At 38.4% G+C, this 65,526-nt stretch overlaps 1 protein-coding gene across 6 annotated transcripts; it reads left to right on the top strand.

Annotated features, from left to right (window-relative positions):
- The first annotated feature begins 8,865 nt into the window (after window positions 1–8,865).
- On the top strand, window positions 8,866–16,184 carry LOC149276772 (GATA-binding factor 2). 6 transcript variants are annotated; one of them, XM_089503292.1, is made up of 5 exons: window positions 8,866–9,094; window positions 10,210–10,767; window positions 12,677–12,822; window positions 14,958–15,083; window positions 15,885–16,184. In XM_089503292.1, the coding sequence occupies exons 1-5, from the start codon at window positions 8,866–8,868 to the stop codon at window positions 16,182–16,184; spliced, it is 1,359 nt and encodes a 452-aa protein (XP_089359418.1). The 6 variants fall into 6 exon arrangements, with proteins under 6 accessions (XP_089359418.1, XP_089359423.1, XP_089359417.1 ...); XM_089503297.1 differs by having other exon boundaries at window positions 12,677–12,826; window positions 14,977–15,083; XM_089503291.1 differs by having other exon boundaries at window positions 12,644–12,822.
- Window positions 16,185–65,526: the final 49,342 nt, after the last annotated feature.

The following is a 65,526-nucleotide window of genomic DNA, read 5'->3' as shown; positions in this document are numbered from 1 at the left end:
TAGAATAATAAACTACGCTTTAATAATAGTAATTAATAATGCTAATATAAATGAGGATAAAACAACAGTAAGAATTTCAAGTACCAAGATGGCAATCTCTTAAAATGAAATTTTATTTATACTTTATTTTATTTAAAATGTAATAATTTAACGGGATATGTGCAATAATTACTACAATGCGTTTTTTCCACACAAGCTGTATTTCTCCAGTTATAATATTAAATATATATATAATATATATAATATATTAAATATGTATAATATATAATATATTAAATATATATAATATATAATAGAAATATATTATATTTTATATATAGCATGGCATAAAAAAATACATTGTGCTATTCTGAGCCCAAAAGGATTTTCCGTATATCTGACATATTCCAGATTGTTAGAATTAGGGGCTTTTACAGAGCAGCTAATGGAGAGTCAGAAATGAGATGTCCAGCACCTGCTTAGAAGAGACGTCTTAGGGACCGGTCCCGTGTTGAAGATTTACCCAGCTTTGCATGTTAAATACCTCTTTTTGTGCACGCCTTACATCTCCAGGAAACCCTCCTCTGTTATATTCTTATGGTGAGTTAAAAAATTCATACACGTGCCGAAAAACTGAATATAATTAAAGTAAAAAAACAAAAAAAAAACGAAAAAGGGGAGATTTAGGTAAAATGCAGACAGGCTTAATACATGCAATCCTTGGGAAAATTATGTTGCAAGTGTTAAAAAAAATATAATAATATTTTATGTCATTTTACAACAACAAATAAATAACATTAATCTTGAAAATTGTATTACGTATTTTTATTATAAAAAACAAATAATAAAGAAAATTTTTTTTTCATTAAGTATTTTTATTGTAAAAAAAAACATTGTTTGGCATATATGGTTCATTTTTGAATAAGCATTTAAGGTTGTAATTCATCTTTAAAATGTAATGTTATGCATTTGGTCTAAGCATTTATTGTAAGTGGCTCTAAGGGGTATATGTAAACACTTAGACTGACAGGGTAGTATTCTTGAGATGGATTGAGTGTGTAGGGTTGTCCAGCCTATACATGAAATGCAGTAGCTAGGACAGGAGATTTTGATGTTGTTACCAGGTTTGGAGAGGGGAGACCTCTCAAGTTCTGTGTAGTGTTGGATGAATGTGATTGACAAATTGCAAACAAATTGCAGGTTAACAAAACCCTATTTGCAAGATGTCAGGAGCTTGTATAAAGAACAGATCTTCTGTAGGAAACAGGACTGAGGGTTTGCAGTGTGGCTGGAAGATTTAATTCACCTGACACATACCCTGCTTTTTTGTTTTATGAGCCTTATACCAAACCCTGTGGCAGAGAAGTAGCTGTGTAATCTTATCCCACTATTAAGGGCCATTAAGATGCACTTCCAATACACAATATATATCCCAGGGCTTCAAAGAAATAGAGGGGTTGTTACTGTTAAATATGAGAATGTGATTCTGCATTAAAGTTTAGGTGACATAAATACTGGGCCATATTAATAAATGGTAATTCTAGGATGCACTTCTAAATACGGAGCAGTTGCTATGCAAACTAATACAGTGCTCCTGGCTATTGCTCCAGAGGTGATCTTTATGAGTACCACCATCTAGGTGTTTAAAGTTACATGGACATGATAGCTTATTAACTTTATAATGTATGGATAAGTTCCAGTGTTTAAGATAAATGTGTTCCTTTATATTCAATGTTCAGAACATCCATGACATCATTTAAGACGTAGTACACCTCATTTTGTACACAGTATTCCAGTTGTTTATCTATCTATCTATCTATCTATCTATCTATCTATCTATCTATCCATCTATTTATCTACATCTATCTGCTTCTAGCTTGTATGGGATGCCCCTCATTGCCCTGCCTGTTTGTACCTGTGTCGGTTGGTAGCAGGGGGGAACTGGAACATACATAGTCTATCTATCTATCTATCTATCTATCTATCTATCTATCTATCTATCTATCTATCTATCTGTCTGTCTATCTATCTATCTATCTATCCATCTATCTATCTATCTATCATATATAATTTATCTATCTGCTTATGATATCCTGGAACACAAATAGGGTGCCCCCTATCGCCCTGCCTGCTGTTACCCTGTGTCTGTGGGTATCAGGAGGGAGTGTGCCCAGCTCTCTCTGACGCCACATCTACGTACATGTATTTCTATACCTGTGCAGCCCAGCAGCTGGGAGTCTGGCTTCCTGCAGCCTCAAGCTGATCAGAGCTCTAACCTTTGCAGGGATCAGGGAGCTGACTCCCCAATATACCCCTCCAGCCTCCATTCTTCTATGTCTCCTGGGGTGGATCTGCAAGCCAGTGAGTATTTCCATCATCGGGCTGTACTCATGGAAGTCTAACTTGTCATTTCCACTTGGCCTTGGCTGGCAGAGAATTCTGTGTTTATGTAGCAGTTACAATGTTGTCTCATCCTTACACTTCTAGGATTTCTTGATGTATTTGGCTTTCTCTATCCCTGTGATTAGGGATCTAAACCAATTAGGGGCAAATAGGAAAGGCGACAAGAATACACCGACAAACAGGAAAGCCTTATGTTACCCATGGGGCATCCTCAGCAGCGGTGCCGGGGCTGAAACGAGGACCGTCCGCACCGATTAGCGCAGCGCACTCACCGCATTTAACGCGTCTGAATTATACTGCAACTGCGTCAAAATCACATTAAAACCCAGAGCTTCAAAGCAACCGGAAAACCTTAAATCCGGGCAGGGAAACATCTGAATAACACACATTTAGCAACTAGAAATATGAAATTAAAACACTGCTTGACAGACTAGAACACATTTTTAGCAAATAATACAATGTTACAACATACAACAATTCCAATTATTTCTTCTACACTTCTTCGGGATATAAAGGGCTAATGCCGGGGTCTTATTCGGTTTCTGAACGCGGATTCCATATGAAGCGTTTTCTTGCTGTGTATTTACGTGTGTAGGTTAAACGGTTTGGAGGACATGTTACCGCAGGTGCCTTCGGATGCGTCACACTGACTGTGGATAAATCATGTACTGTTTCGTGAGGTCATCAATCAGGTTAAATAATCAGAAACGGTTAATTCACCCCAAAATTTCATTCTGCACGCATTCGATATTATTTAATATGCATGTATATATATATATGCCCACAGTCATATTTGCACGTATTCAATTATTTAAAGGGTCTACATTTAATGTGAACCAATATATAAAGCGTAGATCCACATTATCCATATAATATGGCCACCACATTAGACATCTGTGTATTCACACTTTAGTGCATGTAATAAGCATATAGTACTGCCTGTAGATATACAGTGATAGCATCTAGATCACATCCATAATATGCACACTCCCATTTAATTATATACATTGATTATACCCTGTACACTCTAACATAATATACTAATGTAATATGCACTATTATTCACTAATATTCAACTACATGCCCTGTTTTTTACACATATGATTATCCATACAATATACACACACTCCTAGATGTCCTGTCTATTTGAAAAATATTAATCTATATGACATACATACACTTCGATTCACCCCGTTCTGTGTATTTGCACATATATGTTTAAGTAATATCTGGATTTGCACACATATTAACCCTATGATACACACACTGATGGATTGCCTGCTTTAACCCTTAAAACAATACGATCGGCCGTTGCTGAGAGCCACTGCGGGCGCTGTGTCTGCTGCCTGGGCTCCACTCCCCGGGGAAGCCCGGCTAATGGGACGGAATAGCTGCTTAACCAGCCGTGTGAGCAGCTCCAGAGAACCGGCTCAGCCACAGCCCGCGTGCGAGATATTTCACGTCTAGTTGAGTGAATTAATTAAATAAAAACCACAAACTAACGGGGGACCTGCTGCCTTCCCTTCACAAAACTACCCTGCTGCACCGATTAACCATTTAAGGACAAAGTGGCCATTCAATTCTCTCATATTTTTAATTAAAAAAAAAAAATAGTGTATATAATATATATATATATATATATATATATATATATATATATATATATATATATATATATATATGTGAAATAAACACTTGGCTGTTAAAGGCCTTGAAGAGCTAACAATAAAAATATAAATGAATTGCTATAAAAAATTATTTCCCAAATTAACTATTTACTGGCCACTGCTGGCTTCATCAATCATGATAGATGTCCAGGAGAACAAACTCAGATAAAATTTAACCCACATGCCAATTGATTTAATTTTTTGTAGAATTCTAAAATTAACTAAAATAATAATTATACTGTTATGAAGCTGAAATTGATTCAATTTACACAGATCAATCTAGAACATCTATATGATATTCTGAGCAAATAATAAACATATTATATATATATACGGTATATATATATATATATATATATATATATAACAATAATAATAATTGAAATAAAAACAAAAAGGCCCAAATGTGATATAAAAATACAATTGTTTATTGTTCAAAACCACATACACCATCTTCAGGCCTAATAATTTGGAGAATTTGTTTCAAATTTCTTTAGAATAATCCTTAGGCGTCTTTTGAAATCAAACCGGATTTGCACCGATAACTCGCTTAAACGTGTTAATTAAATGACCTCCATACTAAACAAAACCTGGCACCTTTGTATTCACTAGAGGTGGCATAACCGGCTGTCCTGTCACATTATGTCACCGACATATTCAACCCCGAATTTCCCAACAGGGATATGAAAAAGAGGGGGGCTCTAACTCTCATCACCCTCAGCATGCCAGCGATCAAAGAATGTTTTTTCCTGAGATTCTATTGTGTGTCAAGAAGGTGCGCGAAGTAAATTTTCCCCACCCAAAGGGTTAATTAAAACGTTCGACCCGTAACAAACCGTGAGATCCTGGGATCAAGATCGGTTTATATCATTAGTGTATTCTGAGAAATAATAATTATTTGTGAATTATATATATATATAGAGAGAGAGAGAGAGAGAGAGAGGGGCGGGGGTGAGATAATGAATTTCTAGGTATTGTAGCGATCTGAAATCTTTTCACAGCTCCCTGTGGATACAGTGTATACATCGCCTAATATTCAGAAAACCAACATTGGGTATGAAATATGTTTTTTTATGTTGTTTCTTCTATAACAATTGGAATCTGGGTTTGTATGTGTGTTGGAAAGCAGGGGTTTTGGTGAGTGGGTTTTGGTTGTGGAAGGATAATGTATCCAGAATCTAGATTCTAGAATTCTACATGGAACTCCTTGAGAGGACTTATTAAGTCCTGAACTGGTTGCTGGGACCTCTCCATTCTCTGCCTTGCTCCCTGTCACCATACAACCTGGGACTGTCACACTGCTCCCAGTACACCCCCACCCCACCCAGCAAGCTCTAAACCGGTCAGTTAATTCCAAGGATATAGTTACTCACCCCATATTGCTTACTAATGCTGTCCTCTCCGAGCAGAAGACATGATGTCCTGCCCATTAAATTACACATGTAGGTTTTGTCCAAGGAAGGGGAAGATCTTTGTCCTCTATTTCCTCATCCTTCTTGCCACAGAATGGATGCAACTTTTCCCACGGATCCTCATCAGATACCCCCAAATCAAAGCCCCTTTTCCATCTGACATGACCCCCAAAGTCTTGAATGATCTGCCAGTTGAAGGATCCACATTGTGAGAGTTTCAATGCAAGGAGGTGGCCCCTGTCATCTGCCCCCCCCCCCCCCATACACACATCCAGGCTTTTGGACCTCAGGGTGACCCAGTTTGCAGAAAAGAATCCAGTTTTGGGAAAACTGAAAAAAAGAAATAGTGAGTCGGGAGTTTTTTGAGTTCTTTCTTCACCCTGGGACAAGCAGAGCAGTGTCCGGAGATCCGGATTTACCTCCCTCTCCTCAAACACAGAACCTCTGTCTGCACATACATTTCCTACTGCCTGACTCTTTGGGGGGTTAACCTCTCCCGTACTGGAACAAAGTGCTGATCCTTTACCTCTCGTTTGCAACAGAGTTATGACTTATCTGTCCTTATTTTAAGACAAATATAAAAGGCAAAGTAGAGAGGGCATCTTGTGATTTAACCATGTCCTCTCCAGATATGTTTCAGATAGCTACAGTGCCTCTACTGTTTTAGGAAAAGGGCTAGATATACGAGATCCAAAAGTAAAGTATGTTTTTTCTCTTGGCTTGATGGAAGGACGAAAGGATCGCTTCCAAATTCTTCACCAAAGGGGATTGCTAGCTCTTCAGCCCACGATGTTCTACATCAGTCCCAGTCTCTCCTACAATGTGGGTTCAGGGAAGATATAAGATTGCATTTTGCCATTACAAAAGATCTGTAATATATATATTATATATACAATAATTATGGTTATGTTAATGGTCACTTGCTCTTAAAAAGCTGGTTATATTTAAACGGACTATATATTTTGAGACACAACAAGTATATTACTTAATGCGCTTTTCTGTTTGGCTAATAACTGAGATGACAGTAATTAGATTTTTAAAAAAAACAAAACAAAAAAAACCATGCAATTCTATTCTTCCCCAGTTGCTTTAATTATGAATACAAGCTCTGAGGGTCCTCCATAAAAAGGGGTCCTATGTTTCCATGCCATAGAATGCTTCCACCCCCTATTTTAGACAGAGGGTGTCGAAGGTTTATTAAAAAAATAGAAGAAAAGGTTTTCTTGTGAATTTGGCAGGGCTGGGTGACGTCAGAGTCCAGGCGTCTTGATGGCTGCATTGACAAAATAAGAGACGGAGCATCAAAAGCCGGCTTTCTATTACCTAATTACTAACTTTCAGGCCTTTAAGTCTCCCCTCCCCCTAAAGAAAGAGACAACTAATGTAAAAACAAAACAAACACTCAAGAAACAACAAAACACACCTTGAACAAAGACACAGCCCCATCCACAGCAGTGGCCAGTGCCCCACTTTTGCCACCTACCCACCCATTTTGATCAGTCTGCCCATGCAATAAGTAAACTGTATTTACTGTACAAACATTGTCCACAATAAACTATTTACATTAACACACTTAATGAAAGCTAATGAGCCTCATTGGCCTTTTGGGGCGAATGGGTTAATTAGCATCTATTTTCTTAATTATCATTGTGGGTGTGTTTGCAGTAGGGTGGGATTCTAAATGATAAGCCTATACCTGCATGTTTGTTATATGGTCATAAATATATATGTTTGGGTTTTTTTTACTCTTGAGGGATTTCATGAAAAATATTTCTGTTAATTTATTTCTGCATATTTTTCCTCTTTTTATAATAGCAAATTCAGTTTGTGGCCTAACCAGGAACCCCAAATAACACAAATACATATACATTAATATATTTTTATATTGTTTACTACAATATAATATTTGTATAATTTCATCTTTGTTGTCTATTAAATATCTATTAAAATATAAGAAAAAAATTCTGCGCAATCCCTTTACAAGACACACATTGGAAATGTGACAAAACCTTTGAGTATGTTTCAGTAGAAATCAGTAAAAAATCTAAATATCTTAAATATAAAATGAATTCATTTTATTCGTATTCTGGAGGACAGCTCGACGTGTTGCTCCGAAAATAATAAAATAAATCATATTTACTGGTATCTAACAAACATATAGACCCATATGTATATTAATTTATTTACAAATATTTAACTATACATATATTAAAGGCGTGTGGAAGATTTTTACTATATATTGAAGAAGAATCAAGAAATTAAGAAGGGGCCATATTCTTCCAAAAACAAATCTAAAGCAAGATTCTGAATTGTTTTATTATTCTTTTTTATTTTGCTTTTTTATTCTTTTTTATGTTATTTTCATATCTTGAACTAAAGTACTATTCATAAAAAATTAAATATAAGTGGATATATGGATGGTTGATAAATAGATTTATAGTTGGATGATTGATCGCTAGATAATCCTGTGAACAGAATGTATTCTGCAGCTTGTATGTAAATGTAAAACAAAACAATCCCTCCCATTAAATGGACAGACTAATGAAGCCCCCCTTTAGATATTTGGAGTGAATTAGGGAATGTGCATTTTTTAGAGGAGTGACCAATAGCAGAGCAGGGCTCGCTGGAGGCGGCCTGTGATTGGCTGTCCTGGGGTTATTTGTCTCACTAGTTCATGTCTAGTGAAGTGAGTCCAGCTGGCGCCAGGGCTGACATAGGATGCTGTTGGATGTTTCAGTGGAGGCCAGAAACGTAGAGGCTGACATCTGAGTAACAGCCTCTAATCCCCTGCTCTCCCTCTTACTCCTCCAAGTCCCACTCATTGGATCCTGCAACACTTCTTGATCTCTGGGGGTTTATTTGGGAACACACTTCTGGATCGCTCCTGTAAGTAACCCTTCTGTATTGTAACTGTTCTGTTCTGTTGCTTGTTACAAAGTATCGTTGCTACATTGTATCTCTTTTGGGTGAGGGGTTCCAGATCCAGTGCAACATTCTAGAGGGACTTGTGTTCTCGATCTCAACAGATCTGATCAAAGGATGCATGCAAATATCTGAACCCTTACTGCAGGGGACAGAGGGAGGGGCAGGGGTGCTTATATTCTGGTGATCACTCAGCTGCTTTTATTATGTTGCATGAAAACACAGAGAGGATCTGTACTGATCTTAAGTATTTGCTGAACTACTGAACATTTAGGGTAAGGAAGGTTCTGGAGATAAAAAAAAAATAGGTTGAGGGTTTGGAAACGCATTGAAACCAAAATACAAATTTGGGGATTTTAACACGCTTTTGTTTACAGGTGTTGCTGCATGACTCAGACTTTCTGGATTTAAAGGGAATTAACTTTCCAAAGCCTGATCAAGAAGGCACTTTGTGATATTTTCGGAGAATTGAAGGTCTCATGATGGAGGTGGCCACAGACCAGCCTCGCTGGATGGCACATCATGCAGTTCTTAATGGGCAGCACCCAGACACCCACCACCCAGGACTGACACATAACTACATGGAGCCTACACAGCTCCTTCCTCCTGATGAAGTGGATGTATTCTTCAATCATCTGGACTCACAGGGCAACCCTTACTACACCAATTCTGCACATGCCAGGGCCAGAGTATCTTACAGCCAGGCTCATGGTAAGTTTATTATTTTATACCCTAGGTGGGTTTTGGGGGGGTAAATGGACTGATATGTATTTAAAAAGTGCCCAAAGTGCATTATCTGTAGCGATCCAGTGGCAACTCATATCTTTGCATCAGTTAACCCTTAATGCACCAGGAGTGGGGGCATTATTTAAGACACTTCTTGTTGCCTTCAAAGGAATGTTTCATAATGTCTATTACAACATCTCAGCTGATGTGTAATTAAAAGCAAAGTCCAAAACAGAAACTATGCAACAATTATATAAAAAAGTGAAAATACAAATTCAAGCCCCTCCACCCCAAAATAAGGAAGTGCAAAGGGGAACCCTACAATATGAAAAGGGAGGGGTGATAAATAATAGGAAATTATTCTTACTTTCTGGAGAGGAGATTAACTTCTCCAAGTAATTTTTGGGGTTGTATCCTGCCTTTCTTATTTCTGGATCAAACTTTTCCTTTCTGGATATTTGTTGAGAAAAAAGTAGTTTCTCCAGAATATATCAGGCAGCGTCATGTGACTCCGGTTTTCTGCCTGATTCTCCCCAGTTTAGGGTTTCGCCTTCCCCAATCCCTCCGTAATTCGTTTCTTTACCCCCCTCCTCTTCCCTCTTACTCCTAAAGGATTACACGTAGAGAGTTTTCACGCTTAGTTACATTTTATTGCCTTTACTGGGGTAATTAGGATTTGGGGTAATTTTGTGCACATCATCTCTAAAATACACACTTAAAAAAAATTACAATTTTTTGACTTGCGGGTATAGGTGTGATATTTATCAAATGTATGTCTCAATATTTTAAAGGTAATCTTTGATGTCCGTTTAAATGACCCTGAGATGGCTTCCTTTATTATCAAGAATTTTGGCTTTAAAGTCCTTATTCCCGATCGTATACGATATCTCTAGTTTTGTCCCGAGTATTAAGTCTTTAATTACGCAGTCATTTCTCCTATAACATATGTGTATATGCCATGAATATATTATTATGTGTAATCGCCTGTTATATAGGTGCCCAGATCTCTAGGCTGCATTGTATAGATAAATATATATGTGATTTTTGTCTAAGTGTATATGCCCAGTACCCCCAGCTCATGCCCGGTCTCCCCCCTACAGCTCGCTTGACCAGCAGCCAGATGTGCCGGCCTCATCTCCTCCACAGCCCCGGCTTGCCCTGGCTGGAGAGCGGAAAGTCTGCCCTGTCCGCCGCCCATCACCATAACCCCTGGACTGTGAGCCCCTTCGCAAAGACCCCGCTCCACCCAGCGGCCGGCGGCTCCCTGTACCCGGGCGGAGGCTCCTCGGGCGGCCCGACTTCGTCTCACTCCAGCCCGCACCTGTTCGGCTTCCCACCTACCCCTCCTAAGGACGTGTCCCCGGACCCCGGCAGCGCAGCCTCCCCACCTTCCTCCACCCGGGCGGAGGACAAGGACAGCATCAAGTACCAGGTGTCCCTGTCCGAGGGCATGAAGATGGAGGGGGGCAGCCCCCTCAGGAGCAGCCTGGCACCCATGGGTGCTCAGCCGTCCACTCACCACCCCATCCCGACCTACCCCTCCTATGTGCCCGCAGCACATGACTACAGCAGTGGTCTCTTCCACCCTGGCAGCCTCCTGGGAGGCCCAGCCTCAAGCTTCACCCCCAAACAGAGGAGCAAGAGCAGATCGTGCTCAGGTAAGAAACCATGACTACCTTTCTAGAACTTTAAGGGGTACAATGATCAATTGCTACACGTCACAATCTTTATAAATGCATCAAAACTCCACAAAACGACTTAATATAATTAAAGATGATCAGCCATATAGGTAAAACAGTACCCTCACACTCAATACCTACAAAATACTATTAGAGGCAGCCACCAACATGTCCATAATGCACCCAGAGGTGCAGGTGACCCCAATATAATTCTATACCCTTTGGGTCTCTCTATACCTGTGTCAGTGGTCCCACTTAATGAAATGTATATTAAAGCCCAGATGTAAATTATTATTCCAGTATAAAAACCCTTATTTTAGATCAAGAAAGAGAATTTTAAATTTTTCTGCCTCTTAATGCTATAGCTGTCTCCATACACTGCATTGTGAAACTGATCCATATAGATAAAAAATGGCTCTAACTACTATAGTCTACCAATAGACTAAAAGCCCATACAAAATAAGGCATTTTACAGATTAACATATTTTATGAAATAATTTTAAAGTAAAATATATAATATCTGTTTTTCATCTAAAATTAATTTTAGTTCTGTTATTGTACAAAAAATATTTCAAACCCACAAATGACTAAAAAACGTCGTGCTTAATATTATTAGAGATTGGGGGAAATAAAATATTGAACTACACATGTAACCATAAAAATTGCAAATATATATATATATATATATATATATATATATATATGTATATTATTTTAACACCTAATCTCTAAAATATTATATATATATATATATATATATATATATATATATATTTTAGAGAAACCATGGAGATTAATGCACAATTTATTTTGTATTTTATCAATTTAATTCTGTTCAACGAAAGTGGTTTAGAAGGAGTGATGAGGTTTAAATCGAATTCACAACACTATGCATTAAGAATTGTCGGTTATAAGTATCAAATAATCACTCACTTTGTTATTTTGTTTCGATTAGCGTTAATTTTGTAGCTACATTCAATTATTTTAATGTACAAATGTTTTGTTATTTTTAAGGGTAATATCTTAAAAGCTTAGCTTAATGTGATTCAGGAAAAAAAAAATGCCACTGTTACTGAAAAAAATCAAGGATTGGTAAAAAAAAAAGTCCTGCTAAAACAGGGAATAAAGGGGCAGAATTAAGTTTCAAATGTCCCAATGTTACTTAAATTGATTACATTCAGCCAAAGTCAAATTTAATAACAGTGCCTTATTGCTAAGCAAGGACACCAACATAAAGACATCACACAATTGTGAAATACAAATCATGGTGACATGTTAACTCTCCACTGGGACTTTAACCTTGTAAACTAGTATCTCAAGATAATGTTTAACCTCCTACATTGAAAGGGTTAATGGTGTATAATCTAATGCACATTTATTTCTATGCTAAATTTTTGCTAAAAAATACATTCGATTTTTTAATGTAAACCCATTCAAATTAATATTCCAGTGTCCTTTCAAATATCAGGAATATAAAAAATAAATGTTTTGATCATCATTTGCATGTTTTATTATAAAAGAAATGGCATCTACACATCCCATTTAACACTCTGTGTGCCAGGGGTCAGTTTGGAATGTCAGCAATGAAATTAAAATATTTTTAGAACTGTCCCCAAAAGTTTATTATAGGCTTTTAAAATAAAAATCCTTATAAAGTACATTTAAAATTCATTTTAGAACGAATTAATAAATGTGAGCTTGAAAACAATGTCTGGATAAATTCTAGATCATTAAACTGTATATTTGGATTAATTTGTGTGGTCGGGGGTCATGTGGGATTGTCGTGAAAATGCCATATGTGATGATTGTTATGTCTAAAGGAAGGTGCAAAAATATTGTGAATTTGTTTTTAAAGAAAGAAATCCGGTTTCTTCGTATTTCCATTTAGAAGGGAGAGAATGTGTGAACTGTGGTGCCACTGCCACACCACTTTGGAGGAGAGATGGGACTGGACACTACCTGTGCAATGCCTGTGGACTCTATCACAAAATGAATGGTCAAAACCGACCACTCATTAAACCCAAAAGGAGACTGGTGAGTGTCTGCTACTGCTGGTTGGCTAAAATGGGATGGGGGTCTGGTGCCAATGGTGGACTAAACTGTGGTGGGGGCATCATCCACTGTCACCCAGAAATTATTGGATCTTTGATCCTGACAATAGTTCTAATCTTGCATTTTCAGAAAATGAGTTATTTTACTAACCCAAAAAATTGGGTTAATCAAGAATTACAGATTAGATTTTTTTTTGTTTTATTGTTTTTTTTTAATGCCCTTCTGAATAAATGTTATAAGGTTAGAAATAATAATAATAATAATAATAATACAGAAAGTCTTGTAGTGCCTTTTTAAATAATATTAATATTTTTAATGGCATTCTTTTTCTCGAGTAAAAAAAAAGGAATCCAGTGGTCCCACTGTACAGCTCAGTGTGATAAGAGGGGGATATTAAGAGGAGAGGATTACATTTCAACTCCCATCACACTAGTCAAGGAGACACACAATCTGACCTCCTTATCCCTTTCTATGACTCGCTGATCAATGTTAGGGGTAACATTTACGGGGTTTGTAGATAAACAACGCCCTTCTTTTCCACGTCTAAACTAGTGCCACACAAGGGGCAGATAAACCCCCCAGGGGTAATTCCTTTGCAAACTGCCAAACGTTCTGTTTACTGCCCTGGAGGAGAGTAGCTGAGACATGGACTACTTTTTACCCAAAATGCTAACAAACCACGAAAGGCTCAATAGAAGTATTTATAAAATATATCACAGAAATAAACTGGTTATTTCTTTACTGATAGAGCAACCTTTAAATAGTTAACCATCGCATATTATTGCATTGTTTGTGTGTATAGGCAGGTGTGTAAGCATGCTTAAAATATATCAGTATTTAAAAACACAACAGCCATGCAATAATAAAATAACACTGAAAATACTGTTTTTTGAAAACACTATTTTTTTAGTGGGGAAAAAAAATATTTTTCTTAAAAACCACAATAAACGGTCACCCTCCAATTTGTGATTACCTTTTATCTGCCCCATACATCAAGGGAACACCCTGCTCCAAATGTGCCTTTTTGAAAGGGTATGGAGTCATTGCCTTGTGTAGTCTGCTGGCTGAGCTGCATTTTTTCCTCCCCTACAACTCAGACAATCCCAATTTTTTTTTTTTAGCAATTAATTTTCCATGGAGTCACCTACACTTTTGTATGTGGGGCCTTTTTCTTTGTTGTAAATGGTCCCATCTGAGATCATGCTTCTAGTTTCCTATCCGGATATGTGTTCTGTGCTGATAAGGAAACTTTGTGTCTCTGTTTCCCGTACATTAAAAACTTTTCGAGAGTTTACCCTAGGCGAGGCAGGCAGTGGTGTGGGCTGTTTTGAAATATCCAATACTCTGCTAATAATGCCTGAGAGGTTAAGAAAAATAAATAGATTTTTATAACAGGGCTGTGTTTTCTTGGAAAGTCTGGGTAGAGGGAGGTAAAAAAAAAAAAAAGATTGATTTAACCCTTTATTTACAACAAACAGATGGGGAAGTTTACTAAAAAAAAGTTAGGTTTAGTCATCTGTGGGGGATTTCTGTGAGTCACCTCTCATAGGTGACACTCCTTAAGACTGTTTAGTAAGTAAGCCTGGAAGATCTTAAATCCCCAGATGTCTGATTGTTTAAAAACACTGTTTAGTGCTTTAGTATGTTTTAGGCTCATAATAAATTAAAATGGTGCATAATGTTACCTACCATTGATTAAAACAGTGATCTTCAGAATATCATGTAATATCATGCATACATGCAAAGGTCACCAAGAAACCCTGGAACATGCATATATATATATATATATATATATATATATATATATATATATATAGTATAATTAAGGTCTGCCATCCATAAGCCATGCAAAACAAAGCTACTGTAAATAATGTGTCTAAATGTTATTATTCTTATCATATGAGATTGCACTCTCTGAATACTTAGATGGTTACTATTTTTACTGGTATTAAAGGGTTAAAAAGGACTCACAGTTGTAAGGTGGCTTAGCCCAATGCATTATTCCATATTGGCATTAAAAGGTTTTTAAAGTATTTTTTTTTTTTTTTGTGCTATAATGTGCGATGATTATTTTTTTTATTAATTCACTAATATTTTTCTTTTTTTTTAATTTAAAGTCTGCAGCTCGCAGAGCAGGAACCTGCTGTGCCAACTGTCAAACTACGACGACCACATTATGGAGGCGCAACGCAAATGGGGACCCGGTGTGCAACGCATGCGGACTATACTACAAGCTGCACAATGTAAGTTGAGTGAGCGATGAGTGTAGTGCATGCATCAGGGAGTGTATATTCGCCAAAAAGTACAAAACAACTTCATTCTGGGCAGTCTCACGGTGCCGCATGAGCTTGTGTAATGTAGCAAAATGCGCACCCATGTGCCATGCATGCCAAGGCCGGACAACTACAACCATCCTGCTGATGATGGGAATTGTAGTTCAATGACAGCTGCAGAGCAACAGTTGCCCATCCTTGTGGTATGGTTTAGCTTGGCTTGCATTAACCCCCCATGCATTCATTTGTTATGTACGGTTGTCCCATTGGGACTTCTGTTGCCATTCATTCCCTAGCATAGTGATGCTACATTGAATGACTTTACAACGCAACAGCTTGGCTTCTGACGCCCTGTGAAAGGACAATCATTGAGGTTAAACTCATTTTGTCTAAAAGACAAGGAATTTAAACTGTTGCAATTTTAACTGTTGCACTGCCAGAGGTGGCGTGCTTTGCAAAGCAACGATGGATGATAAAAATGATGTATAGAAAGCCCCCAGATAATATGGTTTTGATTTATCAAAGACCGTTGTGAAGTCTTTGGTCATATATAAAGAAAGGGTTGATTCATCTGGTACGTCTTTGGAGAAAGCAAATCGTCTATGACTATGTGTTTTATCGTTTATTATTGAATAATACGTTTGATGTGTCTTAAGTTTGCAACAAATACTTCTGACATAGCAGATTTGGTCTGGGAGGCATTTGCTCAAATATTCTTCGTATACCTGGTTTAAATTAGCACGGGACTGATCTTTGTGTATTTTGTTACAGGTGAACAGGCCCCTGACCATGAAAAAGGAAGGAATTCAGACAAGAAATCGGAAAATGTCCAACAAATCCAAAAAAAACAAAAAAGGCTCTGAGTGTTTTGAGGAACTTTCCAAGTGTATGCAGGAGAAGTCTTCTCCCTTCAGTGCGGCTGCCCTAGCAAGTCACATGGGTCCTATGGGGCATTTGGGTCACTTCAGCCATTCGGGTCATATCTTGCAGACACCGACCCCGATTCATCCTTCCTCCAGTCTCTCTTTTGGGCATCCGCATCCATCCAGCATGGTGACAGCAATGGGATAAACAAACAAACAAACAAACAAAAAGACTAAACTAAACAGACAGTGCAAGTGCAAAGTGGCTGTCCCTGGGTCCTTCCAACATTTCACGGACCACTGATTTGCACCTTGATGGTTGCATCAGATAGACCTTAGCGTCGGACTTAAGCAGGACTACTTGGTGGGACCAGATAAGCACTTTGCTCCCCCCGGACTCGGTATGGAATGGTTCATTGGCCACTTGATGACCAAACTGTGGTGAAGGTTCCAAAAAAGTTGGATGCAACTTTTGAATATTACTGTGAATATTGTAAATATATTAATAGTCTCTTGTGGGTGGAAAAGGACCCGGTGGTAGATCATGCTGGATTTGTACTGCAGACTTGTTTCAAAAAAGACAACTTTATATAAAAATTTACATTTAAGGTTTAAATTTAAAAAAGTAAAACAACAAAAAAAAAACTATTTATTTTTTCGCTCCAGATTTTTTTTTTAATCCGCCTCCAATCTTGTCACGGTTTCCTCTATTCTGCGCTTTTTGGCTCTTCCAAGTTTCCGTCTCCTCGGACAAGACCACCGTAATATTTCTGACCTACCTTTAACCCCTTTGTAGCCGGAGGGCTTAGGGTAAAGAGGTTTTGGAATAACCAACCATGAAAGCAAACAAACATTGAAAATTATTTAATGTGGTTCGCTTTAAGTGATTGCACCTGGGCTAGAGTTTTTGGACTTTCTCGTGTTCCTTGGCCATGTTCCCTGACATTGTTTTGCCTACGCCAGATTTCCTTGAACTCAGATTTGCTGTCCCACAAAAAGAAAGGGGGAAAAAAAATCATCTTTTTAAAGAAAAAAAAACTATAGCCAAATTAAAAGTTCTTCATGAGTGAAGGAGCAGTTTATATGCACAAATGTCTTCAATCCTTGGCAGAGCGTGCAATACCGTAATCTTTATGTGCTCTTTCCTCCCTGAAAGCTGGGGGAAGAAGTTTCCTTTGCACTTAGTCTCATGATTGCTTCTTGAATATTTTCTGAGCAGAAAGCTGATACAGGATACAACAGGAAGTGTAACAGAAAACAATTCCCCCAGTTAAAAACAGCACAATTTTAAGCATTTTAAAGCTGTATCAAACTATTTACTTTTTTTGCATCAATATGGGAGAAACTTGCATTTTAACAATAGTTTTATGTAGAGGTCTCCAAATTTATATCGCAAACGGGGATTGTATTGTTCTAATGTGCGCATGTTCTCTTAGATCTTAGTCTTTTACGTTACTATGGAAATATCTGGAAATATAGGTCGCAGGGATGGAAGATAAGGATTTAATTAGGCTACAAGGTTGTCAACAAAAATTATGTCCCATTTCCCTGGTGTAAGGCTTTGAGTAGGAAATAACTGAAAACTCCTTTTCCTTATAAATTTACTTTTCTCAAATTATAAGAAAATACATTTTGCATTCTTGTAACACATGCCAAAACATAATGTTCTTTCCATGGAGAAGTGTAATATATCGATTGTTTGGATTCAAAACATCTTTAATAGGCCATGCTCAGCGTAACATAATGATGTATATAATTATATTTAATGAAGAATACTAAAAAGTCCCTGGTTAAGATCCTACTGTTGATTAACCCAGATATTTTGGGGAGAACCTAACAAAAATAGAACAAAAAAATGTAAATTTCTGCTCTGATGTATAAATTATACAAGTAAACAAAAAAATATAGAGAAAATTTTCAGAAGAGACGTGGAACTTGGGGGAAAGTCGAATCAGCAAACTGGTTGTGCCGGGTGGAAAAAAATACGTGGTCCTTTAAAATCAGTTTAAATCACTTTGACACCAGAGGAGCTTACAATCCATTGTTCTGGTCCCCTGGTTAAATTGCGGTTAAACTTTAATGGTACAAGTTGTAAATTGTTTTGTACCTTTTTTTTTTATAGGGGGTGGGTTATGGGAAATTGTTACTGATACAAGAGAAATGAAAGTGCAATATTTTGCCAGCCTGTGGAGTGAACCTCTGCAGTCCAGACATAAATTATTTTGTATCAGCTTAAAAATTCTACAGTATTTTTTTTTTTTTGATTTGTTTATTTTAATTAGTGACCTTAAGTTATTGTCAATTCTGTACACCATGTTTATATATTGTCTGTAAAAAGTGTATGCTATACTCCTATTCCATGAAAGTGAATACTGCTAAAAATAAAATCACTTTTTTTTGTGAAAATGCAGCTTTTTGTATGTGTGTGTATGTTGCATAAGCCACTTAAGCCAAGAGATATGTTTCATTGTAGGTAACTGCTTTGGTATAGAAGGCGATCTTAAGGGGCAGAAGGCTTTAAAACTAAATAAAAGGGTATTTTCTATTATGTACAGCCAACTGTCCTGGATTTACAGAGGCAGTCTCTGTTTATATCTGCTTACCCTTATATTGGCCTTTACCAGGTATCATTCTGCTATATATCATAAACCACTGGTCAAGTGCACTCTGTTCCTGGTTTTAGCGGCTTACATATAGACGTAGAAGCAAGAAAAATAACCACATTTATGTACAATTTCAGTAGAACTTGGCAGATAATAAGAACTATTCATTCATCCATCCATTCATTCATTCATTCATTCACTATATCTCATCCACCCTTTATGCATATCTAATGCACAAAGGGCTAAATATCGGATTATATTTTGTTCAAATTCTCTGTGAATATGATTCCTATTATATATCCTCTAGTGGAAACCTGTCTGGCTCCAGATTACAACGTGGTGTGGTTGACAACCCCATACTTTACAACACCGATATTTGAGTGCACATAAATGTCATCAGGACATTATTAAACAGAGCGCTTCACGGTTGTATTAGTTCCGTCTTTCCCTGCCCCCAGTACGTCTATGCATTTCTTATCTGTTTGTTCCTAAGAAGGACATACCCATTAGAGTTGTTGTTGGTAATTTAGATTTTTGAACCTTGAAGAGAATTTGAAACGCTACCAAATAAGGAGCCCGACTTAAGCGTATACCACGGAGCAGCCATTTTTACTTCCTGTTCCCAGGATCTGCGTGATCATTTCTCCCAATTAACTAATTGCACCCCTTTGGTGGAAGCTAAGAAGAGTTCAGGGCTGGGGGGGGGTCGAATTATGTAGGTTTCTGCCACAAATTGCTATTGAACTCAACATCACTTAGGTAAATCTATCCATTACATATAAGTCAAATAACTCTAAAAACAACTACAGCGATTGAAAGGCAAAAACAACATGTTATTGGTGGTTTTAATAAATGAATTTAATGATGCTAAAAGCAGAGAAGGTCACAATTTCACTTTTGACTTCCATGGGTACACTTAGGTCTAATTATCGAACAGCCAATGGTAATTAGAACAATCAGCTTTTACTGGGAACCAGTTTAGCTGGATGACGCTAACTCATATTCCCAGGTAGGCTTCGCAGCAGCTCCGTCGAAAACAAATCCTAGTGAATGACTGGTAATTAGCGGTTACTCTTCTTATATTCTGAATCACTAATGGAATACAGCTCACACCTCATACACCATAAATTAGTAGAATTACTAGTGGAGTCCTGAGTGGTTTTTTTTTGGGGGGGGGTCAATTTTTTAAAGGTTTTTCTTTAAAAAGCCATGTTTTGTTCCATTCATTCGCAAGTTCAGGTTAGTGCTGTTGGATCATATGATGAACATAATATGATGTTTAAAGAGACATTTGACTTGAGACCAATGGAAGAGAAGGGAGCTATCATATGGATTAAATTGGAGATGATGGCTGGAGTGTCCCTTTTACCTTACATACCACTCATACGATAATTCATGTTAAAAAGCCCACCTGGTAGGATTCCATACTCACGCGACATAGGTGTTCACGGAAGATTTTTCATAGACGGGTCAAATGCTCCCTCCTAACCTAAGGCTGCCGTGGCTTCTGATTTGTCTAGGAATTTATAGCAAATACTTAAGGTGATCATTCTTGATTTTTCCCCCCAAAATAATCACCTCGCTTGGGCTAATTTGGGAGTTTTGTGAAAAAACAGAAGAAACGTGTCTCACATTACAATAGTTAGTTCCTAGGAATGTCTACGTAGGATACATTTCCTTAAGATATACTACGTATGGATGCATTACAAACAAATATTACATATATGTTATTAAATATCAGAATCTCATCCAAAATGGTGAGACTCGCAAGTTCTTTAAGTTCTCTGCGTTAAAAAAAAAAAAGTCTGAAAATATAAAAGAGATTTCAAATGCAAGACTTTTTACCATGAACCGAGTAAGCTGCAGTTATGCTAATTACGGGTCTCCTAATTAATCATCGTACAATTATACTGTCCAACATTCCTTTGGCTTCCCGGCCACTTGGAGGATATACAATGAAGTAAAAGAAAAAGATCTCATGATTGTCCCCTGTAATTGTGACAAATGAGAGGGTTGCTTTAATTGGAGCACTCTCTTAGTTGTTTGCACCCAGTCTATGAACAATTCGAGACTCTCAAATCTTTCCTTCTGTCTGCACTGTGAGAATTAAATGTGGAACTGATCAAACTTCTCCCAGTTACTACACCTGACCCCTACCTTGCAACATCTACTCGTGATATCTCATTGAACTATAGAGGAAACGTGCGTTAAAGTGACACCCTATTAAGATTATATATAAAAAATAACATAAAAAGAACAAAAAAATATAGAAATATTCTTCATTATCTAATAGAAGTCGTCGAGTGTAATACTAAGGTTTATTAAAAACCAAAAATCCACTCTAGCTGAAATACTAATTTCTTTAGATGAAGGAATCTTATCATGATAGAGCCTTTTTTTTTCCTCCCCCAGCAGACTGGGGGAAACAATTTTCTTCTGCACTCCACTTCCTGTTGTGTCTTAGTGCAGACACCTGCTAAGAAAGTGTACAGGAAATGAAATGTGTAAAGGAAATGGCTTCCCCATCTGTTGAAAATTACTAAATGCAATATCAAAGATCTAAAGCTCTCCAAAGGCATGGGAACATTTTATTTGTGTGAAAGTCAAAGATTATTTTTGTCTGCACGTTGAGGGAGAAAAATATTTTACTGGCGGTTATTTGGTACTATGGTTGGGGTATTTCTTAGAATAAAAAAACATAGAAGAAAAGATAGTTGAGTGACGCAACTATGCAGTGGGTGCCGATGTTATAATTTTGTATCAGTGTATAGGCTGAAAAACCTTCTGATGCATTGCTGCCATACCTGAGGGTCAAAACTGGAGAGTTCTCAGGTATGATCACCAGGCAAAGATCACCCTACTGGGAGAACTTGCTCCCTGGTGTTCATACCTGGGAAGTTTCTGGCTCCCTTGCAGGATGCGGGTTGGAAGCCCCACCAACATCTGGGGACCTCTAGGTGAACCGGAGAAGCGGTGCTTTACTCTTAAGTCCTAGGCCAGAAACCTCAATAAATACATGACTGATGCCATGTTGTACCGACCCAAAGAAGTCCCAAAGTAGCTGGGGGCAGAAGAAAGTCCTATGCTGAGAGAGGCAGAAAGGTTGCATAAGTGTAAAGCAACCAAGCCCATTGACACTGTGCACACAATGGCTGCTGCAGCCCCCGTAACTGCTGCAGCCCCAGTTAGTACCCAGAATTAAAAATTTTTTGTAGCCCATGTGGCAATATACAGCCATCCCAAACATATTACAACGCCACAGGGAACAAAACTTGTCATAAAGGTGATTTTTTTTTTATGTTAACAAAGAAAACCACAGGACGATCAATAGTCATTAAGAGACAACATTCAAAGATGATGTTGTCTTGGGTCCAACTTTTTATTCTATGGAATGGGAAGTTTAGTAAAAAGCAGAACAAAAATTTAGAACAATAAATTGACACAGATCAAAACCACAAGAAATTTTGCTTCATATCTGGTTACATTTTTAGCCAATATGGCTAAAGCTGCGACATCATTAAACCACCGGCATTACCACCACACTGAGAAGTTTATTAGATAGTATCTTACTTAACAAAGAAATATTAACGTATCCTCTAAGATCGTCCAGTATTTTTAATTTAGCTACATAAACATCAGCATTTACTGCATGGGACGCTTTATTGTGTAATTATCATGATTAGAATCAAACATAAAAACAAAAAAATCTATAAATAATGTTTGTTAATATTTTTTGAAAGTAACAGTGTTTTTTTAATTATTCTGTTTTTTTTTTTTTATAGTTTTGGAAGTTCTGCATCAAACAGTTTTGTCAATAGGCCTGTTTACATTTTTATTTTTTCGGCTAATGAAAGTCCCCTTTGTTTGGGACAGTCCCAAAAACACAGCCTTGAAAAAGAGACTAGAAGCACAATATCCTATTATTCTGTTAGCGCTTCACAAGACTTCTCTTTGTGGTTTAAATGAATAAAAAAAGAGGAAGTCAATGAAATCAATTATTCTGTAGAATTTCACCTAAAGAAGCTTCATCCACTTGAAATGAATATGAAATATATGACATCATATTTTGATATTAAAAGGTCACAGATGACAAGAAAAAAAAAGTGGTATATGGCCTAGCGAGACACTTTGTCCCAAAAATACAATTATTTACATTAAGTAATAACCAGTGAATATGCTGTATGGATAACAATGGAGGGCTAATATAATAGGGGGCGGGGGGCAGAGTGCCTTGCAATGGATGTGTCACCATGGCGTTAACCGTTTAAGCACCAGTTTTAATGTTTTAACACAACACATTTCATACAGATCAGTAAGCAAATCTATACCAAGAAAAATTATTAAAATTAACCCCAAAAAATTGGCCAACCCCAAATGTATGTATTTTTTGGTGGCGGGGAGAAACTTAACCATTAATGATGATTGTAATATATATATATATATATATATATATATATATATATATATATATATATATATATATATACCATTATTTTGATGATAGGTGTATTGAACAATTTATATCCTAGATCCTTCCAAATCATGATTGTTGTACTTAAGTCCCCTTTTCACTGTAGTTTTTTTTATAACGCTTTGTTTTAGTGACTGCTTTTACTTGTCTCCATTGAACTGTACCTTACAGATCCTTGTGGTTGAAATGGGCTTTCTGCCCAGAACTAAACAGTATAATTAGGTTAAGAAGAGACAAATGTATCTCCCTGTCTAAGCTCTTTAAAGAAGAACAACCACGTCTCTTTCTTTTTGGACACACAAACAGTTCAGCAGAGTAATAATGTGGCAAAAAAAAAAAAATGAAAAAAAAAATGTGAAAGCCCAAGATGCAAATGAGAGGATCTGGCTAAAACGCTGCCCTGTTATTGCGGATCAGTTTTACCCACTAAGAGAGGCATTCTCCTTTCATGTTAATGTAACCCTAGAAGTTTAGTGGCCTCAAACCTTGACAAGGAAAAGTCTTGTTCAACGAAATTAAGTGATTCTTCTGGCTGCACTGTGTGTTCGGGCTGCACTGTGCGTTCACCTGCAGCTCACCTGCACTGGGGCTTTTAGCATCTGTTACCAAAATAATGGGGACAAAAGAATGACTTATTTACGTGTATCCCACCCACCAAATTATCCTTCGTACCTGCAGGGCTGGTGAAGGGGTCTTGTTGCTTGTTGCATCTAGGGAATAAAGTTTTAGGTGGAGATCAAGAAGGACGGGCTTTAAATTTGAGAAAATGTATTGTATTTTTATATCATGGCCATAGGTGGTAAAGATGGTAAAGGCATTAAGGGGCCCTCACAATGAATGGAAATAGATGGTCCTTTTTTTATCCAAACACAAGGCTATTGTCAACCTGTAGACGCCAGGAACAATAGAAACACTTTAATCTTGTTGATACATTGTTGTCAATATTGTCATGATAAAAAGCTACGAGCTATACCATGGACAGTCAGCAGGCATCAGTCACCTGCTGTGGAACTACAACTCCAAGCCCAAACTGGCCATTGAGCAACCCAGTCAATTGTATGGTGGGTTGGTGCCTGGTGGCCCCTTCCACTTACATCTACTGCATCAGATCCTTTCTTCTAGCGTAAAAGTAGAATAGCGTAGCAGACACCTGCTTGTATGCCTACAGGTGGCTATACCTACGACATTTTATCAGCCGTTGGCCTTAAAGTGCAAGGACCTACTTTAATCTCCGTTCTCACCCTTATGGGAGTATATCCTTATAGAATTGTGGGAGTTTTTGGTCCACGTGTGATTTCTGCTCACTCAATACAGTAATGTTTCTTTTAACAGCTGTTTTCATTGTTAGCCAGACATCCCCTAACTCAAATAATATTTGTACTTAAATTAAAATGTAATTTCTTCAATGGCGTTGTTGGTTGTCTAAGTTTGCATGTCCGAAATTAGTCTCAATTATCATAAAAAAAGTGGTAAAAAAAAAAAATAATCAAATGATATTGAGGCCCAGTGGAAGAAATGAAAGCTTACATAAACATAGAAAACACGGCTCGAGGAATCGTGGAAAAAAACATTTTAAAACAGGATCACGAGAACAGATAAAACTGCCCAAGCCACCTGTAAATAATTAAACCAACATGAAAGGGCTTTTTCGGGTTGAATAACATAACAGAGATGTTACGTATATAATATATACTGTATATATATATATATATATATATATATATATATATATATATATATATATATATATATATAAAAAAAAAAAGAAAACTTATCGAGAGGAGGTATAATTTAACTCAAAGTGGAACTGTGCCCCGGACAGCTTTGAGTTCAACTCATGAGTAACCCTTTCAACATTCTGACCTTATACCTTAGGCTGTAGTAGATTAGATCATTAAACGCATTTCTTGATCATTTCTGAAAAACAACCAAAGAACTTAATGAACTCTGTATATAATGATTAAGGGTTTACATGGAGACCAATTCAAGACAAACCTATAGACTTTAAGCTCCAAGATCCAAGTCCAGTCTCCATTTACTTTAATGGAAGTTGATCTCATCAAAAATGCTGTGGTAGGCTGTATGATACCATATTATCTGCAGTTATGTTTGATTATTATGATATTTGAAGGTCAACATTTAATCCTTTTACTTAGGGATCCATGTATATGCAATAAAACTGGACATGGCAGCATTGGCCCAAGAAAAAATGGCGTGTTTTGTTTAAGATGATACCTTATTGGCCAAATTAGAAATAGATGTGGAACCTTTCACGACATCAGAGGTTCCTCCTTTAGATTAGATTAGGAGATCCAAAGATGAGACCATTATTTGTTATTTTATTCTTCCTACACAAATGTTTAATTATTTTGAAACAAGTCAGGAGCATTTAAGAAGTTTTTTTATTCTGTTCTTATGGAAAAAAAGACATTCAACCTATCAATACACATTGTTTGTATCAAGTGACTTTCTTCTAATGCCATAAAAAAGTGTTCTATTTGGCAGAGGAAGCAGAATAGCCAACCCACAACATATCTTTTCTTAACCTATTTTCCCCTAAATATTTAACGAAGTTATAACGTAATTAACAGCAATATAAAACTTAGACAATACCATCCGACGCAGAATAAATGCTGGTGTTAATTACTGGTTATGTGTTTTTCTTATAACAACTATTTTGCAAAACAATTTTTGTATAATATTATTTATTGATTGATTTTAAATCATTTTGGCAGTTTCCCATCAAACATGATGCAGACTGTATGGGAATCTCATTATCAGGGGACACCAGTCTGTGTGGTTAGGGCTAGCTGGGTGGGTTTCTTTTGAACTTATACAGCCGGTGGTCCACTCCCGGGGCGAGGCTTTCGTCCGTACTGTAACCGTGTCTGGCTCCCGGAGACAAACTGTCAACCTGGGGCCAACACGGAGTCTCTGGAGTTCGGAAGTTTCATTGTCACTAAGTTCAGTTATTACCAATACAGGACCCCTCAGGCTTTCTTCTTCCCAAGCCAGGGTCAATCTTGAACAACAAGTTTTCTTTTTACTCTGTACAATAAGAAAAACACACAAGCCAAAGGAGTAGCGTGTTTTAATACAATAAAACAATGATGACCAGAATAGGATTATTTTGTTAATGTTCCAAGGCTTTAATAAGGACATTCTCACATTTCCATTTTTTTTTATTATTATTTTATTATTTTCCTAGCGCTATTTTTTTGGACAAAAAAAAATAAAATCCGGATTTATTTGATTGGGAATATCATCCAACCAAAAATTCACGACTATAGATATCATTCTGTTAAAAAAAACAAATTTTTTGCCCTAAATGGAAATGACCATAGAAATTAAAGTGCATATTCCAAAATCTGAACATAAAACAAAATAGACACCTTCAAGAAGCATTTTAATAAAGTTATATGGCAATAGCCTATAAATGTCTGCTTTTGTGTCACGTGACTGGGCAATCAGTAGTACTAGGGATGATTCTTCAAGCGCCGCGTTTTATTGTAAAAGTGTTAAATTCAGCAGATTAGGTAGAACACCTTTGGTAACTTTGTAGCTAATAATTGTTTCTATACCGACAGCTATCCTGCTGATTGTCCCTTTTGCTCTGTTTGCCTCGTGTGAAACAACACTCTATTCCATTTCTGCGCCAGCCCATATCCTGTGATGTCATCGGTATGTCGTTGAACAAACAGATTAATACTGCTCTCCTCTAAACCTCACCAGATTTAGAATGTTCATTATTCCTGCCTTGGAATATTTCAACTATAGAGTCATTCTTAATGATTCATATCCTTAAAGGGACCTAACAGTCTTTACAATTCAAAAAGAAAGCACAGAAAACAAACAACAAAATCATAACTGTAGCAGAATAGTTTGATGAACAGGTCCCACATGTGTGATGTCATCATGTGACACGCTATGCAAATGAACTATTATCCATTGCACTTTGGGGTATCTGTATATGTATTTTTATCATAAATATGGGACAGTGAAATAATATCAAGACCCATCTTGCTCTCTACATTTGCTTGCAATTCCGGTTGCTCAATAGGCTGCCATCCAGGGCCGGCCCAAGGCAAAATGCCGCCTGGGGCGAATTTTAAAATTCCGCCCACCCCTTATCTACCCTTCCTCTCCCTCCGTCCCTGCCGCCCCCCCCATTATCTAACCTTCCTCTCCCTCCGTCCCCCCCCTTGTGCAGTCCTGCGGCGAGTCTCCCTGTTCGGTCTCGGTGCCGGCTTGTAATGCTGAGTGCTAGAAATCTTCCGGCACTCAGCATTACAAGCCGGCACCGAGACCGAACAGGGAGACTCGCCGCAGAGGAGAGAGAGAGAGGGGCGCCAAGCGGGTACAGTTTGGTAAGCGAAAACCACTCGGCGCCCCTTTCTCTCTCTTTCGCTTTTTTTTTTAAAAAAAAGGGCTTGGGGCGGCAAAGTGCCGCCCCTTCAAAAGTGCCGCCTGGAGCGGTTGCCCCACTTGGCTCCATTGTCGGGCCGGCCCTGCTGCCATCAGACATCTTGGGACCCAGTGCAAACTTTACTCGCAATGGGGTCATCAGGCCCTAATGTTTGCAATGGGGCCACTAGTCCAGAAAAAGGGCCAACTGAGCCACAAATCCTGCCCAGAGCCCAGACAGGGCTGCAAGGGCCCAATCCAGGGTAGCGGACCTAGAGGACCAATGGGGGGGGCTGGTGCCCATGCCAGAACAGGGAGTCTGGGCCCCCCTGCTTGACCTGGACCCCATTCATGGGTACTGGTTGTATCCCCCCCGATAGTGGCCCTGTGGTTAGGCTATAATTCCTTGCTCGATCAGCTATTCTTTCCTAGTTTTCTATAACTATACTTTGGTAATCCTAATATACAAATTATCTAAGGGCCAAAGTTATTCAACCCTCCAAGATAAAAAGGGGTAATCCTCACCTGTTGTGCCTAATGGAGACAATAAATCATACTTATCTGAGTCTGAATTTTAATTAATAGCCACATAAAAACTACTTTTTTGGAAGACTGAGTGTTCCCAAAAAGGGCCTATCGAGTGGCTCAGAGATTAGAGTGTTAAATTACAGTTTCCCAGAGCAACAGCTCATGGAGACTTGCTGAGTTACAGCAAATGCTGGACACCGGTGTGTTGATACAAGCTGGTAATTATTCAGATCCACAGGGGGATGATAGATTTAAGAATACAATAGTATTTACACTTCCAAGGAGACGTAGGTCTCGGCTTCAGCAAGTCTGCTCATGAAGGACCAAACAAAAATAAATAACCTTTGTAAGGAAAAAAAAAAGACTCTTCTTGGGCTTGAAGATGCTGTCAGTCGACCTTCTTCTAGGAATAAATAAACAAAACCAAAATTTGTTCTAATGACAGATAAATTTAAGTCTAGAGAGAGACACATGGTGGGATGATAGACAGAAAGATCGACCGGCAGATAGATACCAATGATTTACTGTGTTTTCATTCGCTTTTTTGGAATTGATACAAATCTGGATGAATTTGAAATCCTAGAAATTCCATGGTTCCATGGATCGTCCCATCATCTGTATTCCATAAACCCATCCCATTCATCTACAGCAAACCCAAACTGGTTTACCTAACAGCTTCCCAGGCTCACATAGTTAATTATTTAACTCCCTGCATCCCAAAGGAACCAAATTGTCCATTACACGGTATTATGGGGGCATTATACAGTATTATCAGGAATATCGAACAGCTCCCCGACCATGATTTTATCAGCAGTGAAGGGTGATTTCAGTGACTTCCCATGTCTTTCACTTTCAGGATGATTCCAGAGGGACCGGCTAAGTGATTATATTAATGTGAACCCCGACTAATCACAAGCAAATGACATTTTATTTAATCGATGCACAATGAGGTCAGGGTACAGAGTCCCCCGGATGCTAAGGGAATTCGTGACTCCGGACCATATGCCGCTGCCGCATTGCATAACTATGAACCAGTTGGGAGCAGACTCGGTTGGATGCTATGTGATAATCAGGACTCCACGCCATATGGGACCCGGTGTAATTACAGTGCTGTCAAACGCCCATTCCCACAATCATCAACAGGTAGCTTCTGCCGTATCCCAAATCAGAAAAGGTGTCATTTTTGCTACTCTATTCTATTTACACATGGTTGCATCAGTTTTTGTATCAGTGTTCTAAATTGGAACATTGTGCGTTCTCCGTTCCAACCTGTCAGACAAACACGAGAGCAAAGACTGGGGGTAAAGATGAGTTCTTCGGAACTCTGTTTATTTGAAGCACATTTTAAAAGGTCATTCATTTTTTTTCTGTAAGGCTAATGTTTATGTATGTTTTCCGAAACCCGCAAAAACTTTCGGTAACAAACACGACAAAAACGACAAAAGCATTCATCAGAACTTCTCAAATAATGTTTGAGATGATAACGCAAATGTTTGTATCGCTCTCCGGTCAGTAGCGTGTCTATGGAATCCAACAACAGATTGGTTCTTATGGAATTATATGAATATTTAAGGTTTAATCTGATGGGGAAAGGGGGAACCCGGTACCTTTTTTTATGCATCCGACAGGGTAGCAATGGTTTTTACGACAGCCTTGCATTATGCGTGTTCTTTATTAAAGATAAATCTGGTCTCCTTATTTAATGGGTGGCTGCCTCCCTCCGGAAACCAGGTTAATAGTGAATTTGCCCCCCCCTAAATACACCAGTTGCTATGGCGACTGCACCATTTGCATGATGACTACTTTGGGGTGCATTGGCGCACCCCCCAAAAAAATAGTTCTCTTTCATTGACCGTCTATTGCACACCGCGACGTATTTAAAAGCAGATCGTTGGTAATGCGAGCGATTTCGGCTTTACGGTCCTAAGCGCAGCTCGGAGGGGGGGGGTTATAAAGAGATACGCAGATCGCTGTTATAGGCAGACTGAAATGTTCGACCCAGCCATGAACTCCCGCATTCATATTGTTCCTCCGCATTGTTAGTTTAAATCAGAGAGAAGTGGGACTATTCTTAGAGGCAGAATTAGAAAGGGCATTTTATTTTGCTTTCTTGGCAGTTATGCAAAAATCTTAGGAATGCCGTCGGTTTGAACTGTAAAACCCTTAACACAAGTCGCTAATGGATTTTATAATGCAGTTTTACTGTATGTAAACCTACCATTTTCTTACGCGCCCATACAACCAAATTTTATTCCACAGGCGGACAAAAGGGCCCTGTTAGGATGAAGTCTATAAAGGTGCATTAACACTGTGTGCTAAAGGGAAAAAAATAGGCTTCGAACTCTCTGTGATAAGAACTACCTATATAACAACGTCTTAAAGTGACCCTATCTTGTAAATAGATATATTCTTTCATTAAGTAGAGCTCGAGGTCCACATATACCCTGTATTGAAATGTGTTAAAACCATTCAGCGGTTTAAAGGATATTAAAATACTGCATTTCCGGCTTGTATTGACTGATCCCTCTAGATTGTAAGCTCCTTTGGGCAGGGTCCTCCTCACCTGTTATTTCTGTAAGTCAGATTGTTATGTTATGTATTACTTATCTCCCTTTTACCCGTTGTACAGTGCTGACTAATAAGGTGGTGCTATATATATATATATATATATATATATATATATATACAACAATAAGTAATAATAAGAAAAAGAGCTTCTTTGAGTTGTCCAGGGTGAAGTCCTCGTTGCCTTCAAAGGAGATTCCACTTAGAAGCTGGGTTTAGGAATAAATTGAGTTAAGGAATGATTGCCCTGGGTTGATGAACTTACCCAGGTTTCACAAAGGGTACGGAACCAGGTAAGTTCTCCTAAAATAGCCCAGAAAATGGATTCAAAAGTGTCCCAAGATGACATTTCTTGGGAATTATCAGCTTTCCATTCAACTTGACCTTCAGTGATCTTATATTTCTCTGAATATCTTGACGGCTTTGAGAATTTACAAGATAGCTGGGGATAAAGAGTCTTCATAATATATGTTAATAAAAGTCAGGATTAGCAACATTCCAAATTGGAACACTGAGCAATCAATGGGAAACAAGCCAGGCATATTACAGACTACACACAGCCTCTTCAATGTATCTAACGTAAGGATATTTGGTACTTGTAGACCTCTTTATGTCGGCACAAATGTACCAACCACCAGCTCTAGCTAAAACGTTGGCTTTGCTAGTATATAATAAATAAATTCGTTTTCTTAGCTTGACACGTCCCTAAGGGTATCTTGGCACACGGGACTCCGAAATTGAGAGTTCTACAACCCTCAGAACATTTGCAATAATTGTTCCACTTATGTTATCACATGTTTGGGAGTCTGCAAGGAATTTGCTTTGATGTCTTGTATGCCACTATAAAATAATAAGAAATTGAAAAATGACATCTTATAGCTAAAAAAGCGCAGAATTTCCATTCCATACGACATAGAAGGTTTATCAGTGGTCAGGTTCCCGAGTTCCGGCTGTGATCTGGAACCGGGTCAGATCGAGCAAAGTCATACATTTTGGAAATGTTCTCCAAAACGTGATTCCGTCTGGAATGAGGAAAATGGTTTACACAATCATTGATTGCTCTAATTTTCCCCTAACGATCCCTGGTCGTGGCACACTGACACACATTCTCTTCCACACACTGTTATCTTTGTGCTGGATGGTAATAAAATGCAAAAAAGGGGAAAGAATTGTCAAAATAATTTTCACAGCCTCATCTGACTGGACCATAGCAGCTTTGTGCCTCTGCCAGTGTCATGTCATTCCCGAAGCCAATGTTTATATACTGTAATTTTGCCAGCGCGGAGCCCGGGGGCTATATACATATAACAAAATATATTAGCAAATATTTTCACTGTGTCCCGTTACAACCCGCAATTAATTAACAGCAGAGCTAAACACCTCCAGGTCATAAACACGGGGTGGTGAGATGCTAGACATACTCGAGAAGAAGGAATGTAGCATGCAGATGAATCAGAAGTAACCACAGTCTTAATATTAAAAATAGTCTGACAATAAGAGTGCAAGCTCTGGGAACTAGAGGGTCAGTTCATGATGTTTACTTATCTCTATCATGCAATGTTTATTGCTGTGGGGTCCATATACTGTAGATGGTGGTTTATATGGTCTATAGTAAGCATGAACCAATTATCAACCCTTCGCAAGAACATGTATGTTTTTGGTAGACCATGTCCATGATGGGAGCGTCACAGGACCTGTAGTCGCACAACACCTGGACAACTACCTGTTGACTGTCCCTGCTCTGCCGAGACTTGGAAACCCTGCGAATGTTGCCTGGGCAGAAGTACCAGCTATTGCGAATGGATGACACAAGACAATTCAATGCAATATCAACCTGAAACAAAGTCTGGCACATCAACAAGAGACAAACATGGCGACAATATTCCATTCGTTCTTCAAAGAGATCTCATATAAGCCCAATGAATACGGGGGAAAGCGCTTTATTTCTGTCGCCATGTGCGTTTCGTACTATCAAGTGGGTATTCTTTTCTGCCAAATTTGTATCCAGCAACTTCTATTGTTGGGCCCAATATCATCCCAGCGAGTGACATGTTTGTTTAATGGAGGGTAGCTGGTGGCATGTTTGTTTAATGGAGGGGAAGGCCGGATACTCTGTTTCTATTTAGGAAGCTGAATAAAAGAAGCCATGTCTGCTCCGGGGAGGGTTTCATTAGGACAATAAGCATTTTCTGTTCCCCTCCCCAAAGCACAGGCTTCTCCAGGAGCCAGACGCTTCTAAGTTCCATTGTTCCGCCTGATGTATAGAGGCTTCACACTTGTAACACTGGCCCTGATCCCTCTCTCTCTATTGTATGCCCAGAATAGGCTGGAAAAGGAGACTGCGGCTTCTTTATCCGCGGGTAAGAAAAGAAGGCTGCACTTGAAAAAAAAACAGCTTCATCCAGCTGTAAAGCTAACAAAGTGAGCTCCCTTCTGAAATACCCAGAAGAGACGCGGCCTAGATGATGGAAACGAGCTTTGCCAAAAGGAATATAATAAATTTTCGGCCGGCAGCCCTGCCTAACTGTATCGCCAACCCAACTAACGGGGTTCGGTCTACCCCACAGAGCCATTTCACTGCCACCTGTAAGATATGTGGACATTCACAGCATATAATTATGAGCAGAATACTCAAATATTGTATTAAACACATTTTAAAAATGTGTATTTAAAAATAAATAAATAAAAGCCAATCATATAAAACAGAAATACTGGGGAACAACATAAATTCACCCTTTTATTTGGTCATGTATGAAATACATTTGTTTAGAATGCTTTTTCTCAAAAAAGGGAGTTTTTTTATTGCAAAAAGAAGTTTAGTAATTAAAGGGACATAACTTATGAAATTTTTTCCATGGCTGTAATATGTGTAATATTATAATATAATATATGAAGAGCTATCAGTCTAGTGGGGGTAAGACACAACTCATCCCTTCCTCCAAAGGTCATATAACACTAAACCCCTAATATTATTATCATAACAATGATAATAATAATAAATTCCAGATGTTACATTGTATCGTACAAGCACAGCATAAGCATAAATATATATCAACAAAACATAAAAAATTGTTCATATTTAGTGTAAATGATTTAAAAAAAATCCTATTTCAATATGATTTATTGGCGTCGTATTCCTCTTTGGCTGCTAAGCTTGTATCGTTTTTAAATAACCGATTGCCTAATCCAAAGAGTTTAATGAAATCAGTCTTGAGCCCGTAGCATAATATGGCAGGAAGAATAAAACATATCACAATTTTATCTGAAAAAAGGGAAAATGCTGTACTGTAAAAAAAATATATATGTCAATGCAACATATCGATCAATTTTATGCTAAATGAATGAATGCAGAGATTTTTAGGTTAGAGAACGACTTTAATATTAGAAGAAAACTTGACTGTACGGAGCCTACAAGTCTGCTCCATCCAACTTCTACCTCTTAGTTCATACGCCCCATTGAGCGAGGGAATGAAGAAATTATCAGGACTCAGTAGAGAAATCGCATTTGCCTCATTCTCTGGTCATGGTGTGTTTTAATCGTTTGAATTGTATGTTCTGTTGTCCTAGAGATTCTAAGTTTACTGTGTATAATTAACCCAACCGATTTCAACACGCATAGAAACACCGGGGCTGGTAAACATCCCATTAGACAATAAGGCTTTACAATGTTAAACCTGTACAAAGGGTGTTGGGCTAAGTATTTATCAGGTCTTATTTGGAGGAGTTGTCTGTTTGTTTAAGTCTCACGCCGTTTTACATATTCTCAGTGATGTGGTAATTGTATTTAGATAGACCCGTCTCTCCTGGGTTGGCTCGCACGGGCTTCCGATCCTATTTGCAAATGGCTCCACCGTGGCTCTAATTGGGGACTTGTACTGAGACCAAAACAGCAGTAGGCCTTTGAGGCAACAAAAGACTCCAGATGATAAACAAATCTGTCTGAAAACCATAAGGCTGTCTGCGAGCAAATTGAGGCTAAGCCAGGGTCGTGATGATTATGGGGCGAAGGCTTAATGAGTTACGTTACGGGAAAAAAAAAAAAGTAATACTTTGTGGGGACTCCTTATTTGCATATTAGCACCCACAATCCTTTGGTGTCGTAGACAAGTGGTAGCGTGCTGTCTGATTACTGACATCACGAGACATTGGAATAAGCCATTATTTCGGCAGGGTTATAGACAAAGAGTCTGTTATTGAACTACAATTCCTATCATCCATAAAGGTGATCAATGTTGTTTTTTTAACACCTGGAAAGCGTTTAGAGGTCAGAAATACCTATGCTGTAAATGCCCGCATTTAGCTGTTATAATCTATGTGTGCTACCAATTCTCAGTTGAGTGATCATATAAACCATGTCTATATATATATATATACTTCGGTCAAATATATCATTTATGCTAATGATATAAATGTCCATATTTACACATCCTATGCTGTTGATATAATGACATTTCCCTAAGACTGCAGTGAGTAAAGAATTGTGTGTTTTAAAAAAAAAAAAAAAGCAGTAATACTGTGTGGTTAATCCTATTAACCTCTTCAATGCCACAGGGGACAGCACGGCAAAGCAATGTGTTCCCACGTCCTTCGGCATTGTCACTGGACATGGATAATCACCATTCGGTTCACGGCGCAGTGTAAGAATATAGAAATGTTAGATGAAAGAAGAATCTTTGTTCTTGTATAAAGATTATTCTGCTATAATTGTGACATCAAAATCGTTCCCATGTGCCTCTTTGAAAAATCCTTTCTCCTAGCTTAGCTTTTTATGCAGAATTATGTTTTCCGGAATATTCAGTATTGGAAGAAAAGGTTTTGATAGAAATATTCCAATACTTTGTATGGGTGTTCAGTAGATAGCATGACTTGTCTTAGATTGTAAGCTCCCGCGGCTAAGTTACGTGAAATTGGATATAATATATATATATATATATATATATATACATTTTATTTATTTTATTATATTATTCATGAGGGTATGAATAACTTGATGTATTGTGGATGTTAAAATATAATTAAAAAAAAAAAGGTAATAAAAATAAATGAAATAAAGGGAAGAAATAGTGTGCTCCTTTATGACCTTGGTAAGATTGAAAGAGCTCATCTTATATCTCCCAACCCTAAATTTGACCCCTTAAGGACAATGGGCAGTCCCTAAACCCATTGAAAATAATACATTTTGTCATTAAGGGGTTAGTAGAGGAATTATTAGTAGCCTTAATGATTGTAATGCCATGGAGCTTTGGTCTTGGAGAATAGTGGACGTCTTTAAGTTATATTTGAGTGACAAGAGTAAGATACGAAATATATACCTCCAAATCCGAAGATTCGTTATTGGACAATCGCATTAGTCCTTATAACCGTGTAAAATCATCATGTCATTAAACACAAATCTTATAAGTTTCTGTAAAAAAGTCATGTCAGCCGAGTGCTTTGACATTGTTAGCCTGATAAAATGTATTTGCCCTACCAAACTGGGCTATTTAATACATACTTCGGATCTCTCCGGCAGTGAAAGGTTTAAAACATGGGTTCCATTATTCGAAACAGCTTTAACTATATTCTATTGTTGCTCAATGAATGTAACAATCAAATCTTCTTTCTCCTAATTAAGGTATAGGTGTTAATGCACTTTTAAGGCCCCCGGCATGCCGTCTCTACCTCTCACGTCTGGTGGTCAAGAGGATGATTTGTTTATTTAAGGTATTGGGATAATGAGGGGATTAGCAATAGACAAGAGGCAGGGCGTGACATTAGAAGACTACCTGTATGGTAACAAAAGGCCACAATGTGCCGAAAGAAATGAAGACACTCTCCGGCTGCTACATTTATATAAAATGGAGAAAACGGTGACCGCTAGTGGACTAGTGAAACCTTACAGGCGTCCTTCTTCATCGAAAACCCTCCTCCACAGATCTCAATCTTGTAAAACCCTTCACTGGTATCCTATTCTATCAAGAATCAACGTTAAACTATTGATTCTGACATACAGACCCCTCTATCCAATAAATAATCCATGATGGGCCATCTCCATGGCCAAGAACTCTCTTCCTCTGGTCTCACACCTTCTCAATTTTATAGAAATTCCTGAACTGCCCATAGCCGCAAAAACTCATCATCAAGCCAACTAAGATGAGGAAGGCCACATGGCAGTAGAATCTTGAAATCTTGTTTTAATGCCGCTCATGGTACCTTCACTCCTAGTTTCATCTGGATTTGCATTAAACATTAACTGTTGATCTGAGGAGGGACGGGTTTCTACAGATTTTTCTATGGAGTTCACCTGCAAAACACTCATTGTCTTTTTATAAATTTCTTATATGCACCAAAATGTTTGGGTCAAGTATTTGCGCCGTCATTTGAGTTTACGTTTGCGGTCAAAACAATGTTTAGTCAGCATAGCCCTTAACTGATGTTGACTTATGATTATACTGGGGTGATTATCATATCCAAACCGCTTGGTGACTTTGAACCAAGTTAAGTTCTCCAAAAGTTTTGCTTGATGATACGGGGGGTAAAAAACACATACTTCTAAAAGAGCTTTCCTAGAGGTTGCAATAAACATCAATTGAACAGTTTTCCAATAAATGGGAAACTATTTTCTGGGTAGAAATAGAGAGAATTGGAGAACAGAACTGGAGGGAACTATATTATGGGTTTGATGAAAGGGAAGAAGGTTTTGGAAGCAGGACAGGTGCAATCCTGGCAGCTTATTCCAGCACTCGTCTCTAACCGCCCTCGGAAGGTCTGTGAGTAAGGGTTACGGAACGTGGAATCTGTTTCATTATCCATCATTAAACATCCCAGGGATTATATAATAAGATAACCCATCCCACAAACTGCCTTACAACCTCCCGATTTCTTTTTTTTTTTCTTTTTCAACCAGAGAGGAAAATTTGCTAAAAAAAAAACCCGCCAGCCCTTCACAAAGAGAAGGGTTAAGGAAAGCGAAGGGGTAATATTCCACAAGCTTCCAAAATCCTGAAGTTGCCATCACAATTTATGTGCAAATGGTTCAACGAATTCCCTCTTGGGGCAAGACGCAGGTTTCAAATTCACGTCCATTTTAAGGGGAGCTTAAATAGCCAACTGACGGCAGTAGGAGCTCCATTTACTCTTCAGTGAAAGTCGTGCAACAAATAGAACGGTTGGGTCGTGAACAAAGACGGCAGTGTGAGGCAGAGAGCGCAGTGTGTGCGTTGAGGACGGACATTAAAATGCCTCTCTTTATTATAGTCTACCGGGCTAACACTTTACCCTGTGTTATAAACTCTCACCATTTCCCCACTCAGCCGCTGAAAGCTTCAGAAGCTTTATTCCCACAGACCCACCCAACAGGATGCACTCCTCAGAACCAAACACATATATATATATATATAAATATATAAATATATAAATATATGATATGGTATAGAATAGCCGTTATATTCCATTATATTCGTACATTGTAAGTATTCAGAGCTAATGAAAAATCCAGCATTCCAGCCAACGTTACCTACAATTCCCATGGTGGACGTCCGCCACAGCGGGTTAGATTGAGGGTATTGAAAAACAACATTTATATTTCATAAATAATTATTAGTAAAAAATGAATAATTATTCTTGTTGCACAATACCATTCAGGGGTAACATACTAGGTAATATATTAGTGAGTGTCATACTTGCTAAGTGTCCCGGTAGACTTTTAGACTCGAAGGTTCTGAGGTTATTTATGGACCCATTGTGGTCCATCTTTCTTGGGTGAAGTCATCAGGCTACCGTTCTTTGCTTCCTTTTGCGTCTACCTATAAACACCATTAGTCAGTAGTTTTTAATTCGATAGATTCATTAACCAATCTTTTCCGCTGATCTGAGCCATGATGGTCTGGATAAGTACTTCCATTGTTTTCTAACAAACGGGATAAAACAAGGTTATGGAACATTCTTGTGTTTTAATGGTACAATATTAGCCATAAATGTGTGGCTACCGGCACCTAGGGACTTTGATAAAAAGGTCTGATTTCGCCGTCATGCGAATTCCAAAGTTAGCACAGCCTCCATCATAACAGACAAAACAAGACGTGAATTGGTCAGCAGGTCACCTTTTAAACAATTACACAGCACAGATGATCTCTTGCGTTCTACATTTCCTGCTCGGAGGGTTCTAATTTGATATAATTTTCATTTGTTGATGGCCTTATGCTGTAATTCTGTGCAAAAAAAAAATTTTTATCTACACAAAAAGATATATAGCTGGTGCCTATTTCCACTTCATTGTTCAGTTACATGACATTAAAAAAAGGGTCCATCACCGCCGGTATTTTAACAAACAATTGTTTTACAAGATAATTGCCTCGTACAAATAAAGTTTTATGAAATGGACCAAAATTCAAATGTGGTATCGGATAATTTGCATGTGTAGGTAGGACCAGGCTGGAAAAGAAAAGTGGCCTAGCACTTTAAGGCCAGCGGCCGCTAAATGACTTACGTATGGCCACGAGTGTCCGGTTATATATCTGGCCACATAGTGAAGCACTATGGGGTTCAAGTGGCAACAAAGGTAAGCGGAGGTATCTGGAACCGGCTCGCCGGCTCACCGGCCATTTGCCCATTTTGGTCCTCTGTTCTTAAGGCTGGGTGCCCCGAGGTTTCTCCGAGCCCCATTTACTTGGTCCTGGGCACATGCACGTAATTTAGTGTTGTGGGGTTAGCACACACTTTGTATACAGTTTTCACACAGTTTGCACGTGTAATTTTTGTGAGACAGGAGATAGGTAGCCTTCGACGGCCTTGCAGGGAAAGGCCAAGACACTCATGCAGGCCTTCTGGCTGGGGAGAGTAGGAAGGGGCCACATATACCTTTGGGGAGTACGAACCCCGAAGAAACAAAGAAGGGAACCTGGTGACCTTTTTATCCCCCAGAAAACATATTTAGGGGTTTTAATCATTACACATGGGACTTCTATCCCATTAGCCCTTGGAAGTCCTGAGATGGAACACATACAATTCCATTCTACTGTGGTTAATTTTAATGTGGTTCAAGAATGTCGAAAGGGGAGTTCTGGGTGCCCTATTTAACACAGCCCCATGATCATCCTACGGTTCCATAGTGATAAGGGCAATGATGGTTCCTGAACAGGTGTTCTCAATGGTATAACATTCCCAGAACTGGAAAAGAGCCAATGCATCCCTCCATCGCAAGGAGGACGTGTCTGTATAGAGAAAGACATACATGGTGTAGAACAGGAGTTTGTCCTAAAATAAGTAAATAAAGATTAAAAAAAAATCTGAATTAAAAAAAAATAGGTTGGTTGAATAAATAGATGCTAGAAACATATGTATTGGTGTTCGATCTTGTATCACTTTTCTTGAATAAAGCTCCAGAAGCTACCAACGTCTACCATAAGTTCAAGAAGAAACTAAAAATGCTAAATTTTTATGAAAAAGGATGAACATTTTTTTAAATTTTTTTATTACCTTTAAAAGCAAAAATTTATTTATTTAAAGGCTATAGCATTTAAATTAAGCACAGAAATGTATCTATTGCATAGTAATGTATAGGTGAAGTTATGTATCAAAGGGCTTTGTAAATATTTTTTTTCCAGCAGTGGTTCTAAATTTCCAGGGCCCCAAGCAAAAAAAACCCGCTAAAAAAAGAACCTATATTTAACGCTAGATGCTAAATAAAACATAACCAATATATGTGTTATTTTGGAATTATTTGGTCATGTGACAATATCTCGCTTGTTCATTCTACCGTCGGACCAGGGCCCCTAATTCCTGCCTAAACAGCTGGGTTGACATATTAGGTTTTTTTTCGTTTGTTTGTTTTTAAATAAAAATATTAGGTAAATTGTTTCTTTTGAAACTTGTGTCCAAAATAATTAAATAAGCGCGCTGAATGCACATTACCGATACAGGCATTACCCAGCCAGTTCATGCGTTGGGACACTGCTTAAGGACTCTATTAGCCGGGTAATTAAAACCAGCTGTAATCTGATCAGGTGGATCTCATGGCTACAAAATGAACGAAGCCATTAGCAGGAAATGTTGCGCTACAGGCAGGCATCAAATCAGTTTAAAGAGATTGGATTTCTGCATTTCATACACTTACCACATTACTGTAATATCCCACTCGGGCCATCCTGATGGCGTGCAGGCAGAGGGGAAAAAAACGCTCATAATGCGCTGCGGAGCACAATCGGAGCGGAGAATTCACCAGGGGAATCGGTGAACTTGACACTGCAGAGGCAATTCGCTTTACACTTGTGAGCGGTGTCTGTTAGTTGTTCTACTCATTACTTATTATCTCGAATTACTCGGTGGCTTCGACTAAAATGTAAACATTTAGGTCTTGCCAGGGTTCATTAACTCACCAGGTGCCAGGCGAACTGGCATTGCATCATGAAACACCGGTTTAAAGGCTTTCAGCCAAAGGCAAGAACTTGTTGATGAGATGAAAAGGAATCGGTTGGAATCAAACCTCAATTTCTTTTTAGATTGCTGTATCTCAGGATATTTATTTGGCTTTTAAAATATAGACGTTTAGAGATTATCAGAGATTCATGTCTCATGGACTACGGATTTCACCCCAACCAACGAAACCAATATTACATTTGAGGTCATTAAGCCCCGCACCATGTCGTGAAATAAACTGATGTAGGAGACAGCACTTGGGTTATAGGTTGACCGTGTTCGGTTTGTATGGTTTGGGCCGACCTTATGCTGTAATGATAGCATCTATGTACCTGTATGGAGAAAACATACAGAAAACCTGGTCTAAAAAAATTCTAAAATGTCTTATTTAACATTCAGAATAGCTAAGTAGTAAACATTGTGCAGATTACATGGCTTCATCTCATAGGCATAGTTAAATGTTTCTAAAGATAGTAGTTGAGACAAGGTCCAAACACCTGGGAAGCAGGTACACACTACCAGGTTCAAAGGTAGTGTAGACTAATAATATATTCCTTACCTTCAAAATGTCCTCTTTGTCTCGGACAAGAACTAAACTATTAAAATTAAGCCAATGACATTGACTTGTGGAACAGTGGAGACGGACGAGTCCTTCACATTACAGAAGAGCCAAGACCTTTCCTTAGGACCAAAGCTACACCAGGCTTTTTCTAGTTACAGGGAAAAGAAAAAATGTCGGTGCGCTAAGCTAGTCACAGGCTCAAATAATACAAATATGTAATACGAGGCCTACCAAACAGGTGTAAGCATGCAGCAAGAAACAGTGTATTGGCTGTACAATGTATACAAAAAACAAAAAACAAAAACTGTCTGCGCAGACAGTTTTTGTTTTTTCTAGTTACACCCAGGCTCTTCTGGGATGCAGAAGAACATCCAGATCTTACGTCTACCTTAGCAGGTTTGCATTAGTGCTACTCATCTTCTTCTTCTTCAAGGAACGTAGAAGTTAGAGGAACCTGCCAGGGGTCCCGCTTGAGTGCCAGGTCTTCTTTCTGTGTGGCTAACTTTGTATCATCATCATTTTTGTTAATTATAAGTCATCCAAGAAACATAAAAACATTGGTAAGTTTGAGTAATTTGTCAATCAACAAAGAGATAAAAAATATAACAAACTACAATGATTCTGTATATAAAATTGATCCACAACCCATGAAGTCTAGTATCCAGTGGCATGATGAGTCTTGGAGCTCTTCGGATGGAGTGATGATATCTCAAACTTAATGTAAGTGCAAGCTCTTCAGTCACATCAGTCAAATGATGTTTTCTTCTATAGTTCCTTGATGGTAAGAGGATTTGCTGCCACCACAAACCATACAGTAGGCTAAATACTACTGTAATAGTCCTTTTTTTATTTCTCAGCAGCTACAGTTACTGTCTTCCCTCCTGGACTGACATCTACAATGTATATTTTTTCAGCTATCAAAACTGTGAGCCTAATAAAATTTGTTTTATTACTGGGTCTGACCCTATAATCTATGCTTCTGATTAGCTCATGGACATTCTACAATAAAAAAAGGGGTTAATGAGTATGATTCTAATAATAAGATATAATATTACACTCATACCCATCAACTCCCATATCTAACACAACGTCAGCTCTTTAGCTGGTGTACATAGGTTTTAGTTGCCATACATACATATATATTTATATGTAAATGATGCTATACATGTAGGAACATACAAACAGCACAGAATGATGTTAAATAAAAGCCAGTTATTGAGTGTTCTAACTGTAACTGCTTACAAAGCTAGAGACAGACATCTCTGCCTCTTGAAGCTTACAATCTAATTAGTGTGTCTGGGGCATGGGAGGGTAAAGTGATGTACACTGTGACATATAACAGAGACTGGAATTAGTTTCAGCCCCCCCCCCCCCCTGCAAAAGAAACCAATTCAAAAAAAAATGTACAATCTAATTTGAGCCGTATCACTCCTAATAGTTATTATTGTTGCTTTCAGCCACAGGAACGCACATCACAAGATAAAAAAAAACAGGCGTGAAGAGAGATGTCTTCTCCTGACCCGTCATAGTGTTACTAAAACAGCCAGGCCTGTGTAGTCTAAAGCCCTGTGATCTGCAGCCTTCCGAGTCCTCCGAATGTGTTGTGTAAGAGAGCTAAATAAGTTAAGTAATGACACATCGGTTGTATCATTCAAATGTACATTCTGACAATTAGATAAGCAATATATAACCAACAGACGCTACCCCTGTCCTATGTCCTATCAACTAAACATTGGAGAGCCATAGTCTTATAATATTCCAGATTATATATTATTTTATTACTTTATGTTATATTGTTTTCATTGCTACTTTTTTTTTTAGTCAAGTAGTAGAAGAACAACGCTAGTGTCAGGAAGGCTTGAGAAAGACCCCATAGAAGGATCAACACGTTGCGGCCGTTGGTGAACTAAATACCACTTTGACGGGGCGCTGAGCTTCATAGTTTTTTGTGTTTTAAGTATCAGAAGAAGGGACACTATAAGGCAGAGGGAGTGGGGTGGACATCTTTTGCGGTCTTCTTGGAAGTCAATTGTGAGATCTGTACCTGGCCAAGAATGATCGTCTCTGGACGTAATTATGACAAACATTGAGTTATAATGTCATACAGTCTCCCCATCAGAATAAAGATCGGAAAGGGCCAATAATTTATGAACCGCCTAGGTCATTTTGGTCCTTGAATGCGACCATAGTGTCTTGTGCAAGAGTTTCTGATATTCACAAGCACATCTGGTGCCGCCTTGATAAGCCAAGCCTTTTTAAAACAACGCAGCGTTAGAAATATTTGGAATGGTCTACACAATACTGAGCTTTCTTATTCACTAATCACTATCGATTTACTGAAAACATTTAAAACTTTCTATTTGCTACCAATTTGAAACTTGCACTAAAATCTCTAAATATGAAACTTTTTTGGAATGCAACAGCATGAACTTCATGTAACTTTTTCTTCGTATAGAACTGTTTTGGTCTCTTTTTTACTTTTTTCTCAGATTATAGAATGTTGCAATTCCTTTCTGTTCTGCCCATTGATGTTGCATCACAGACCAGCCTAGTAACATATGATTCTGCAAGGAATCACAGATTTTAATTTTTCCTGCCTAAAGGGCTGCACGCTAATAATATTAATCTATGAAAAATGTGAAATTGTCGTTTCTACTCTTTGTCACGCTGTACGTTTTTCAGCTCCTGATGGTAACATAACATGACCCCTCTCTCTCCACTGTCTGCTCCGAACCTCCCCCCCTACATCCTCTCCTAATATTGTTCTCTTGTGTTCACAATCTAAACAAACCTAACCTTACCCCAATCCCAAAAACCTCCATTCATCCCCCCCAGCCTATAAAATGAGTCTGTCAATTTTACACTAATCCGGTTCTAATGTAAACAGGATTAAGGGTTCACTTGTCCCTCCTCTCCGCTTAAACTGTATCAAATTCATCAAAGCCTGGGTAAATGATATCACCTTTGGCCTTGCAGTAAGTTCAGCAAAGGCCATTAACCCTTTGTTTGCGGGGTAATCTGCAAATGGTTAGATCCCCACCACCCCGAACGTGACTCTAAAAACAATACGTTACTGTGGGGGTTTTTTTCCCCGCTACAGACAGAGTTTTTGGGGGGTTTTTTCTTGTAGGTTTAATAACCTTTGATGTCGTGTCACTATAAGGACCCCAAAGTCCTCTAGAATGTTTGTGAATAAAAAGGATTATATTCCTTATCCACTGGCGTTGGCCATCAGGAGTTTGGGCACCTGATGTCTGATCAATAAATGTGTGACAATTTGTGATAAAGGTATGGCAGTATTGTATAGCAGAGGAAAGTGATACATTTCTTTGTAAAAAAACAGAAATCGTATGCGTCTATAATAAACAACGATCTTTTATACATATAAGCAAAGTATGTCTCGTAAATTGGACATGGTTTTCATACATTTAAGTACATTTTCAAGTAAGTCCCCTATGCTTTTGAATCACAGTGTTCTGACCAGACCACACTTACCTTCAGGGATGGTCTTAGGTTCAGGAGTCCCAGGTAGCCGGGGAACCAGCATCTGGGGGACGCGGGTCTGAAACGATGGCAGTTCCTCAGCCACCAGGGGAAGATTGACCTTCTGGGACCCAAATCCCCGTGTCCCTCCGTCCTCCCCGATGTTCCTCCTTACTTAGAGCTCAGAGTGTTTGTTGGGTGTAAGAGTATCACATGTAGTGTAATACAATCCTAAAATTCACAATGATTTTTAGTTAAATCAGGTGCCGCTCAATGTAGGACCAGCCATGTTTACCCACAACACAGATTCCCCAATACTGACAGGTTGGTCGGCCAATAAAATGGGTTCCGATTCCTTCCATCAGAAATTATAGGCCAACAAAACTCTTCAGTATTGAACGTTATGTGGAACGTTGGCACAAACATCGAAGAATTATAGTTCAGTTGTTCATCAGCAGGTATAACGTGGTCAACAAATTATAAACCCACATGTTGTCTCTTTCAACGTCAAAAGACTATTACTAGTACTGTACAAGATTATGATATTTTGGCCTTTTTTTGGCTTCAAACACACAAGAGGTGTTTATTAGAAACATGACAAAAATATCTGTTTACATTATGGTTAACGTACTTTTTTTTCCAATTATATTTTCTTAATCATAGATACATTCCTTTTCATTTCACCAAAGGCGGCCTACACTTGATACAATAAGAAAAGCCCCTCGGAATTCCATTTTAGCAACATAAAGAACGCTCTACTTAGACATGAGTGCCTCGATAAAAAATTTCGCAAGACGCCAAGCTAGTGACCTTACGACCTACAGCAGAAAAAAAAATAGGAATGGAAATTTTCCCCTAGATTCCATGCGCTGTTAAGGTCTATGTGTAAGGGTAAGACTGGAAGAGAATTTGATTGTAAAAATTATGAGTCATTTATTAACAAACAGTCATTTCAAGAGAGATGAAAGACAAGATAGCGTATCGTAGCACAGCTAAAGATAACATCAGATATTAGACATTTAAATGTTAATGAGTTGAAATATAAAAAGTATTCTAATGTATGAGTAAAACCCATCTAGCTGGCGATTAGCAGAGGGGACTGCTGAAAAAGATCCTTTTTGTTTCTATATGTATCTTATTTATAGTTATAGTTTAATAGATATTATATATGTTTATTATATATTCTATTTTGGTAATTGGTTGAGATCTCACTTTATGGCAGTGCTGGGTTTTCCGACACAGTCCAACAAATCGTCCTGACGAATCATGGACCACGATGTACACCTAGCAGATATAGTTTTCATATACCATGAATAATAAACAGATGATGTGAGGTTGGGGCAAAAAAATCTGAAACTTGGATCGGTTGTATATATAAATGTGTTTTTATATATATGTAATTTTTTTTATTTAATTAGACCAGAACCCCTGTGGGAGGAGCCCTTGGGACCTCAAAATCTGCATTCATCAAACTTTATGTACGTTCACAGTAAGAAGTGAAGCTAAAAATGCGATCAGTGAGAGGCGTTTCTCATATAGCGAGAATTATTCTTCGCTCAATATGATACTATGATTTAAATTCATTAAAGAAATGCAGCGTTGCTTTTAACCCCTTAATGGACAGTGAGTTAAAAAAATGTTTTTTAAGAATATTTCGACAATCTGTATTATGTGGTGTAAACATTTTTGTACAAAGTTTCCGATTTTTTTTATCTTTTCTTGTCAGAAATGAGTCAAGCCCAGCAAGGCATTTATTAACCAGTGACGTAGGGAGCAGCGGCACAGATGCAGGGGATTACCTGCTAAACCCAGTTTATTATTATTAAATTCAGTAAGAATTATAAGAGAAAGGGACTTCACCTAAAAGTAACGGGGACATTTAACAAGGGAAGAAAAATACACATCTATTTTTGTTATCTCCGACATGCCAAAAAATGTTTTGACCGATTAACACAAAGAAGAACATGCAGGTAAATTAGTAGCTGGAAGCTTATTAAAGGTATATTAAGTCCAACGTGATATTTAATTTATTAATGTTAGCTCTGGTTTTTCTGAAGCAGTCTAGTCGCTCAATATGCTGTTCTTGGGTCTGCTGACATTTTAGATGAGAAACACTAACTAGATGTACCCGAGTGGCCATCGTTGCAGCCGTACACTGTACTCTTATACTTTTCCAAGGTGCAACCATATTAATACAGCTGATGGCAAAATGCTAGAGGATGCGATCTTCTACATTGCCAACTTAAACTTGGATTAGTGAACACAACGTGCCATTGGAACACAGGAGTGATGGGAGTGATAAAGGGCCATTGGAACACAGGAGTGATGGGAGTGATAAAGGGCCATTGGAACACAGGAGTGATGGCAGTGATAACGGGCCATTGGAACACAGGAGTGATGGCAGTGATAACGGGCCATTGGAACACAGGAGTGATGGCAGTGATAACGGGCCATTGGAACACAGGCGTGATGGGAGTGATAAAAGGCCATTGGAACACAGGAGTGATGGGAGTGATAAAGTGACCCCAAATTGTTAAATGGAAATGTATATGTATACACTTTTGCAAATACGCAACCTTTGTTATCTCAGATAAATTCTGAATTCAATGTATAATTGTTTGGACCTTCAAAAAACGCCCAAATATGGTTAGAAGTGGGAAAAGTCCAAAAACTCATCACCAAAGAGTACGCAGCAGGGCTAGGTGGTAGTGTCTGGAATGTGATTCAGGGTCCCCGAAGGCAGATGATTGTTAAATGCCAACATATTGATATTGAAAGAGAGCCATAGAAGCAGATAGACAATAGAGTTAGGCTCCCAAATCTCTGGAGGATCCAAGGGGAAGCTTTGTATATTTTAACAAGTCTTTCCCATCCTAGTCAATCATGCATCGTAGATCCCTTCCTCCCCTCGGCTTGGTAATCTCTCTCTGTCAGGCTCCCCATGCTAAGCTCAGCCTTTAGGTAATGTGTGAGAAACATATTTATGACCCCCTCGTACAATGAAGGGGTGGGAGCCGCAGCCTTGATTGCTTTCTTGTACAATGGGGTCCATCATCAGCATAATGGTTTTTCAAGCAGATTCTTTCCATTTAGATAACGATGATCACATCTAAGGTTCTAGATGACTGCGATTAAGCTTGGGTTTATACCCAAAGGGAAAGGGGTTTGATTATTCTCATGAACGCTGTCATTAAGATGACATCTAGATAATACTGTAGGTAGCGAACAAGTGTCCTTATTAGATAAGCACTACATGGTTTGAGTGCTATCTGGACAGTCCACTGATAAGAAGACATTAAAACAAAGATGAATACGCAGAATGGAGCAAATTTACTGGGAAATTGACTTTATTTACACATTCCTATTGCATTATAAGTATATATATATATATATATATATATAATACAATTGCCCCCTGCCGCTGAGTCACCTACACTACTTGCCACCACCCTACATGCACAGTGCTGACGAGGGGTGTATATAGATCTATTTAAATTAGCTTAACCTTCAAAGAAAGAACATTTAAATAAATAATAATAAAATGTAATGTATACTAAACTCTATGTACCCTAAACTAGTATGTTTTGTATCTTATATAGCCCTCTTTAAGGTGAAGGTTGGACACCCCATGATATTGATGAAGCCTAGCTGGCCTTGGGGCTCCATTACTAAGCACCGATTGGTTGAAGACACCGCAATCTGATACGGCTTTGACTTAATACCAGTGACAAACACCATACAGCCCATCCATTGTCTGATGTATCAAGAAGGGATTAGTGCAATTTGCTTCTGTACCTAAGCCAAGGAAAGAGCAGAGGAGTTCAGAAAGGCAGTGCCAGATCCGATCCTAAATTCTGAATATTTAAAAACAAATATATTTTTTTCTCTGAAGTTCCCATGATTAATAAAGGCTTGAAAGTTTTTTTTTTTTTTATAGTACTTGTCTGGTTAAAAGATTGTTTGCTTTACTGTAAGTCAACAACATTATTCTCTCTGGCTTCTTTTTATGAGCACCATTATTAATAAAATTCCATTATGTACCACAAAGGATTGTGAGACCGGACTATAAAACTGACCTTTTTAACATGGGTTGGGTATTGGAGCAGATGACACAGATCCAACCGATGCCACCGATTCATAAAAAAAAAATATATATATATTTATCAATCTACCTACATATGCTATTATATCTATTATTGTATCTAGTATGGTGTTATTATTATTTATTATTATTATTATTATTATTATTATTATTATTATTAATAATAATAATAATAATAATATTGTTAGATATTCATAGCACCATCGCAATATTATTATTATTATTATTATTATTATTATTATTATTATTATTATGAATTGTTTTTTAATGCCATAATCATGATTTCATGTGTATTTCAAACTGGGTGTGACATATTGATATATTCAAAAGCTGAAATATTAGCTGCAAAACCCACTTACAGATAAACACAATGCATAGTGTAAAAAAAAATTTTTAATTGGCTTTCATTGGATTTCGGGACATTTACATTTTCTGGCTGTAAAAACAAACCATCGCCAGACAGCAACGCCGCTTTAAATACCCAAAGCTTAATATAGCGTCTGATAAACGCAGGCAGCATCGGGCTGGTTCCAGACTGGGCAATGCCCCGGGAACAGTCCCACCGCCAGTCTGACAGAGGACGTTGTTGTTACGTATCTTCCTGTTCGACCGGTCTCGAAAGCTCTGTTACTTTGAATATCACCTATTGAAAAACACTGGGGCCTGGAGCAGATATAATCTGAGATACATTGTTAATTGTTAATCAGGCTCGGTCTCCCAACGGAGCCAGTCTTAAAGAGACAGTCCGGTAACTTAGAGTGCGACGTCTAAGAACAGACACATTTTTGTTTGGCTGTTCCCAATAATATTTCTTAAGACAGCATGTTATAAAAGCAACATAGCGTGAATCTTGTGACCACATGCCCATTTGATTTATGAATGACCATGGATTAAAAGAAATGACTATTTGGGTGATTATGATTACGTTTCAGATGTTTTCTTTGCTCGTATTTTATATTGTGTTTGTTGGCTGTATATATATCCTCTAATGAAGATACTTCAAATTCTGCCATCAGGGGGGGAAAATTCCTTCTTGACTCCAAAAGGCAGTCGGATTTCTCCTTGGATCAAGAAGCTCTAAAATATTATTTTATAGCCCCGTATGTCATGTTGGGATGGGTGAGTTAAATAATTGTATATAAAGTAACTATGTTGTCTTTGAGCATTAAAACAGTGCTGTACATAATAAAGCAGAGAAGAAAATGCGATTTTATTCCATTTTATTCCAATAAATCCTGTTTATCCAGAGACTTGGAGGCGGCCATTGCTGTCAGTCATGTGATATTTCGGGTGACTTTCCCAGCTCAAACACCACACTGAGCTCACTCTTTATGGCAATGCTAATGAAGTCCTGCTTATCCAATGAAATCTTTTCTGACCTAGACTTTCATGAGTCAGAGGGTACGTGTAAGACTGTTTGATAGGGTGTGATAAGAAGTCGGGGTGTTTGTCTAGTAGATCGGGGCTCAGATAACAGAGCGAGGACAAATGGCTAATATGCAGCTGCCTGTAAACATTATAATATATAAAAAATAGAACTGTTTTTTAAAAAACAAACAGCACCAATATATTGTGATACTCGAAATATAGAGTTCCCCACTAAGGTTCCAGAAATCACAGATATAAACGCATATAAATCCGTTCAGGTCCCAGTCCACTCTACTTCTGAATGCTCTATAGTAGCTCATGGAGCATATAAGTGCTCCCCGTGTACATCCTCACATGTTTTACACTGAGACGTGAATCTAATTTTAGGTTTGTGTCAGAATCATTCTGTCTTGGCGTTAGTCCCAGGTTTTAAACCCATGCTTGTTTTCAAAGGGCTAATAGGCTACTCTTCACGCCGCATTTGATTTTGATTATTTACATATCCTTTAAACGATTTAAGGAGTATTTAAGTGTAACAACACTTCTTCTTCTGCAAAGGAACGTAGAATGTTCCTGCGTCATGTCCTATGACTACATGGTGCATATTATTGTAATTTACTGAAAGAATGGCAGATAGGTGGGACGGCAACCAGCAGAAGTGGTAATGGGTAACACAGTGAGGGGATTTAGACATGCATGGGATAGGCGTATGGCTACTGAATCTAAGACGAGACCAACGACTGATTAAGGTTGAAGTCTTTACAGCAGGAAATAGGGACAGACTAGACGGGGGCCGAATGGGGCCAGCAAATTCTATGCTTCTACATATCGCATACATAGACAGAGGTGCTACGTAGATGTATATTTTTATATGAGATACAAACACTTTAGATATGAGTATATTTAAAAAGCCTTAACATTCTATCGTAACCCCCGTATTGGAGGTGTTACGGCCGAGGCAGGTCTACGCGCGGTCGGCTATTTATTGGCATTTTTATGCTTTCCGCTGTGATTCCTTTTTGTACCCCTTGGAGACCCCAAGGTTCTATAAAGCATCTTGGTTTTCCCTTACAGGAAGCGAGGGTTCTCCACATCTGCTTTTAAAAGAGAAATAAAAACAGCGGTTTGCTAAATATTTATAAGACCACTTTGATTTCCTTTGTTTTCTCACACAAGCGTTTTTTTGGATGGATTTTGCCTTAATGTCTGTTCCTTCTTCCTGTTTCCTCGTTACTTCCCAAACTAAGGAGCCATCGCGTTCCCAGTGTAAACAAAGCTTTGCGGGCAGGATTGACAGATATAAGCGACCTTGGAGTGAACCTTCTCCTTCTTGAGTATACTATAGCGGTCCGACCAGACTGTGGTTTGCATTATTCCCTAATAAAATCCTTCCGTACGTTTCATCTGTCAAATTCAATGCCGCTGATATATTTTATGCATAGCGTGGGGATGGGAAGAGAGGGAAAATATAAAAAAAAAAAGACACATCCTACGAATTATATCTGTCACAAAAAAACCCATTCCCACTGAACGCCGATATAGGGTTCATGGTTGTATTAAGAAGAAGGAACTATGCGCCCCAATAAATGAAATGATACATTATTTTATAATAATCTACATAGTCTACAAAGCTTACTCTGTTATCTGAGACCAATCTACTAGACAAACACCCTGGCTCCTTATCATACTGTCTGTGGAATAGCTCAGTCTTAATCACCCAGCCAGACACTAATGAAAGTCTATGGAGGTGCAGACTTCATTAGCATTACCGTAAATAATCAATTTAATGTGGTGTTTAGGCAGGAAAATACAGCCAAAATATCACATGACCGACAGCAACAGCGGCCTCCAGGTCTGCAGATAAAAGGAATTTATTGGGACAAAATTAACCAGGTTTTTGTCAACACCGACCACCATTACTGTATACAGCGCTGGGGGGGCGGGGGTTATATTACTGTACACAGTGCTGGGGTTTCTATTACTGTATACAGCGCTAAGGGGGGTTATATTAGTGTACACAGCGCTGGGGGGTTATATTACTTTATACAGAGCTGGGGGAGTAATATTACTGTATACAGCGCTGGGGGGTTATACTATTGTATACAGCGCTAGGGGGGTTATATTACTGTATACAGTGCTGGGGGGTTATATTACTGTATACAGAGCTGGGGGAGTAATATTACTGTATACAGCGCTGGGGGGGTTATACTATTGTATACAGCGCTAGGGGGGTTATATTACTGTATACAGCGCTCGGGGGGTTATACTACTGTATACTGCGCTGGGGGGGCTATATTACTGTACACAGTGCTGGGGGGTTATGTTACTGTATACAGCACTCGGAGTTATATTACTGTATACATGGTGGGGGTTATATTACCGTATACAGCGCTGGGGGTTATTACTGTATACAGCTCTGGGGGGTTATATTACTGTATACAAGGCGGGGGGTTATAACTGTATACAGTGCTGGGGGAGTATTAATGTACACAGTACTGGGGGTTATATTACTATATACAGCACTGGGATTTGTGCTGTAGAAGAAAAATATTCACCTTTAAAGATACAATCGGTTGCATTTCCAGTATTCTATTCTCGTTGGCAATTTGTTGATTTTTGTTTGGGGTGAGACGAAGGAGGAGAACTTGAGGACAGGACATTGTGCCACGGATCTTGGTTTACAAGAGTCAGACAAGTTCATTTCAGTGCTAAGTGTCTCCAAAGAAATTATAAGAATTAAAGGAAATAAAGCATGGGATATGGGCAGGTTATGGTAAATTAGTTTAGTTATTCTAAACGTTTTCAGTCGGGGTTAGAGAATTTAAAGGGGCAAAAACCAAATAAACTCCCCAGAGACATGAATTCCATTTCCTATTGTCTGTTGTTGCATTCTGGCTTTTTGTGTTATAATTTCCTGTACTCTTGATCTGTTAGTGAGGTTTTCTATATGTTGCCTCGGCTATATAACTAAAAACACATCCGCAATTAAAAGAGAACAGGTTGTCCCAGAGAATGTATCTATGTTTAACTCTTTGAATACCTACAAGGCATGAAAAATGATGCCCCCCTCTAAAAAAAAATAAAATAGAGCATTAAAGAGCAAGAACCATTATGTTTTTGCTTTAATACAGAATGTTCTGTAATGACTCCATCATTGCATTTTTCTGATTCTGATTCATATGAATTATATTATTATTATTATTATTATTATTGTTGTCGTTGTTGTTAATTAGATTATGCGTTTAACCTAAATCTGCCAAAAGCATTTATTTTATTTCAATTAAACTATATAAATAAAATATAATAATAATAATCACAACAATAAAACAGCCATGTGTAACTTTTATAACAGACTATACAACTTTTATATGTATTAGATTTTTAATAAATTTAAATAATAAAAATATTGTGTACATTTTCCCTTATTGCTGCCATACACTCTATAATGATGATTTTCCTAAAGTCATCATACTATTAGGTTATTTTAACCTCTTGCGTCCTGGGACTTCTCGTTCTCTAAAAATATATTCCCCGTATGCAAATTGCTTTTTTCTTGATTCTCGATCTTTCTTTTATTTTGCGCGGTCCGGGATACAGTGACGGTTTAAGCGACAGCTCCCAATCTGGAATCTACAATATATAAAAGAGAAAAAAAAAATTCAAGTGATTGTGGCCAACTGCGGAGCTCTGTTGATATATTTACCTTCAAGTCATGAACTCTGAGGTCCACTCCAAACAAACACAGTCTGGTAGCACCTCACAAGAAGCACCTCTCTGCCCGAGTACTCCGCTGACAGCTGAAATGGTGACGGAAAGTGTGGCTTTTGTTTATTTAGCAACAATCAAAGTGTTTGGAGCAGACCCCCAACCTGTGGTCTTTGTGACGTCTCTGATAAAATATTCCAGACCCTCATTGAGAGGTCAAGAAACAGCCAGTAAAGTGTCTTGGAAGACAGTAAGTTGCTGATAAGGATACATTTGTCTATAAGGCCACTAAAATAACTGTTGACTTTGAAGAACAAACAAAAAAAACCTACCAAGCATGAATTGAAGACGCAGACAGACATGATACACAGCTCCACATACCAAGAGGTCTAAATCATCAAATGAACGATAAAGCCGCACAAGCAAAGCTATTATTAAAGGCTGTTCTCAAGACTATACGGCAACTATCTTGGAGTCTTTTTTAAAGAAGCCCAAGGTCTTTCTAGGTCTTGCAATATATAAGGATCTAGAAGAGTCGTTAATGTCATATATATCCGTGTTACTGGCTCCTGTGTCAGTCTTGAGTCTGGCCTTGAATATGAACGTGGATAGGGGGGAAAGAACAGATTTTGCTAGAAAACTCAAACCCCCATGTCTTTTCCCGGTACCCTGCCGACGGCCCTTTAAACATAGCTCGTTGTGTAAGTAATGCATTTATACATCACATAATGTTAAGACTGTAACTCAGCCAATGCGCCCTCTTTCCCTACCCCGAGAATCTAAGATAATAAAAGCCATTAAGGTTCTTCTAACTTCTGATTGTTTCTTATTAAGAATTAAAAAAAAAAAAAAAAAAAAAAAAGAATGCCTGTTATCTGTTCAGGATATTCTGTTAGGATGAGGGAATTAGAAAGTAGAACTGCCTCCATATCATCTAATTAGCAAAATTGTTGATAAGCAGATACAATCGCATATGATTAGGATCCTTTTAAAAACCATTCCATTAATTAAATAGTCGGAGAGTAAGCCTTACGGATCTCCCCTGCCACCACATTTTTACAGTAATCTCACCTCTATCAGCTTTGGGACACTTTGGAGTACTCTCAGTGACAACTGATTACTATTGATTTCTTCTACCCCGTGAGTCTCTTGGTTTTGTTCTGGATCTGAAAAGTGTTGCTTTCCATTTTTCATGCTTTTAAATCACAGAGAGGAGTTATCTTAATGACTCTGCTGATAAACGCTGTTTAGGTCACTTGTACTTTTTTCATCAAAGAACACAGGTGGGTCTAGGTCTTGTATATATATATTATAATTGTTTGTGTTTAAGATTCAAGATACCTTTACATTTGTAATTTAAAAGGGTTGGGTTTTTTTTCCAGTAGCCTGGTCAACATCAGCTCTAGGGAGAGAAAGCCGAATAAAGGAAGGTTCTCCAGTGTAAGATTGTGTTCTTGTTATTATCAGCCAAGTTATTGGGTTTAAACAAAGCAAAGCTTGTCAAGTGTATTATGAGGACCCTACAATGGAAGTCAAGGATCTATCAAAGCGAGAGCTGGCCCATGAGAAGAAAGAGGGGAATGTTAACTTTCATAGTAGAAGCAGCTATTATATTCTTAATAATAAATACATTAGAGGTAACATTTCCACCAGAAGAGGGAAATGTCCCTAACGTTGAGACTTTGCAATGCTATGTGCTTTGGAAGTTCCACCACTAATTTTGGCAAGTTCTTCCAAGAAGCCTATTGCATTAGTGAAGATTGTAGGATGACAATAGGTGTAATTCAGTCCCTGATCATTTCGGGCAAGGTGTTTCGATCACCTGAAGTTCTCAAAACTAACGGAAGAAACATCATTCGTTATAAGCAGCCACAGGTACGGTCGCTTCTCCAAACCCTGGAGAAAAAAACAAAGGGTAGATATGATGGAAATGGTAAATAAAGTTCATGTCCCGCTGCGACAGATGATACAATGCGACTGATTGATACAATGAATCATCAAGGTGCTTTTTTTCTTTCTCTACGTCTGATATACATTCTGGAAATATGTCTGCAGACAAAGCAATGATGTGGTTAAGGACCGACATACACTCTAATAACTCTTTGATCTACCTTTCTTCCTTCCTGAACGTCGCTCAATCAGCTGGCAGTGGTTACCACGTAGTTTCCACTCAAAACCAACCCACATCCGACCATACTGTCTACCTCTGGAAAACCATAACCGATTTAGCTGTGGCCTAGAACACTAGAATTAAGCCATAAAATAAAAAATACACATTAAAAAAGAGGATGTTATACATATTCGGTTCAGAAAATTCCAAGTAGAAGAATACAAACCTTTTTCTAGATGACAGAACCCTTAAAGTGATGGTGTTAAACTCTGCCCTTGTGTTCTGAAATATTAAAAGTTAATAAAACAGTTTTTTGAATGACCGAGAAATAGTCCCAATATTATTCTTTGTGTGCATGCAGCCATACCAAGGACTAGTGTGTTCTACCAACTGTATAAGGGAGGGTGACATGAGTTTTTGGGTTTTTACCATTAACATAGAACATCTCTTTTATTCTCTCATAATTCAACCAATGGAATGATCCAATCAATAGGGTACCATATTGTAGAAGGTCTCCATGGTCACCATAGTGGAGAACTGATCATCAGGTTCTGCCTAGATTTTGAAAGGTCCATTGACCGTTGGGTATGTCTAGACCATGAGCTGCGTGAACCATTGAATTAAAAGTCTGTAAAGAATAATCAACTTCTACAGCCATCAAAAGTGAAAATATGAGAAAAGATAACCTATTTCTTGGCAGAGCCCACTGTGACTTGAACCATATGAAACGGAAAGATCTCCAAAAGCAGATAATAAACCACTATACGTATTAAAAGGTGAGGTCAAATATAAAGAAGTTGTACATTTAAGTAGATTAAAACAGGGAGTATGGGGGTTCGGCTGTCACCGGCAAGCATGAGTCGAGTTAAGTCAGAAAAGTAACTCATTTATAAACGCTTTCTGTTGTTTCTGTACACATTATTGTGAATTATAAGGTTGTGGAACATTCTGAACTCCTAGGAAAGAAAATTATCTAAAATCCATACGAGGGCTAAAAAAAATCATCATAACCGTCAATTAATGTTTTCAGTGGAATTACAATCATTCCTTCTATGTCAGTATAAACTCAATGAACACAGTGTCGACATCTTCAGATAGCTTTTCCCAAAGATCTTACTTTTAGAACAAGATAAAGAAATGAACAATGTGACTCTTGTATTGCGCAAACACTGCTAATTTTTGCAATCAACTGCAAACAACTTGCGAATATCAAGTGTGAGACTGTTTAACAATAATGACATCTGCTAAGAAAATCCAATTAGACCTAAATATCTTTAAATCTCCATCGGGGAGTACCTGCTTTCATTTCTACTGTAAGGAATTGTGTAATTGGATTTGAATCCCCCAGCTGGCTGCACACTTTGCAGAGAAAAACCCATTGAAATTGAAAATGCCGAGAGGCTAAGTAGAGACCCCCTATTCAGCCAATTGCACTTCCTGGCACCACCGGCAAGTTTTCTGATCGGGACTTGTCATTTTAAGAGAGCGAATGCCTGGAACAAGGATTTCTGTAAATAGCACTTTCTGGTTTGTTTCCCCAGAGTTGAGAGACAGACTTTACGAACCTCGGGTTGGACTAGCAATCTCACAAACCACACATGTAGCCTTTGTAGCGAGACCTACAGAAATCCTTTGGTTGCGCTAGGGTGATGGGAGTTTGGATTCATAGCCTTTCGTTCTTTGCAGTACCTTGTGTGCCCAACCTGTCCTTCAAAGGAACATGAACGATTTGAAGGACAAGGATCTGTAGACCCAGATCCACCGAATATTTACACACACAAAGGGCGAGATTGAGTCGCATATTAGTCCGCTAATATAAGCCTTCGGAAGCAGACCTATAAGTCATAACTTTGCTACTCGATGCGGCATTCCATTTGGGTCTGGGCTTTTAATGACAAATTGCTGACTGACGGTTCTTTTCTGCTGAACTCTCTAAGAACTTCTGGAGCAGTTGAGGTCTTTCCATGCAGTTGGGCGTTTTCCAACGTCTGTGTTTATCGTAGAATGTTCCCGATGGTGGGTGATAACCGGATCTACTCAAACATCTACAAGCATGTCCCTGAGCACCACACACACACACATGGTCTAATAGAAATAGGGCTTTAAATTGGTAGCAATTCCAACTCTGTCCTAAGGTTCAAAGGAAGCCACGCTTATAAGCTCTTCAAAGGGATTTAAGTATAATTACAATATGCAGCAGACGATGCGGATAACTGTGGAATCATGAGATATTAAATTAGAAATGAATATAAGGGGGATACGCAAATGTATGATGTGTCCCATGATTACAATCAGGATGCTAAATGTCATTTGTGCGCTTCTCAAAGTACAGACAATGCGGTGTACAAATGATCCTATTCATTTCGCCTGGCAGAAAGCTGTTATACAAACTTCTTCAAAGGAGTCTTTTAAAACAAAAAGAAAAGAGAGAGGGGGGAAGCAAAAAAAAATAAAAAAATCTTCAATAAACGGTCACATTTTAACGTTTTTCTGTGCTCAGAGATGTCTTCTCCCCAAGAGGGTCAACATAGCCTTTCTTGGAGGTGAAACTCAATAAGATTTTCCATTTTCATGATACTTAATTGGGTCAATGAGACGTTTCAATTCGCTACGGCTCACCATTTTGCAAACAAATCTCTTAGTCCGCCCCAATTCACTCCAAAAATTTCCATCAAGAAGCTTACCTATGAAATTCTTCTGATTGCTGAGACTGAAATAAGTGTTGTTAAACACGTAGACTCCATAACTTCCAAAGTGTCCCCTTTTAGGAGGCCCAATCCTACTGCCCCTCAATGCCCCTCTTTCCTCCCCTGATGCCCCTATTTTCTAGGAGCTCGGCATGTTTGCTGGGTATGAAGGTATCGCGGGGTTCTACAGCTCTAAACGCCGTGATAATGTGCACAGAAACGGCAGGAAATTAGCTTATAAATTAAATTGAGCAGATAAAAATGCTTTATTCTTCTAAATGTCTTACCCAATTATATTAATAGCTTCTTATGGGTCAAAAAACTTCCATTAAAGGTCTTGGCAAGGCCTTGTCGATAGCCATGCCTCTCACCATACCCCTAAAACACGTACCCCTTGTTTCCATTTAAAATGTTGGGGTGCATGCCTTAGCGTAAGATAATAGTTTATCGATTACGCTGAATAGTATCCTTCAGCGTTCCATTATCTGAAAACCTATTTTAGCAGAAAGCATCACAACATGTATTGTGTTTTTTTAAGCAATTTAAAGTTAATTTCCTTCTGATTTTACAACAATATCCTGTCTGGTGCTCATAGGAACAGGTGCACAGGCAAACTACTTCCCCCAGCCCAAACAGAAACAGCATGTTCAGCATCAATATGTTCTGTCAAGCATTCAGACTGAAGCTGGTCTCATATACTTGATTTATTAGCTGTGTATTATCAAGATGTAGCAGAATGAGACATTGATGGATGTATTTTTTTTTTAAACAGGGAAGATGAAAATATGCCCTCTTAAAAAGTAGTTAATTTGTGAATCTTTATCCCGACCCCAAAATAATTTTACCTTTTAAATTTATATAAGTAAAATGTATAGCACTTAGGTTTTGGGGCTTTTACAGCATTAAAGAGTTGCTTTATATAGTAACCATGTCCCATTTTCTCATACATCTGCCTATATGGCATTTAATGCTATAAACATTTGCCAGTCCCTATATAAACTATTCTGATATATAGTCTGAAACTGGGTACAACATGGTGTATAAAACCACCGGTAACGTGATCGTTTGGACTGTGCGTCCCATGATGTTCAACTTTCCCCAATGCGAAGATTATATGGCAGGAGAAAGGGTGAATTTGCATTGCATCCTGGATCATGATATAATACTTTAGGGCTATATTTACCTCGTTCCCCCTCCAGAACAACTGATCTTATCACAGTCTGATTTAATTTCAAAGACGGATTGTGATTTGGCAGGGAGGGGAAAAATAGCTAATCACAAGTAACCATCTGCTCAGTTGCCATGGGAATATTACTCCCAAATAAATGTGTTTCTTAGCCCAAACCAGAGATAACGGCAACATAAAGGCAGGGAGGAGTGCCGATATTGGAGAGAAAAAAAAACTTTAAAGACTCAGGGGAGCAAGGGAAGCGGAAAAGATTAATATTTTGGGAAAAAGGGGAAAAAAGATGCAAATAAAGCACTTTACAAATACAGGGGGTAAAAAAATACATTTTAATGACTGTCTATCCAGAAAAGGCTTTAAATGACTCAGAGTCTCATTTGGGTTAAAATGCGGTGCAGTCCCACTGATTGAGCTCCTTAGACAGGACTCGTCAAACTTGGGGTACTTTGACATAGTGGGGGGATAAGCAATAAATGACCTTATAGTGTGATGGAATCCCCAATATTTAGGATTTAGAGGTGTTTTTGGAACGGTATTCACTGGGTATATACTGACAGATTTTATGTATCAATTAAATATCTATCGATCTATTTGTCTATCAATTAACTATTATCTATCTACTTATCATTGCATATATATATTCCAAAAATATATAGATACATTCACTCTCTAGAATATTAGTCCATCAGAGTGAACGATTAAATTAAAAGACAAATACTTTAATTGAAACAAACAAAGGTAATTCACAAATAAAACCTCCGCACAATGAATTTACTGGATAATATACGAATAAGCCAAAAAAAAAAACTATTTTATTTATTATATTTTATTCTTATAACATTCTGTTTGTCTCCCAATATTCCAAAAGGTCAAAGAGGGGCACTTTTGGTTTAGGGGGTGTGGTTAGGGGTGTGGCTGGGGTGGGGCTTCACTGATACTTTTAGAAGAAGAAAATTGTTTATTTAGACAATTTCATTTCTAAACCCATTTTATTGCTATTTATATACATAATGTTAAGACTTTTAATGGCACTTTATGACCTATTTGGAGCTAATTATGTAATTGGGTAAGGCATTTAGAATAATAATGTATTTTATCTACTCAATTTAATTTATTAACTCATTCCCAGGTGTTTATAAACACATTTTTGTGTCTTTTAGGGCTGTAGAACCCCGTGATCCCCTCATACCTAGCAAACATTTTGAGCTCTTAGAAAAGACGGGCAACAGGGGAGAAAATAGGGGTAAGGAGTTTAAGTGTTAATAAGAAACTGGCAGTCTGACTATATGGGCCAAATGGGACTGATCTGACATTAAGTTCTGTCTCTAATGATGTTTGTAATGCTCCACGTAGTTAAAAAAAAGTGTTAAAATTAGCAGAGAATGCATAAAATTGTAACCATACTATAGATGGAGCTGAGATCCGACAGTCAAATCTGATAACCTTAATAAAAAGGAAATATTAACAAACGTTAAAAAAAAAAATGCCACACGAGCTTAACAAACAAATAAACAAATAATAAAAAAATTAATTCTGGCTATAAATGTGTTTAATGTGGGTGAATCCTGCTGTTCTTTTTTGGGGGGCTTCAGTGGCAGGTAAAACCACTTGCTGGTTTTAACTATTTCACCAGAGACAGAGATTAGATGCAGATAAGCAGGCGGCACAGTGAAGTTAATTACTGTCCTAGGCTTCTGCTGACTGATAAAGATAAGACATGCAAACTGCGTATTTAAAGGGAGGATGTAGCCTGGTTGCTGTTACAGAATGCTAATACTTCAGCTTTTTGTATGCTGGGTTTATTCAGTCATATAGATTCTAGCATCTTCCAGTATCTCCAATATTCTATATGTTAGGGGATGTGATTAGAGGGGTAAACTATTTTCTATTTAACGTTAATAATAGCTACTCGTGTAAATATGTATTTTAGTTAAACATTGTAATTTATTAACATGTTTATATAGACACATTAGTAACAATACTGTGACTTTTAGAACTGTGCAATATTGGGATACAGTCATATTCAGCAAACATTCTAAGCTTCTAGAAAAGGAGAGCATCAGGGGAGGAAAGAGGGATTTGGGTCACAAACACGGACTGACCCCTTTAAACAGAGAGATATGGGAGCAGTGGCGTCGCTACAGGGGGGCAAGGGGGGGCAATTGCCCCCCCTAGGTTAATCCTTGCCCCCCCTGTTGCCCCCCTGCCGAATTTGGAATAAAGTCGCAATGCGACTTTAAATACCGTCTTTTCTTATTTTTATTATTATTTTTTTTTAATGCGGAGGAGAGAGAGGGTGCGGCCCGCGTAAGATCGGCAGACAGGGCAACCGATTTCACGCGGGCCGCACCTCGAGCCCTGCTACTTACCTGTGGGAGGGTCTTCTGTACTGCATAGAGGAAGCGGAACCTAGCAGAGTTCACGTGACATCACATGACTCTGCTCCAGTCCTGCTTCCTCTGTGTAGTACCAGAGAACGCAGAGGGAGGCCGCGCCTTCTGCTGAAGTCTGTGAGCGGCATCGATGAGCTGCAGTGCAGGTAAGGGGGTGGGGAGGTTGTTTGAATGAGTATGCGTGATTGAGGGAATTAATCTGTGAATTAATGAGTATATGAATGAATGAGTGTGTGTGTGTGATAGCATGGATGTGTAAGTGCTGGAACCTAGGCATAATGGGACTGTGATTGCTGTTAGCAATCACACTCCTATCATGCCAAGTCAGCCAGTACATGCTGAAACCTAGCTAGCTGCCCCCCTTGTCTATTGATGCTGCCAGCAGTATGGGATCTGCACATCACTTACAGCCACCCTGTACCAGCATGTACTGGCTGACTTGGCATGATAGGAGTGTGATTGCTAACAGCAATCACAGTCCCATCATGCCTAGGTTCCAGCATTTACTGTTTGGATGTGTAAGTGCTGGAACCTAGGCATGATGGGACTGTGATTGCTGTTAGCAATCACACTCCCATCATGCCAAGTCAGCCAGTACATGCTGAAACCTAGCTAGCTGCCCCCCTTGTGTATTGATGCTGCCAGCAGTATGGGGTCTACACATCACTTACAGCCACCCTGTACCAGCATGTACTGGCTGACTTGGCATGATAAGAGTGTGATTGCTAACAGCAATCACAGCAAGCACAGTCCCATCATGCCTAGGTACCAACATTTACTGGTTGCCTGGGTATGATAGGAGTGTGATTGCTGTGTCGGCAGTGTGGACGCCAGGGCTGGCTTTGGGGTGTGCAACCTGTGATCTATGCCTGTAATTTACGTGGGTTTTAAATATACCTTTTAATGACGTGTTTTTATGTGAATTCCAATTGATCTGTACCTGCAAAGCTGGGTTTTTGTGTTATTCTGTAGATCCATATCTATATATTTCCATACATCATTTATTATAGTAATTAAAAAAAGGCAGCAGCAGCGGGAATCCAACAGAGTGCACACTGCTTGTCCCCAGTTTCCCATAGGCATCTTTGTCACTAAACATGGTACTATGGGAAGCTATTTAGTGACAAAGATGCCTATGGGAAACTGGGGATTAATTAATAGTAATTAAAAGTATGCACTGGTGCTTTTTAGTGTGGGCAAAGTGCTGGGGCAAAGTGTGAGTGCTGGGGCAAAGTGTGAGTGCTGGGGCAAAGTGCTGGGGTAAAGTGAGGGCTAGGGTAAAGTGTGAGACTGTGAGTGCTGGGCAAAGTGTGGGTGCAGGGCAAAGTGCTGGGGCAAAGTGTGAGTATAGGGCAAAAAAAAGTCCTGGCTCCTTACTTTTTTATCTGGCTCCTAGATTTAAAAAAATGTGTCAAGCCTTGTGTTATAATATTTATTTCAAGGATTAGTCGCACTCAATTGTGGCTTCAGGCTTCCCATGTTCAATGATAAAGTATTATTTTAGCCCAATAACAAAAGTATAATTCCATAGCACATTACTTTTGGAAATTATGAATGCCCCTCCCCCCAGTTTGACTGTGGTATCTTGTGTGCCCCCCCTATATATTGTTTCTAGAGTCGCCACTGCATGGGAGGTATGGCTACAAGGGGCTGATTTACTATGCGTAGCCATCAATGACAGACCCATGCTGGTGATCCCAGACCCAGCTCCAGCGGCAGATCAAGTCCTGTCTGGATACGTGTAAAATGCCTATCCTGGTGATCCCCGGTCTGGACCTGCTGTTAATAATGAGTTCTTCCCCCGTGTGTATGTAGTACACAGTGATTTGAATTATCCTTTATATTTCTGTATGGTAACACTTTTGCACACTTTCCATGAGTGTTCCCCTCTCTAACCTCATGCCCTCTTCTCATGTTTTTCGTTTCTGCCTTTGTGAACTATTGTTGTTTAAAAGTAGCATGTTATTTGGTGGCGGATGGGTTTAAAGTGCCAGGGACACGTAGTCACCCCCAGTCTGACCCTGATCAACACACTTCTTTACTTTTAGGATCTTAATTGAGCATCAAAGGGGTAGATAGGTAGGTAGGTATACCCACTAGTCCCAAAATCCATTTTGTCAGCGCTCCCAATGTTGCAATCTCTCACCCTCCTATAATGTACTGAAACAGATGAAATATTCTTTTGTTTGTGATTTATGATAAACAATGTTATTTTTCACTATAACAAACCCCTAATGTTTTGGATTGAGTAGTCAGGAAATATTTCTTTCTACAACCACTAGGCCATTAAACCCCACCAGCCTTCTCCACGCTGTCAAAATGATGGAGATTTTATTAGCTCTTATTCAATTTTAGCTGTTTCTCTTTTCCCCATTACCAGTGTGGGAACTCGGAGTAACGGGTGACATTGTTATCCCGTTATGATATATCTCTAGAAGCGTTTTTCTGCCCCTAGGGAACCTACACTAAACTGCAATTGTTTCAGTCACTTCTCCCGGCATTAAACTCCCTTCTCCCATAATTGTATCAATCAGTGTCAAGTTTCTGTTGTTGCCAAACAATTACGTTTAAGTGGTAGAAATCACAACACTTCCAAGTGGTTTAATGTAGTCTGGGTTATTTGTCATTGGCTAATACAGTTAAATTGGTGATTTTCTCCCCAACAAGGTCAGGGGTGAGTGTGCTGTTGACCTCATGGCTAATACTTTCAACTGGTGCACTCACCTCCCCGATTGGTTGAAAAATCAAAGCATGATGTCATAATTGTTTCCTGCCATCAGCACATCTCTGTGATTATTGTCTCGATCTACACACACTGGTTGTATTTTGCCCCCGCAAGCACCTGGTGGCGGGATAGTCAGAGCCTGGCAAATATCAGGGAATAGTGTATAATGCATCACAATTATCAGATTTGTCAAGGTCACTTCCTCTTGAAAAAAATAAAAGCAAAGGAAAATGCTAATTTTGCCCAAATTTCCCCGGAAGTGC

This window comes from Sceloporus occidentalis, unplaced genomic scaffold (genome assembly GCF_023333645.1).
Source record: "Sceloporus occidentalis isolate IW3139 unplaced genomic scaffold, rSceOcc1.0.p SCAF_225, whole genome shotgun sequence".
NCBI lineage: Eukaryota > Metazoa > Chordata > Lepidosauria > Squamata > Phrynosomatidae > Sceloporus > Sceloporus occidentalis.
This window is presented reverse-complemented; position numbering and strand designations above follow the sequence as displayed.

Bases quoted from the DNA above. Each gene is read 5' to 3' on its own strand.
- LOC149276772 (XM_089503291.1), top strand. From the start codon at position 8,866: ATGGAGGTGGCCACAGACCAGCCTCGCTGGATGGCACATCATGCAGTT. The intron at 9,095-10,209 runs GTAAGTTTATTA...TCCCCCCTACAG, and splicing joins ATCTTACAGCCAGGCTCATG to CTCGCTTGACCAGCAGCCAG. The intron at 10,768-12,643 runs GTAAGAAACCAT...TTGTTTTTAAAG, and splicing joins CAAGAGCAGATCGTGCTCAG to AAAGAAATCCGGTTTCTTCG.